The sequence below is a fragment of the Pituophis catenifer genome, unplaced genomic scaffold (genome assembly GCF_029215685.1).
Source record: "Pituophis catenifer annectens isolate HBS135680 unplaced genomic scaffold, rPitCat1.0.hap2 SCAF_2, whole genome shotgun sequence".
Taxonomy (NCBI): domain Eukaryota; kingdom Metazoa; phylum Chordata; class Lepidosauria; order Squamata; family Colubridae; genus Pituophis; species Pituophis catenifer.
The window spans coordinates 176,777,698-176,839,354 of record NW_027256882.1 but is presented as its reverse complement, the minus strand read 5'-3'; the positions used below and the strand labels follow the sequence as shown (position 1 = coordinate 176,839,354).

General features: G+C 42.2%; 2 protein-coding genes across 3 annotated transcripts; both read right to left on the bottom strand.

Annotated features, from left to right (window-relative positions):
• Nucleotides 1–3,152: 3,152 nt before the first annotated feature.
• On the bottom strand, nt 3,153–40,376 carry LOC139312942 (protein bicaudal D homolog 2-like). Its single transcript, XM_070938170.1, has 9 exons — nt 40,168–40,376; nt 24,397–24,616; nt 24,061–24,273; nt 18,924–19,076; nt 16,458–16,874; nt 9,166–9,939; nt 5,873–6,024; nt 4,727–4,928; nt 3,153–3,596 (listed from the first exon to the last, which is right to left on the bottom strand). The coding sequence occupies exons 2-9, from the start codon at nt 24,607–24,609 to the stop codon at nt 3,591–3,593; spliced, it is 2,130 nt and encodes a 709-aa protein (XP_070794271.1). The 5' UTR covers nt 24,610–24,616; nt 40,168–40,376; the 3' UTR covers nt 3,153–3,590.
• Nucleotides 40,377–42,578: 2,202 nt separating this feature from the next.
• TKTL1 (transketolase like 1) lies at nt 42,579–55,984 on the bottom strand. 2 transcript variants are annotated; one of them, XM_070935197.1, is made up of 15 exons: nt 55,875–55,984; nt 55,193–55,310; nt 54,873–54,986; nt 54,216–54,313; nt 53,816–54,007; nt 53,607–53,734; nt 53,331–53,524; nt 51,019–51,183; nt 50,774–50,930; nt 49,733–49,863; nt 47,339–47,422; nt 45,774–45,870; nt 45,543–45,661; nt 44,793; nt 42,579–43,992 (listed from the first exon to the last, which is right to left on the bottom strand). In XM_070935197.1, the coding sequence occupies exons 1-15, from the start codon at nt 55,982–55,984 to the stop codon at nt 43,820–43,822; spliced, it is 1,881 nt and encodes a 626-aa protein (XP_070791298.1). In that variant the 3' UTR covers nt 42,579–43,819. The 2 variants fall into 2 exon arrangements, with proteins under 2 accessions (XP_070791298.1, XP_070791297.1); XM_070935196.1 differs by lacking the exons at nt 42,579–43,992; nt 44,793 and having other exon boundaries at nt 45,534–45,661.
• Nucleotides 55,985–61,657: the final 5,673 nt, after the last annotated feature.

Here is a 61,657-nt window from a genome sequence, read left to right as displayed (position 1 = left end):
AAGATGAGTGACTCAGCCAGACCTAAACTGGACATCAATAATTTTTACCTTATCCTTTCCTTGAATTGTACTTACTCCATCTGAACATTACTGTATGCAGATTTTGTAAAGTTACACCAACATTTTAATTCTTATGATCCTCTAAACCATCTTTCTCAGAATCAATGTTGGATGGGAGTATTGGTTTGATCTCTGAGGCAAAAACCTAGTTTTTAGGTGACATGAAAGGGCAGTACTTTTTATGCCCAATCCTTTCACTCCTCTTAAGTGATGATAGTGGAATTTCCCATTTTCAGTTATCATAGTTAATGCATATATTCTGCACTTTTGACTTTGGAAGGGGCACCACCTCAGCCAGACAAGTATCTTCACTCAGTTCTATCTATTCTACATGCTCTTCCCTTCACGTGATATAAACATTAAAGGTAGGCAAGTGCTTTTGTATCTTTCTGCATTCCATCGCACCTTTTTTGGAAGCATCACAGTTCCATATACAGTCCTTCATTTGTGTCACATTGTTCCACATGTACCTTCTCTGGATTGCTTTTGCCAGTGCAAAGGATATGGCATTGCCACTGTTAATGACAGAGACTAACTTCTTGCCATCAGCACATCTTCAGCAACAGCCAGCATTGGCAAGAACATATATACTTATTCATTAAGCTACAGTATTATCAGTTTCCCTTTATGGAGGGAGTAGAACCACGCAGTTGTTTACATACCTCCTTTATTTGTGTGTGGATAGCTCAGTAAAACTACTATAGTTTAGGAATAAATAATTTTAGAAGATATACATGATAGTTCATAAATTTTTAACCCAAATGGCCCCAGCTTCATATCAATGCTATTTTTAAGAGGAAAATGATCAAGTCCAAGGCAGAGCTCAGGGTCATAAATTTGTCACATAGTCCCATTAAGTGAAGTAAAGGATCATCTCTTACCTCCCCTAACTTTGTGTATAGACCTTACTAAAACTAGCTATGACTTTATGGATAGTGTTCAAGTTCTCCACAGCTGGTAGTCAATGACTACTTTACTAAGCCAGTTGTTTTTAAACTTTGTGATATCCATGACTTCCCAGAATAAATATACAGTATATATAGTCCCCTATAAATGAGGAGAAAAAAGAAAAGCGTATCAACAACTAATGCAGCTAAAGATTGGGGGGTTATGCACCAGCCAATTCTTTATACAAACTATTAGTTCTTCACATGCAAAACTGGAGTTCTGTCAGAATGTGGTCTGGTTTTACTTGGACAAGCCAATTGTGTTTGTCCTGTCCAGTGCCACATTTTCTTTCCCTCCCCTATCAGCAGAGCAGCAGCTGAGTACCCTGGACTATCTGTGATTCACAGTACTCCCCTTTTGGGCATCAATGTAGAATAAAGTTCAAAATAGCCTTGCTCAGCTCTTTTCTATATCTACTGTCATGATCACCATCTAAATGTAATTTAATATCTTTAGCTTTTTAATGTCTTTTTAGTTTTGTGCGAAGCCCAGCGTCTACTGGAGTTGGGCAGTCAATAAATTTAAATAAATTTTTAAAATGTGGGGTCCTTAGTACTAGGCAGGGTAGGCTCAAGATCTTAGATGTCCAGGGCCTGCCCCCACTGTGGCAACAAAACAATCAGCCAGATAATGAATGGATAAACTAGCTTACCTAGGCAGAGAAGGAGTATAGTCTGATAGGCTCCAGCTTTTCCTGTGCATGGTGAAAAAACTTTGCAACCCCTCCCAGATTTGCTCACAAATCCCCAGGATATCATGAACCAGTTTGAAAATTCCTGCATTAAACAGTATGTGACAAAAGTAGCCATGGCTTTCTGTCTCTCTGAATCAAGCATAACTTTCCCCCGTCTGCTGACAATGTGTTTTGAATGATATAGGGAACAATGAAAAGCTCTTCTTTACAGTAGCTAAAATAGATAATGCAAATTAATTTTTAAATCTTAAATTTTAAAAATACATACTTTTATTATTGCATATTGAGGGATGAAGGCATACTATTCTACAGGGACTTTATTGAGAAACACAAAATAAGCTTTATATATTAACATTCTATTTTTTTTAATCCAAAGGCATGGTCATTTTTTTTTCTTATTTCTTAGCCCCCTTCCTTTTATCAAATTCCCAGATATCATTCAGTTAAGAGGGGAAGGAAAATTTCAGACAATATTACTTAACAATAAAACCAATGTTTGTTATCAAGTATATAGTCAAGAAGGGATCAAAACCCATCTTTAAATAAGTATATTATACTACCCAACTGATCAATTTTTACCAGAAGGGGGCATCACCCAACCATACACAATGCTGTTCTCTCTGGCAATATTATAATTAAACAAAGCCTCAAATATCTTTCTCTGCCTTTCTTCCAGTGCCTGGCACAATATCCTTGAAATAGCTTTCAAAAACAATTGCATCCAAGCCAAAGGGGGAAGGGGTAATTATATGCATCTTCTTAGCACAGAGAAAATTGCCCAGGAAACTAGTGATTGACCATTCTATGGTATATTACTTTCCCAATTGAACTATATTACCGAGACATTTCTGACATTCAGATATTGCAAAAAATAAATACTATCTATTTCTGGTTCATTGTGATCAGAAAAAACTAAGAAAATATTTCAGGAAATATAGACCCCCATTCATTTCAGTAACACTCTTCCCCTTTAAATACCATACACATTATGTCAGTAAAAAATGGGAGGGAGAAAAAATATATTATGAAACTATCAGAGATGGGTAGGTGTTTTTAGAACAATGGAAATATATCAAGAATAGAATTAACAAATGATGAAAAGGCACAAAAATGTCAAAGATCAGGTGATAAGACTCTGCAAAAGGCTTCAGACTATCTTGGGACAGAATTACAGGGCAACTGTAAAGAAGGATAATTTTTTTTGGTATGTTAAATACATATGTCTATTTAGAACTATAAAGTGTTTTGATATTCCTTATGTTATGCAATGTTTATTTCCTGGATTTTAGTTAAAAAGAGATTAGAAACCAGGGGACATAATTTATTTAAGGGAAACCAGGGGCTTGCCTAGCTCCAAGCTGCAGAATTTCTTCCAGGTATATCTTCATCTGACAACACATCTCATTGTTACCTGTCCATTAATTGCACACCTGTTTCAAATTACCTGTAAAACCTGTGGCAAACAAATAAGCAGAATAAATGGTGGGTCAATGGGTGGGGGGGAAAGGAAATACGGGGTAGTGAAAAAAGCAATCCCTGCACAATTTCTTTCAACCAGTTAACACTAAGTGTGTAGCCTTATTCAAGCTTGACAGTACTGTTATTGGAGCAAAGCTTTAAAAAGGTATTACAGGTGCTTTACAAAACGGTTCTAGAGAAATATTTAGAGAAAAAGTATATCTTTGGGATTTCTTAAGGCAGTAAGGAAAAGGAGGAAGAGGGTGGAATTAAGACATATGTTCGGGCTAGAGTCTCCTTATCCAGTTTCCTTCCTGAGTGGCTGCAGGTTGCTGGTACTGAGTGTTTTTGGTTACCCAAGAGAATTGCAGTCCTGTCATCACAGAGCATCCCGAATAATCAAGAAATCCTGTACCGAATCCCATTACTCTCATCTCTGAAAGGAGGAGGAGAAGAATTGGGGAGAAGAAAAAAAGATCAGGAGGATCCATATAATCTCATCAATTTTCTAGTTTTATGCTGATCATGGCATGGATTTAATTGCCATATTGCGTGACATTTATTTAACATTTAAATAGGCCAAGATTAGTATCCTATATTAAGGAGGTTAGATGTGGAGGCTTGCTTAAGACCATGTGACCAATTCTTGAACATGCAGTTGCAGTTTTATCTGTGCATGCAGTTTTGGTTTTAAGAAACATTTTTATCTGTAACATCCCAGTCCTCCAACCTGTGATAGCAATACAAATTTGGCTCTTGTATATATTGTCATGAATTCTGTGACATAAGAACTGCTCAGCTAATCAATATCCTAGTGATAACAGAAAAATGTGCTGATAATGAAATTATTATAAAAAATATAATTTTACTCCCTTTTTAAAAAAATAAACACATCTTAAAAAATCTTTACGACCTCTCTCAGATTTGACCTTTTTTCAGATTTGTCCTTTATTTTTTCCAAGAAAATATGGTCACTGTACTTATGGTACACTTATGCTTATGACTACTTGACTTGATTCTTATAAATCCTGTGTGCCTTTTATTTCTTAAAAACATCATCTTTTGCTTGTGGGAAATATTTTGTTAAAAAATAAGTAGCATTTCAGAAATGCTCAAGCACGCAGACAAAATAATTTTTGTGCTTTGCTGAGTGGCTTCATCTACAATAACAATTTGCATCTGCTCCTCCCAGGGTCATAATTTTTATAATTTGCCCATAGCTCCTATTTCTGCAAAATAATGAGATTGCTACAGTCCACTAAAATTTAGGCATTTAAGTCAGTTGATATTTGTACATTTAACTAATGAACAGAAAGTGTGCATAGAAGCAGATTTGCAAATTAGATTTGGTATGAACACAGCTCAGCTCAACTCTACACAAACATTGCCTGGCGCCACAGACCTACATACTACATTCAAGAACAAAAAAGAGAGATGAGTATGTAGGGCTGTGGAACGCTGTCCATCACAGCCTGTCCAGGTGAATCGTGTTACATCTATTGCAAACTTAAGAATTGGGTGATTTTTGTTCCTCCATCATCTCTCAGTTGTCCCTTTTATTCTTACCGCACTACTCTTTGCTGCTCTGAGTATCCTCCTATTGCTCCGCAACTCTTCCACTGGGTGTTCAAGAGCCTCCAGTCGATGTGTGAGTGCCAGCTTCTGCTGGATCGCCATGCGCAACAAGGAATTTAGAGTCTTCTTTTCATCCTCTGCAGCTTCCAGTTGCCGTTGCATCTCGTCTAGTTGGCTCACATACTGATCACACCTGGGGACAGAAAATGAAGGCAATAGGTTCAGGTATATGTTGAGAAATGATTCCTTGCAAGGCTAATATCCAGTGGCCCTTCAAGTGCCAGAAACAGCATGAAATCTCATTTGAAATATGGTACATCTCAGATTGTTTTATATCAAGGAAGAAAAGATGTACAATAGTTTAAAGGCATATTTAGAAATTTCATGCTCGATAAAGTTTCAGAAGCCAGAGAGCTAGAACATGGTTTTCAAGATAAGGCTGCTAAAAAGTTGGCCGCTCCTCATAACAGATTATGTAATCTTTTATGTTTTCATGTCTCAGTATCTTGTGCATTTTTAAAGTATATACTTTAGTTCCTTCTGCTGTACCATTTCAAAGGCTTAAATGGCCCTTGTTGCTTTTGGTAGTCTTGTGTACTCTATCAAGGAGTGCACAGGCATAGCCAGAAAAAAACCTGGGTAAAACACACTAGAGCAGAAAAGAAATGCACATTGATGTTAAATAAATAAGTGGCAAAAATAAATATTTAAATATTTAAAATGCTAATCTCACTGTAGTATTAAACAAAGTATTTGGAAAAGATAAAAAGATGCAACCTAAGAAAAATGAATCATTTCCAAAATATTTCTGAAATTAACTTTATATAAAATTCATTACTAGTTTTTGACACATGCTACCATTATTTTTGTTTCTCAATTTTCCTCTTAACCCTGTATTCAGAAACTAAAGATTCTTTCACAGCAGTTTACCATGAAAATTCAGTGCTGAGTTTTCGTAGTCAATAAAGAACGAAATCCAGCAAAGCTACTGGCTGTTCCGTGTAGTTCGCAGTCACCCTATCCTTGCACTACATTATAGAACAATGGTAGCTATGGAAGAACTGATCCAATCCTATTTGACTCTTTACTCCAAAACAGGCTAATTTCTTGCCTCACTGAGCAGACCCTGCTTCTAACCTGCTAGCAAACATGGCACGTAGGGAAGAGAAAGTAGCAGCATCCTCCTTCAAGGCCTTGAGCTCATGACGCAACTTGATCATGGTCTCTGACACCAGCACCTTTTCACCTTCGAACTGTCCTTTGAGATTTGAGAGGGCTGCCTCTGCTGTCTGCAAAGAAAGGTTGCACACATTCACATGATACACAAATATCCTCCTTCATTTGCATCATTTATAGAAAACCTAGAAGCTGAATGCTTCCCCAAATCTTCTAGATCACCCTGCAAATGCCACTCCAACCATGGGTGTATGAAGTTTTCCTGGGAAGCTCAGTCTGTTAATAACTCCTTGAGGGGCAACTGCGCTGCTAGATTAGCAGATTGGACAACATCTGCATAATTATTTTCCCAGAAAATAATTGACTGCCCATTTCTACAGTTATACGCTTGGAAGCATTCATTCTGGCTTTTGCTGGCTTTAAAAATAGGCAGGAAAAGACATGTCTGTACTCCAGATACAACCTAGTATATTTGAAAATGGGAAGACCTCATGAATTTCAACAGTAAAATGCAACAGAAGGGCTCAGCAAGCACAAGAGGATGGGAGGAGATATTGGGAGATGCAGCAGACAGCTTCCAAATAAAAAAGGAGATACACAATTATCATGATTACCATCCAAATTGTATTGACACAACTGATGGAAGCTAAGGAATGCATTTTCTTAAGGTCTGGACAGACTGACATGCTTTTTATGGCATCAATATTTGAAGGCCCAAAACTGTAACTAGCATCCTACGTCCTATAGCCATGGACATAGCTTTATTGTGACTTTCCTGAATAAACCCATTTAACTTCTTTCCTTTTGGTTTTCTGATGACTTCCATTTGATCCTTATTTAGCCCTTTAGAGGAGTTATATTGTTCTTTTGTTTAAATTTATTTCATAAAATATCAGGGAAGGTCTGTATCAAAACCTTTTAAAAGTCATAATATAATGAGAGATAAGGATCTAGTTTTTCTGTTTTTATTTATTAAATTTCTATATCATCACAATACAAAAACAAATATAAAACATCCAGTAAGAAAAAACATCTGCAATACAAAAATAATTAAAATCCGAAGACAGCTAATGTACAATATTAAACTTGGAGCAACACAACACACAAGAATTCACAAGATGACAACACATCCCTGGCTTGACACATTAGATGATCACACCTTGAACCTCATGTTTGTTTCTGACTAAATGTCATGGAATCTGGAGTTGTGATTCCCATTACCCTATTGCCATGGTCTGATCATACCCTGATCTAAACCTCCATGTAACGGGGGGGTTATTGTATCAGTTGCCCAATGGATCCAATTGCTTCCAGAGGATTTTTGCAGCTCCCTGGAAAACAGTTTGGTGTATTTCTGGGAACAAGAGGCAAGATGAGTATTTGAAGTCATTTGAGCTGTCTTTCCCTGGAGTTTGATCTTGTTTGGTGCCATGGTTGATGGAGGCTCTTAGGGAAAGGAAAAGCTAGAAATGATGCCTGGAGCACCAGTAGAAAAAGATGAAAAGCGAATCTAAATGAGCATGGGTATGTGCTCATGTTTGGGCCCACACTAGAGGCTAAGCTTTTTCACTGCTCTCATATTCCATTTGTAGCCTACCATCTGCCTGCCTTGCTTAAGGTTACACATCCCCCTTTGGAGAAATCAATATCGTGTTCTGCTTGGCCACTGTGACCAATAATGTTTTGTTGAAAAAAATAATAACTTATATTCACCAAACCTTTGATTCCTCACGAGCAATCTTTGTTGGTGACCAATACTCTGACTTGCTGAATCATCTGGGATCATTTTTGGCCTGTAAAATCTGAGAAATGGATAGAGCGCTATCTAGACAGTACTTTGCCACTTGTAGCTTGGATCCTCACTGATTCTGGAGTGTGACTGTCAGTTCCTTTTTATAGGAAAGGGAGTTGTCAACAGTCTTGAGAGAGGCTGTGGTGCATCCTTGTTTGAAAAGGCCAGTCTTGGATTCAATGGTCTTAGATAATTTTTGAGCAAAATTCCCTTCAAAAAGGGAAGGTTGCTTAGATGGTGGTAGTGGACCAATTATGTAGCACCCAAGAAACATTAGATTATCTGTAACCTTTTTAGTTTCTGTTTAAGACCAGGTATAGGATGGAAACAGTATTGTTTGCTCTCCTGGATTCCTTATATCAGGACTGGATGAGGATAGTGTTTTTCTCTCAGCCTTTCTGGATCTTTCAGCAGTTTTCAATACCATAGACCAGGGGTGTCAAACTTGCATCGTCACGTACGGTATATGGACTTTTTCCCCCTTCGCTAAACCGGGCATGGGCATGGCCAGTGTGACACATCTGGCCCATGGGCCAGGAGTTTGACAGCCCTGCCATAGACCATGGAACTTATTAAACTGGTTGCAGAGGTTTTGGGAGCTATTTTTTATAATGGTTTAACTCTTTCCAAAACAGGTGAATTATAGGTAGTCCTCGACTTATGACCACAATTGGGACCAGAACTTTCTCTGCTAAACGATGCAGTTAAGTAAATCATGGCCAATTTTATGACCTTTTTTGCTGCAATTGTTAAGCAGATCACATAGCCATTAAACAAACTTGGCTTCCCCCACTGACTGCTTGTTGGAAGCTCTTGGGAAGATTGCAAATGGTGATCACATGATTCTGGAACCTGGAACTCTTCCCAAGCACCCAAATTTTGACCATGTGACTGTGGTGATGGTGCAATGGTCATGTGAGAATCAATTGTAAGTCACTTTTTTCAGTGCCATCATAACTTTGAGTGGTCATACGATAAATGGTCATAAACTGAGGATTACCTGTATGTTTAGTGATGGGGATGAAGGGATGACCTAGAGCAAGGGTCAAGAAACTACAGCTCATGAGCCAAATCCAACCTGCTGCCTGTTTTCATATGGCCTACTAGCTAAGGGTCTCAGCCAATGTGGTTTGGCAGCCTCCTTCGTAGATCAACCTTGTCCGATGGCTAGCACAGACTTTAGTCTGCAGAACTGCTAACTGTACCTACAGAGGTGGAAAAGGATTGGGATCTTGCCCTTTACAGAAAATGTTTGCCAATCCCTGGCCTATAATCTAAATTTGCCATGTAAAGCTGGGTATGTTCAGTGCCATACCTGTCTGTCAGATGATTTCTCCCAGTGGCTTTATACAGATGTTAAAGAGCATGGGACTGGATGCTCCCAAACCTGACTCTCAGGACCACTTTCCATTCTGCTAGCCCACGGCAGATCTGTACTGCAACTAGGACTTCCTGCACTTACCTGCTTGTTCGCCTTAAGCACTGTGCGCAGTGTAGCAACCTGTTCACGCTTTGTGCTCAACATGGACTTCAGTTTCAGCACCTCTTCTACCAGAACTTCTTTATCACGTTCCAGTTCAGCTCTGTGCCCCATTGGGCTCTGTTGATGTGCAATGGACAGTGCCACCTCCAGATGTCCCAACTGCTCTTTCAAGATCTCTGTCAGATTAGTGACATAAAGAGGTTCCAAACCACACGGGGAGCCAGGGCTACTGGCTGGTGATCTGTCTCCACTGCTAGTTGTCTCTATTTCTGTGAACATATGTTTTCTGGAGGAATGCCTCCTGCACACACTTTGAACACCACGGCCCTCCCTGTAATAGTCCAATACTACACGGTGAGGGGTTATGTTGTGGCAGGCACAGATGTGATGGTAGAGAGCTGCCATCTCCTCAGAAAAAATAAGGAGCTCCTCCTGAGTCTCAGCCAGCCGTGACTGACACTCTCTGGTAATCCGTCTAGCAACTCTCAACTCAGCTTCTAAGTGGGCAGCTGCCTCTCTCTCCTGCCGGATTGCCAGTTGGGCCCTGTCCAGCTCCTCACGGTAGCATTCCCTATTATTGGGTGACAGGCTATCTCCACCGTTATTAGCACTAGGCTTAGCCTCTGGGGCTGGAAGCTGATCTACTTGACGGCTGTTGCACAACTGCTGTTGGGCCAAGATCTCCTTAGTCCTCGTCAGCTGTTTTTTGAGATCCTGCAGATCTGAAGCTAGTGAAGCTTTTTCTTTTTCTACCTATGGGAACAAAGAAAAGATAAGGACATAATTTCCTATGGTAAGATGTTAAATTGGATTTACATATTATACTATGCGTTAAAGATATTATGTGTTAAAAATAATTTATTCAATAAGAAACACTGGCTAGATTCATCACAGCAGACCATGAACACTGGTTTAACAAACTACAATAACTGGTTTCATGCAACACATTTTTTTTTTTAATTTAATTTATATGCCGCCCTTCTCCGGAGACTCAGGGCGGCTTACAATGCGTTAAGCAATAGCCTTCATACTTTTGTATATTTTTATACTAAGTCATCTTATTGCCCGCACAATCTGGGTCCTCATTTTACCTACCTTAGAAAGGATGGAAGGCTGAGTCAACCTTGAGCCTGGTGAGATTTGAACTTGCAGTAATTACAGGCAGCTGATGTTAATAACTGTTAATAACAGTGCTTTAGTCTGCCGCGCCACGAGGCACGGCAGACTAAAGCAAGATAGCATAAAACAAACCACATTGTGCCTTAATGCAATATATGACTGCAGAGGGGAGAGGCAATCTCTCCATATTCTGAATCCCAGATTAGCTCAAATTTGCTCAAAAAGTTTTTTTTGTTTGGAATGTCACTGGTTTCTTTCAAATGCTAAGTCCCAAAAGTACCAAGGAGCCTTGCTAGTACAGTGGTCTAAAGCACCCTGTTATTAAGACCAGCTGCCTGCAATTACTGCGGGTTCGAATCTCACCAGGCTCAAGGTTGACTCAGCCTTCCATCCTTTCTAAGGTAGGTAAATTGAGGACCCAGTTGTGGGGGCAATAAGCTGACTTTGTATAAATATACAAAAGGATGAAGGCTATTGCTTAGCGCATTGTAAGCCGCCCTGAGTCTCCGGAGAAGGGCGGCATATAAATCAAATTTAAAAAAAAAAAATTAAAATAAGATTGATGTTAAGCTCCACAGCAGGTGGTAACAGGGACAGGGAAAGGCTCTGAACTTCAGGCTTACTTTGTTGGGAGGATATTTAAATGTGGTAAATTAAAATACATAACTACCAAATGCTCTCTTGATTTCATTGAGACCAAGGCTGTTTTCTTCTGTCTTTAAGCTCTGACCCATCTTGAGATGGGAAGGAGAGGATCTCCCATCTCCTTAACTGTCCTGCCAAATTTCCATCTGGGTTTCCCAGAACCAGTGTTTGACTCAGACAGAAAAGCGCTGAGCTTCAGACCTTGATATGCCACCACAGATTAATTTTCACTCAAAGACAAAGATAGGGATGCCATAGTGAGCTGGAAATAAACTCCCTGACAGTATTCTTTGTTAAACTAGGTATACTATTAAATGGGGAGAAAGTGGGGAGAAACATACTCAGCAGAGGAGGAAGTGTAAACCATCTTTCAAGAACCTGTTTCACAAGGTGAATATTTGGCACAAGGTAGTCAAGCAGCCCAATCAGGCAAACGTGAACTAAACAAAGTAGGTAGCTCTACAGTTGATAGTGATGCGCCTAAATCTAAAAAATTGCATTATATAGTCCAAGAAAAGGTAATTACTAACATCTGAAAAGCTCACAATCAGAATCACTTCTTGCACAGAGTGCCAATTCGTGGTACCAAAGTGTCATTTTCATCTGTAACTCCCTGATTAAAACGTTTTAAGTATCTCTAGCCTTTAATTGGCTCTTCTGGCCTTCAGTCTCCAGACAGGAGTTCTGTGATATGTTAAGCTTTGATGAGTTAGATTTAACATTACAGGACTTAATTGTTTTAGTCTCATTGCAACCCGCTAATTGCACATTAACTTCTGTATTCTTTGCCTGTACAGGTAGTCCTCAACTTACAACACAATTGGGAGCACGACTGCTGTTGTAAGTCAGTGCAGTCATAAAACGAGATGTCACATGACTGCACTGACTTACAATGACAATCCAGGCACTTCTGATTGTGGGTCATTAAGTGAGTACCAGTGGTGGGTTGCTCCCGGTTTACACCGGATCGCAAGAACCGGTAGTAACAAATTTTAATAGTTTGGAGAATCGGTAATAAGATTGGCTGGCCACGCCTCCGAACCGGTTCCCGGCCCAGTCGCTGTCCGCTTACCCTGCCCCCTCTCGATCTATTGCTGCTTCCCGAGTCCCAGCTGATGGCTAGAGGGAAAAAAACTGTTTAAACTCTTGCCGCGGGGCTTCAAAAGGCCACCCTACAGCTGATCAATGTTAAAAGAAAGCAAATGAGTAGACCGGTGCCTGCAAAAATAGAAAAAACAGCCCCTAACAGCTTCAGCATCGGTTAATTAGCACAAGTTGATTAAATCAGCCTCCCGACTCTCAGCTGATTTGCTCTCAGCTGTTTTGGGCAGGGCTCTGTTGCTAGCTGCAGAGTGCTGGAGCAGATTTTTTCCCCTAGCTATGCTGAAAAAACGAAACTGAAAGTAAAGCAGGGTCTTTGCTGCAATGTGACAAAATGAGGCAGAGAGAGATTTTTTTTTCTCACCAAAAAAGATAGGTGCAAAACTGCAAACAATGGGAAATTTAGGGCAAAAGAGGAGGGTTCAAGATTTTAAAACACAAAAGAAAAAAGCTCTATTTAACTAGGGAATTGTAATAATTGAGATACTATTAATTGTATATTGTGTTGAAAGCAGAAATGGTTAAGTTGTGGTTTGGAGGAATATATGGGGAAAATTATTTGGTTTATTATTATTGGTAAATATAATTAATTGATTTGTAAGAAATTGGATTGCATGGAAATAATTGGAATATTCATGTTCATATTGATTAATATACAAAAAAGATAGTTATATAACTAATTGATTTATATTAAAATGTTGAATTTGTATTAAACAACTGTAATATTACATAATTAACCAATGTGAGGATGGATATAAAAATAGATGACAATGGGAAGAGGTATAATATAGAATAGAAGGGAAAAATTGAATTTGATTAAGATTAGAGATGAGGATGAAGGGTAATATTGTTTTTTTAAAAAAAAATAGATGAGGAATAAATATGGCAAAAAGGAAATATAGAAATTGTAAATTTAATTGAAATGACTAAACACTGTTTAAATTTGTGAACCAGCCAAATATTCTGTTCAAAGGAAATACATTGTATATTTGTATGTGTGTTTCTAATTATTGCTATTTATTCATGTTTGTTCTCTTTTATTCTTTAAAGTTTAACAATTCATTCTTTATCTTAATATCTTTATATTTGTTTGGGGTTGGCTTTCTTCCCTTTCATCTTTTTTATTGTACAGCAATCTTTCTCCTCAAACCTACCACCTCTCTCTTTTCTTTCCTTCTTACTTTCCCTTCTTCTCCCCTCTTCCTCTCCTCCCTACTTCTTCTTCCTTTCTCTTTCTCTTCCTCTCTTCCTCCCTCTTACCCTCACTCCTACTCTAATTTCCCTTCCCTTCCTTCATCCCTCTCTATTGCTGTATCCTTTTATGCATATGGACTACTCAGAGGGCTGAAAAAGTTATTTTTGACTGGTCCTCGCATTTTTGACCAGTCCTCGAACTTACGACTGTCCTCACATTTTACGTTTTTGCCCTATCTTGTCACCATGGTGAAGAGAAGCAGTTGTGAAATGAGTGACATGGTTGTTAAGAATGCTACAATGGGCATAAATGATGACCAGTCATAAGTGCGAAGACCGGTCAAAATTTTATTTTATTTTATTTTATTTTATTTTATTTTATTTTATTTTATTTTATTTATTTTATTTTATTTTATTTTATTTTATTTTATTTTATTTTATTTTATTTTATTTTATTTTATTTCATTTTATTTTATTTTATTTCATTTTATTTTATTATTTTATTATTTTATTTTATTTTATTTTATTTTATTTTATTTTATTTTATTTTATTTTATATTTTATTTATATACCGCCCTTCTCCAACAGGACTCAGGGCGGTGAACAGCCAAGATAAAACACAACATACAAAATTTAAAAGCAGTTTAAAAGACATTAAATAATTTTGGCCCTCAATGTAAAACAACCCAGTTAAAACCAATTACAAATTAAAACCGAAAGGATGGGATCAAGCCAGCCCGGCTAGATGAAATAGATGTGTTTCCAGGGCCTGACGAAAAGTCCGGAGGTCTGGTATCGTGCGTATCTCTGGTGCGCATCTCTGGTCAAAAGTGCGAGGACCTGTCAGAAATCACTTTTTTCAGCCCTCTGGGTAGTCCTTTTGTGCATATGGACTACTCAGAGGGCTGAAAAAGTTATTTTTGACTGGTCCTCGCACTTTTGACCAGTCCTCGAATTTACGACTGTCCTCACATTTTACGTTTTTTGCCCTATCTTATCATCACGGTGAAGAGAAGCAGTTGTGAAATGAGTGACATGGTTGTTAAGAATGCTGCACGGGCATAAATGTGAGGATGGTCATAAGTGTGAGGACCAGTCAAAAGTGTGAGGACCTGTCAGAAATGACTTTTTTCAGCTCTCTGAGTAGTCCCTATACAAATAGCCATGGCCACTCGGTCACATGACCAGCTAGCCACGCCCACCCAGTCACATGACCTTCAAGCCATGCCCACAAAAATAAACCACACCCACAGAATCAGTAGTAAAAAAATTTAGAACCCACCCCTGGTGAGTACCCACCCCAATCTAAGCCATTCCAGACTGTTTCCTCTTCATCCCAAGCCCTGAGCCTCAGAAAGGTAAGGGACTGCCGCTCACCTGCCCATCTCCCCACCATCTCTGCCCTTTGGCTGCCATGCATCCTGCCTTGTGGGGTTGCTTGCTGCGCTCCATGAAGCCCCAACTGCCTCAGCCTGTCCCAGCTGACTCCAGCCAGCATTCATTCATTTCCTGAGATAGTATAGCCTTTGGAATGCCGCTCTGTCCTTCCCAAGACAGCAGTGTTTTGAAGGCTCAGGGAGCCACGTGCAGGAAAGGTTCACTGGAGAACCTGGGTCTCAAAAAAGAGAACCAAGGCAGCAAGGTGGTTCTGCTTCGGTAGCTTGGTACAAAAGCAAAAGGTCAGTTCAGGGAACTGGGAGAGAAGGCAGCTGGACAAATAAATGCTTCCTGGCGCTTCATGGGTGTTGGCGCTTTACGGACACTGTGGCCTGGTGATGCCAGCTGGGGAGCTACATATGGGAAGCATTCAACAGAGAAGCAGGAGGGCCCAGGGTAGCATGGCAACTGCAGATTCAAACTGGAGATAGCAAAGGCAGCAAGGCGCTTCTGCTTCAGTGGCTGGTCACAAAAGGTGAAAGATTGTTGTGAGGAACTGGGAGAGAAGGCAGGTAGGTGCTTGCTTGTATGAACTGCAGCCCATATAAGCAGCTTGCTTCTATGGGCTGCAGCAACCGAGGCTTCACAAGGCATGGCAAGCAGCCCCAGAGCTGTGTGGTTTTGCAGTTGCTTGCCATCCTTCAAGGAAGGGTGCAAGGTAGTCAGAAGGCCATAATGGGAGGAGATGTAATTGTAAGTGCAGATGGGCTGTCAAGCACCTATATTTTGATCACGTGACTGTAGGGGGTGCTGCCAATGGCCATAATTTCAGGCACAAGTAATAAATCCATTTATTCAGCACTATCATAACTTTGAACAAATGGTTATAAGTTGAGGACTACCTATACTTCTAAATGATATTATCAGATACTGGAGTTAATCTTCAGGGCTGCAACCAGGGAGATCAAAAACCAAAAAGTTCATTTGCAGCGACAACAGTCCTGTAGGAAAGATGTGTTTTCCCAACATCTCAACCCTTCATTAAAGGACACATGATCAGATAACAGTTTTGTATGTTCCCAGAAACTCCATGCCTACACTAGAGTTTTATTGGGATGGATTTTGAGATATCAGGGTGTTTTGAGAATCACATCAAAATGAAAAAGCCTTAATATTCAAATCTGCCAGATCTCAGAACAGCTTGGCTAGAATTTTCTCTGTATTATCCTAATTTATTCTACAATAACCTGACCACTCACCTTTGTTTTTAATTCATTTGAAGTGGTATATCTGAATGAACACTGTTGGTCATCAGCAGGGTGGATTTGATTTAAATCGAGTTGATTTAAATCATGATTTAAATCACTAGTAAAAAGGTTTGATTTAAATCAACTCGATTTAAATCATAATTTTTAAAGAGCAACTGTCATCTCTGCTACTCCTTTGACCCACTGTTGACTCACCGATAGTCCCGGTGTTGCAGAATATACAGCCTCATGCTACATAACTAAGCTCCATTTCATGCTGAATAAACTAAATTATTTATGTATCTTAAATAGAAAACTATCTTACGATAGATTTTTACCCCAAAAGTTTTTTATTAAAATAAATTCGATAAAAATCAAAAAAATCCAACTTAAATCAAAAAAATCTGATTTTTTTGATTTTTTTAAAAAAAAAATCATTGATTTTTATCCACCCTGGTCATCAGTAATTTCTTGGCAATTGAAACAAATCTGCTCACTTCTGTTCAATAAGAATACAATCAGTGCTGCAAATCATTACTCTATCAAGTCCCCGTTCCCCACCCCTAACCAAAGCTTTGATTATCATACCTGTTGGAGTTGCTGCTGTAGCTTGTGAATCTCTGCCAAGCTAAGTTCACTGAAGAGGTCTGCAACAAGACCAGGTGCAGGCTGAAAGCTGTGAGGTGTGGATGTCAGGCCCCCTATGTTGCTACCACTGGCAAAACCACTGTCTTGCTCTTCACACTCTGTGGTGTGGCTGTGGCTGAGCTCCTCCAGGTTGGTCTGCAAGCTGTTCAGAGAATCATGACGGCCCCCAGCATAGACGGCTAGCTCCCGCCGCAGTTCCTGCTTCTGCTCACGCTCAGCCTGGACAGTCTCAAGGGCCTCCTGAAGTTGCTGTTCGGCCAAATCCCGAAGACGACCCAGTTCTTGTAGCTGGGAACCAGCCAACATGAGCTCTTCCTCATGGCACCTTAGGGCACGCTTGACACTCTCAAATTCCACCTTAGGATGAAACAGGGACTTAGTACTGGCACCGCAACTGCATTCCACTTCACACTGTAAAGTCTATATCTCTTTTCATTCATACACAATTAGATTAGGTCACTCTTGATAGTAAGATGGATAGCATATGCCTTTTTTTCTGGGCCAATAACACTGTTCTTAAAATCTGCTACTAAGGTCTTACTCCATTTAAAAAATGTCAAACATTTGTTTGCAGCACCTCTTGTATAATTCTTTCTCAAGGAATTCACTGCCTGACCCATTAGTAGCAGAACAAAGTATCTGAACTCAGTGACCTTACACTAGTCAAAGTTTAACTTAGAATGTGGATGAGGAAGATAAGGTTACATTTTTAAAACTTTAATAAAAGTGCATTAATGGATAGGTTTGGGTCTTGAAAAAATTTATTCTATGACCTACACAAGGAAAAAACTTTCTATTTTCTAAAAACAATCATAATTGTTTTAAATTGTCTACAATTGTCTACAATGTTGATAAACATTGTAGGAATTTCTGTATTATTGGAAAACTATAAAGATTACTTTAAGTAACTGTATCATAAATCTAGATACAAATGAATAAGAAATGGAAGCAGGTAAACATTAACTGAAGAAAAGTTCAGAAAACAAGTTGGGAAAGAATGAACTAGTCTGCTAAAACTGTATCTATTTGCAGTTTTTAATGAGGGAGGAGTTAGATTTTTCAGAATGCTTTCTGAAAATGTTAATTTCTTAATGCTCTGAATAATGTTAACACCTTGTCTTCATATACATAGAAACTTTCAGGAGCTTTGACCCTTTGCAGTTAAGAAGCATTCTCCAGAATTTTTTTGTTAAAAATTCTTTTGTTAAGAATTTTTGTCATATCCAACTACACCAACAGCTCTTAAGGCAAATTTCTGTCATGACGCCTTCCTGATACGTGGAGCAGCTTCCAAAATTCCCCAGCCAGCATGAACATTACTGAGAATTGTAGAAGCTGAAGTGTACATACCTGGAATTTGCCAGTTAGAACATAATTGCATTAGATATAAAGGGATTTTATTTATCACATTTTTATAGCTATCCATCTCACATGAAAGTGACTCTGCACAGCATACACCACTTAATTAAAAAAAAAAAAAGCACATAAAAATAATCAGTTAAAAATAACTATAGGAAAGCAATCAAAAGAGGAGAAGATGATATTAACTGCAGTAAGAGAGCCATTGCAAAATCTTTCTGATCCCCTCAGGCTTGATAACATAGTATTTTGGGGATTTGCAGAATGTGGAGAGAGATGGATCTAATCTCACTTTTCCTAGAGGGAGAAGGTTCTACCAGGCGGGTGCTGCAGTAGAGAATAAATCTTCCAAAACCACCAATACTCTTAAAGAAAAGGGAAATTTATCTCCCACCCCACCCACCAATATACAATTATTCACTAAACTATAGGGATTACAACTCCTAAAATTTCTAACCACTGTGGCATTTAGGAATTGTAGTTTCCACACACTTGGATTGCAGAGGCTGGAGAAGGTTGATTTACACCTTCTCCATGTCTTGTACACTATTCAAGTAAAGAACTAACTGAGGCATTTCTTACTCATGGAGGCCCAGGGAACAACAGGTAAACTATGCAATGAGGATGAAAGCTAGAAGAGCAGGATATGAAGTGACCAGTTAAAAATTCAAGAGGCCCTTGCTTCTGCAAAAGGATCCACTATTTATTTCCACTCAACCTTCTCCCTATATTAATTTCTTCCAAATCTCATCTTGTATGAAAACAGATACTCTCCATGCACAGAAAAATGTCTGAGTCAGCTCTCTCTCTCTCTCCAATTATATGCTAGCGCAGGACAAGGATAATATTGCTAATGAAATTGCATACTTAGCACACAGTTGTAGACATCTGAATAGCATCCTTAGAATATAGGAATTAAGCATCGAATAACCTGTTTTATATCAAATCAACAGTAGATCTATCATAACAGATAGATTCAATGAAAGGTACATGCATACATACAGATGAGGTTAATGCCAAGTATCCACATTGTGGACATCGCTATACCTGATTTCCCCGGAGGATGGAGACCTGTTTCTGCAGGGAAATATTTTCTTCCTCAAGCTCTCCACAATCCTGCAACTGACAAAGTTCCCGTGACTTAGCTTGTTTCATCTCCTCACGCAATTGATTTTTTTCAGACTCCAGAGTCTGGCACTCCTGGAAAGGAATTATGAGAAGGGTATGGTAAAGTTATTCCTTTCCTAAAACAAAAACAGAACTAACACCAAAAGCAATTTAAGGCTGCCCATTATGTTTACAAGAGCAGTGGTGGTACAGTGGTTAGAATGCAGTACTGCAGGGCTAACTCAATGCTCACTCCAGGAGTTCGATCCTGAGTGGCTCAAGGTTGACTCAGCCTTCCAGCCTTCTAAGGTTGGTAAAATGAGGATCCAGATTGTTGGGGGCAATATGCTTATTGACTCCATAAACCGCTTAGAGAGGGCTGAAGGGCACTATGAAGCAGTATATAAGTCTAAGTGCTATTGCTATTCATTTGAATATTAGTAGCTCGGGTTGGTAGTTATGTTGTTGGTTTGAGCTCCGAGCTTGGTGATTTGGTTGCAAACATTTCGTTCCCACAATTGACACAAATTCAATCTAACTGGGACCACAGTTGTAACCCAGGTGAAAAAGAGAGAAAGGGAATTTCTAGAAGCCTGGTTTTCCACCAATAAATCAATGCACATTGACATCAGCCCAATCTACCCATCACTTAGAACAAAAGAACATCAACCACGATCCTGAAAGCTGTTGTGGTCCGCCAGCAGCCTGTGGAGCTGGCAGCGGAGTCAGACAGTGATGAGGCTGAGGAAGAACATGGGCCAGTCCTGGAGGCTGGGGAAGGCCCAATGAGGGCTCTGCGTCAGAGGCAGAGATGGGGCCGAGGCCATCGGGGAGTGATGCGTGGACTTCGGAGCCTCTAGAGGCTGACAGTAGAGGGCAGAGAAACAGGAGGAGCCTATTCCTAGTGCATGTATGAGAAGAGCTGCCAGAAGGCAGGAATAGCTAAAGCAGAGAGGACAACTCAGGAGTAGGGCCAAGAGATGATTGGTCCCTCCCATAAGGCTTAAAAGACCAGCAACGGTTCTTGGCCTCTTTGCCGGAAAACAACCGTTGAGAGATTTGCTTCGTGTTTGGATGTATTTCTTTCTTGTCAGCATCTTCTGTTCCTGAACTGTTGCCAAGAAAAGCCTTTGGCAGTTTGCCTAATTATCCCAAGATCAGAGATAAGGACCTTCAGGGAGCGCGGGAGGACCCCTTGCAAGGGCAGGCTGAGGATTTTGCACAGTATCTGCACGATAAAATCGCTCAGATTCGGGAAGGCCTGGACTCTGACTGGGTAGATTCCGGCGGGCTGGCTGAGGCGGGTCTTGAGAATGTTATCTGGGACAAGTTCGATCCTGTGACTCCTGAGGACGTGGACAGGATTCTGGGGAGGTTAAACGCAACATGTTTACTGGACCCATGTCCCTCCTGGCTGGTACTGGCTACCTGGGAGGTTACGTGAAGCTGGCTCCAGAGGATTATAAATGCTTCTCTGTGGGAGGGTTTCCTGCCGCCTGTCTTGAAAGAGGCGGTGGTGAGGCCCCTCCTTAAGAAGCCTTCTCTGGACCCGGCTGTTATGGTTAACTACCGTCCTGTCTCCAACCTTCGCTTTATTGCGAAGGTTGTTGAGAGTGTGGTTGCGCAACAGCTCCCGCAGTACCTGGATGAAACTGTCTATCTAGACCCGTGCCAGTCCGGCTTCAGGCCTCGGTACAGCACGGAAACGGCATTGGTCGCGTTGGTTGATGATCTCTGGAGGGCTCGGGACAGGGGTTGCTCCTCTGTTCTGGTCCTATTAGATCTCTCAGCGGCTTTTGATACCATCGACCATGGTATCATGCTGCACTGGCTGGAGGGATTGGGGGTGGGACGCACCGTGTTGCGGTGGTTCTCCTCCTATCTCTCCGACCGGTCGCAGTCTGTGTTGGCAGAGGTCGACCTCAAGGCGCCTTGTTTGTGGGGTGCCACAAGGGTCGGTCCTCTCGCCACTCCTGTTCAACATTTATGTGAAGCCGCTGGGTGAGATCATCCGTGGATTTGGGGTGCGGTGCCATCTGTACGCTGATGACACTCAGCTGTACATCTCCACCCCAAACCACGCCAACGATGCCCTTGAAGTGATGTCCCAGTGTCGGGAGGCCATGCGGGTCTGGATGGGGAGGAACAGGCTTTGACTCAACCCTTCCAAGACCGAGTGGCTGTGGATGCCGGCATCCCGATATAGCCAGCTGGTGCCATCGCTGGCTATTGGGGTCGAGTCATTGACCCCCACAGAGGGGGCTCGCAACTTGGGCGTCCTCCTGAACACATGGCTGTCTTTAGAAGAGCACATGACGGCCGTGGCCAGGGGGGCTTTTTATCAGGTTTGCCTGATACGCCAATTGTGCCCCTTTCCGAGTCGGGATTCCTTATGCACAGTCACTCATGCTCTCGTCACTTCTCGCCTGGACTACTGCAACGCTCTCTACATGGGGCTCCCCTTGAGGAGCACCCGGAGGCTCCAACTGGTCCAGAATGCGGCCGTGCGGGTGATTACGGGAGCGACATGGCGCTCCCATACAACACCTCTCCTGCGCGAGCTGCACTGGCTCCCGGTGGTCTTCCGGGTGCGCTTCAAGGTGTTGGTTCTCACCTTTAAAGCGCTCCATGGCTTAGGGCCAGGGTATTTACGAGACCGCCTTCTGCTACCGATAACCTCCCACTGGCCAATACGCTCTCACAGAGAGGGTCTCCTCAGGGTGCCGTTGGTCAAGCAATGTCGGCTGGCGGTCCCCAGGGGGAGAGCCTTCTCTGTGGGAGCACCCGCCCTCTGGAACGAGCTACCTCCCGGAATACGGCTGATCCCAGATCTCCGCACTTTCCGTAAGGTCCTGAAGACGTTTTTATTTCAGCAAGCAGGCCTGGACTGAATAGGTTTTATGGGTTAGTTTTTTAATTGTATAGCTTGGGGTTTTAAATTGGGAGGCCGATTAAGTTAATTTATTTTTAGTTATCTTAACTTTTATATTGTATGTTATTTTAATTTTTGGCTGTTCACTGCCCTGAGTCCCTTCGGGGAGAAGGGCGGGATATAAATTCAATAAATAATAATAATAATAATAAACTGAAGGTGTTTTGAGAACTTTGCTTTCGTTTAATTTCGAATAAGATGAGAATGAGTTAATTCTGAGCCGTTTTAATAAAATCGGTTTGTTTTTTTGGAACTGTTTTGCATTTAATATTAACTATGTAGGCTGGATCACAACAAAAGCAGCATTTAAAGACCAACAAACAACCATACTGCAAACAAAGTTATAACTTGAAAAATCACAAGAAATCGGACCACATCACATGCAGCCGATCAATTCAACCCGAAACCAGACCATGACATCATCAGAAGACATCCGAACAACAACACCAGTACTAATTTACATCACACAAACGGTACCTAAAACCAAGGACTATGACTCAGCAACTACAGACAGCCAATCACACAACCTGAAATCAGACCAGGACTCAGAAAGGTACTTAAAGGCCAGTGCTCTCCCAGACAAGCACAATCCTAAGTGCACTGAAGATGTCTCCTCAAATGGGGATGAAACGTTTGCAACCAAATCACCAAGCCTGGAGCGCAAACCAACAACATTGCTATTCATTTACGTAGAATAAAAAGCTTCCCTTAAAAATAAATTCAGCATTCTAAACTGGACCTAATTATACAGAACCTAGCACTGGGAAGTCTTGTTCTTTATAAGAGAAGCATGCAAAAGAAAGGAATACAAACAGCAAATACACTAGCATATTTGATTGGTCTCTGAAAAGGGGCAAAAAGCATTATTCCCTAAGGGATGGAAGAGAAGGAGCATAGGCTAACATGATTGGAAAAGTAACCCCCTCCCCCAGTTCACAGAATAGAGTTATTGCTGAATTAACTCTCAAGAAAGAATTACTGTATTTTTCAGAGTATAAGACGCACTCCCCCCACCCCATTCTGATCCCCGCTGCCCGGAACAAGCAGAGAATGGGGCGCGCGGAGGCTGAAAACAGAGGTGACAATAAGCTATGGCAATCCCTGCAGCCTGAAACAGCTGATCCTCGGGAGGCCAATCCAACAGACAATCAGCTGCTTGTGCTAATCAGACTGTGCTGAAACTGAAACGGGCTGTTTGCTGTTTTGCTGCACGGAGGCAAATTGCTGGGAAGCAGAGGCAGATTTTTTTTTCTTGTTTTCCTCCCCCAAAAAGGTAGGGGCATCTTATAGTCTGGAGTGTCTTATACTCCAAAAAATACGGTAAGTAGACACATGAATATTAATTTCCCAACAGAAAGCCAAATGCTTATCTCCAACTTGTGGCTACACAGACCTTTTGAGTATCTCAGAAATGCCGCACTGGACCCAGAACTAACTCCAGCTCCAAGACTGAAAAAGAGCCAGAAATAGTCTGCTGCATCGCACTTTTGAGACACCAGAAGTATCTCCAGAATTACCACCCACCGCTACTTTGAATCATGCAGATGGAAACCACAGTACAATTGTATGGATAAAATATATTTCAGATTCTTGTGATATGAGACTAAATTAACATGGCCTCCTTCCAGAGGTGTTTTCTGTAGGAAAATTGTTATTACATTTTTTTCTGTTCTTAAGAGAATCTCTCAAGTGAAAATTTAAATGCTTGAATTATTTCTCCCACACTGTTCCCCAGTTTTAAGTCTGAAAAGGAGCGGAGAGAGATGGTTTCATCACTTTTTCCTAAATAAACAGGACATTACACTAGTATATTTATAAATCCTGGAAACCCAAATGGAGCAATTAAGGTCCAGTTTAAAAATGAAAAGTAGACTATCCAAGTCTTATGGCAGCAGAAATTCTAAAGCACTTGGACAGTAACTGGTCAAACTTCAAGACAAATAAAAACAGAACCAGCTGTGCAGTAATGAGATCCTCAGCTATAATACTTTCAAACTTGTGTCCATATTTCAATTTTTTCCTTCTTGGCTAAGAGTATCAGAACATAGTCATTTGCTTAATATGAATGCACTTAACTTTATATGATTTACTTTATTCTGAGACTTCTAAGCATATCCCTCCTTAATCAGGCCTTGCCCAAATTACCTTCCTTAAGTCTCGCAGAGCTACATTAAGCCGCTCATTTTCCACCCCTGTATTGTCAAGCTGGGATTTCAGGAATTTCACTTCACTTTGGAACTCCTCAATGGTTTGAGTCAGATGGGCTTCTTTGGAAGCCGATTCCCTGAGTAGAGACTCTTCCCGGTTCTCCCCATCAACTGCTGCTCGTTTATGGCTGCTATGAGATTCTGCCAAAGCCTAAGGCAAAAAAGAAGATGGAAGACATTGTAAGAAACAGCATCCTCACTGCCCAGCCTAGGTCATATTAAAAATTCAAGGCAGAGCAGGGAAATTGTTCACTAAGTGTATAGGTATATGTACCTCCTTCATGCAGGCCAATTCTACACGTAGGACCTCTAGTTGACCTTCCAGATCTCCACAGCGCTGCTTGAGCTCCTCATTCTCCTCCAGCACAGCTAGCCCATACTGGGCTGCCTGGACATTCTCTTGGATTGCCTCCTGCAGCTCAGCTGCTAGACGCTCCACCTCTGCTTGCAGCTTTGTAGAATCCTGGTCCATGAGAGTTTCTGACATGCTATACCTAATGATAAATGAAAATGTGGTAGGAGATTGGAAATAATAAATACAAGTTAGATAGAATGAAGGAGATATCCAGTAGTCAGCATAAACAATTCCCTTTAATTTCAAGCATATGATCCCTATACAGCCCAAACCAGATTTATAGTGTTTATAGTTCTAACCTAGTCAACCTTAGAGTTAAGTTTTCCATGTAAGACTAATGCACTTATTATATAGCCCAAGGAGGGCAACTTGCAGTCCAGTGGTGAGAACCATTATTGCCATGATTTGTGAACACCAAGAGAGCAGTAGTTGGGGGAAAAGCCATAACATGTCCAAAAATAGTCCTATTTAGTCCTTCATCCATTCTTATCCACTTTATGATGCAAGCCTCCCATTTTGAAGTACTTTGCCATTTCAATAAATGTTGGAGGGTAGAGCCGAGGATTTTGTTCAATATCTGTATGACAAAATCACTCAGATTCGGGAAGATCTGGACTCCGACTGGGTAGTCTCAGGAGGAGGGACAGGGGCAGGTCTTGAGAATGTTATCTGGGATGAGTTTGATCCTGTGACCCCTGAGGATGTGGACAGGATTCTGGGTAGACTGAACGCGACCACTTGTTTATTGGACCCGTGTCCCTCCTGGTTAGTGCTGGCTTCTCGGGAGGTGACACGAGGCTGGTTCCAGGGGATTATAAATGCTTCGTTGGGTGAGGGTGTCTTTCCTGCCGCCTTGAAAGAGGCGGTGGTGAGGCCTCTTCTCAAGAGGCCTGGACCCGGACCCTGGACCCGGCAATGTTGGTAAATTATCGTCCGGTCTCCAACCTTCGTTTTGTGGCGAAGGTTGTTGAGAGTGTGGTCGCAAAACAGCTCCCCCAGCACCTGGATGAAACAACGTATCTGGATCCGTTCCAGTCGGGCTTCAGGCCCGGGTACAGCACGGAAACGGCATTGGTCGCGTTGGTTGATGATCTCTGGAGGGCTCGGGACAGGGGGTGCTCCTCTGTCCTGGTCCTGTTAGATCTCTCAGCGGCTTTTGATACCATCGACCATGGTATCATGCTGCACCGGTTGGAAGAGTTAGGGGTGGGAGGCACTGTGTTGCGGTGGTTCTCCTCCTTTCTCTCTGACCGGTCGCAGTCTGTGTTGACAGGGGGACAGAGGTCGACCCCGAGGCCCCTCATATGTGGGGTGCCGCAAGGGTCGGTCCTCTCCTCTCCTGTTCAACATTTATGTGAAGCCGCTGGGCGAGATCATCCGTGGTTTCGGGGTGGAGTACCATCAGTACGCTGACGACACCCAGCTGTACATCTCCACCCCGGATCACCCCAACGATGCCCTTGAAGTGATGTCCCGGTGCCTGGAGGCCGTACGGATCTGGATGGGGAGGAACAGGCTCAGGCTCAACCCATCCAAGACCGAGTGGCTGTGGTTTCCGACGTCCCGATATAGTCAGTTGACGCCATCTCTGACTATTGGGGGCGAATCACTGGCCCCCACGGAGAGGGCTCGCAACTTGGGCGTCCTCCTGGATTCACGGCTGTCTTTAGAAGAGCACTTGATGGCCGTGACCGGGAGGATTTTCTATCAGGTTCGCCTGATTCGCCAGTTGCGTCCCTTTCTGGATTGGGACTCGTTACGCACAGTCACTCATGCCCTCGTCACCTCCCGCCTGGACTATTGTAATGCTCTCTACATGGGGCTCCCCTTGAGGAACACCCGGAGGCTCCAACTGGCGCAGAGTGCGGCCGCGCGGGTGGTAATGGGAGCGTCATGGCGCTCCCATGTGACACCTCTCCTGCGTGAGCTGCACTTGCTCCCGGTGGTCTTCCGGGTGTGCTTCAAGGTTTTGGTTACCACCTTTAAAGCGCTCCATGGCTTAGGACCTGGTTATCTACGGGACCGCCTACTACCACCAATAGCCTCCCACCGGCCAGTACGCTCTCATAGAGAGGGACTCCTCCGGGTGCCATCAGCCAAACAATGTTGGCTGGCGACCCCTAGGGGGAGAGCCTTCTCTGTGGGGGCACCTACTGTCTGGAATGAGCTCCCCCCAGAGATACGGAGGATCCTGGATCTGCACACCTTCCGCCGCGCTGTGAAGACTCTTTTATTCCATCAAGCAGGCTTGGCCTAATCTCCTCCCTCTTTTAATATATAAATTTTAAATCTGTTCTTAAATTATTGGGGTGTTTTAATTTGTCTGGGCCAAAATGATTTAATTTGATTTTAACTGGTTTTTTAAATTTTTGTATTTATGTATTTTATTGCTTGGCTGTTCACCACCCTGAGTCCTTCGGGAGTAGGGCGGTATACAAATCAAATAAAACATAAAACATAGGTGAAGTCCTTGGCTCCGTATTCCTTCCTTTTTATAATAAAGTTTTAATTGTAGTGTGTTTTTATAATTACTGTCTTTAATGGCTTTATTGTATGCAGCTGAGTCATTTTTCTATGAGATGGGTGGCATATATGATAAACAAATGAAATATTTTTAAAAATAACAATAATACAGCGATAGCTGCTACGCCAAGTTGTGCTCATGGCTACACCTACATCTGAGATAAATACAGCATGAACTTTAACTTCTACTAGCACTATCTGTTCCTCCAGGACTTTCAAATGTTAAGAATTAATGGCAAAAAGAAGCCAGATTAAACGATAGACAAGATTGCCCTTAAAAGATATGCAAGTTAACATGTATCCTACACTGCTTCTATCTTTGAAGGACTTCTGGAAAAATAAGCTATTGCATATTCATTGAGAATGTTTCCCTGAGCACTCCTATTCTGTGGAGCATCCTAAGACACTGCAACTAGACAACAATACTGAATGCTTGTCATTTGAACTTTCAGGGATGTTAAGAGTCGATTATTCAGTCGGGTTTCAGGTCTGGGCACAGCACAGAAATGGCATTGGTCGCGTTGGTTGATGATCTCTGGAGGGCTCGGGACAGGGGTTGCTCCTCTGTTCTGGTCCTATTAGATCTCTCAGTGGCTTTTGATACCATCGACCATGGTATCATGCTGCACCAACTGGAAGAGTTGGGGGTGGGAGGCACCGTGTTGCGGTGGTTCTCCTCCTTTCTCTCCGACCGGTCGCAGTTTGTGTTGGCAGGGGGGCAGAGGTCGACCTCGAGGCCTCTCATCTGTGGAGTGCCGCAGGGATCGGTCCTCTCGCCCCTTCTGTTCAACATTTATGTGAAGCCGCTGGTGACACCCAGCTGTACATTTCCACCCCAGGCCACCCCAATGATGCCCTTGAAGTGATGTCCCAGTGCCTGGAGGCTGTGCGGATTTGGATGGGGAGGAACAGGCTCAAGCTCAACCCTTCCAAGACTGAGTGGCTGTGGCTCCCGGCATCCCGATATAGTCAGTTGACTCCATCACTGACTATTGGGGGCGAGTCTTTGGCCCCCACAGAAAGGGCTCGCAATCTGGGAGTCCTCCTGGATATGCAGCTGTCCTTGGAGGAACATCTGACAGCTGTAACCAGGGGGACCTTTTGTCAGGTTCGCCTGATTCGCCAGTTGCGGCCCTTTCTTGATCGGGATTCCCTGTGCCCAGTCACTCATGCCCTCGTCACCTCTCGCCTGGACTACTGCAACGCTCTCTACATGGGGCTCCCCTTGAAGAGCACCCGGAGGCTCCAACAGGTCCAGAATGCAGCAGCGCGGGTAGTGACAGGAGCAGCATGGCGCTCCCATGTAACACCGCTCCTGCGCGAGCTACACTGGCTCCCAGTGGTCTTCCGGGTGCGCTTCAAGGTGTTGGTTATCACCTTTAAAGCACTCCATGGCATCGGGCCTAGCTATCTTCGAGACCGCCTGCTGCTACCGACGACCTCCCATCGTCCCGTGCGCTCCCACAGAGAGGGCCTCCTGAGGGTGCCATCAGCCAATCAATGTAGGCTGGTGACCCCCAGGGGGAGGGCCTTCTCTGTGTGGGCACCTACCCTCTGGAATCAGTTGCCCCCAGAGATAAGGAGAATCCAAGACCTTAGTGCCTTCCGCTGTGCCCTTAAAACCCACTTTTTCCAGCAAGCCAGGCTGGCTTAAGAAGAAATTTTAAATGTTTTAATTGGTTTGTATTTTTAATTTTGGGCCAAATTTATATATATTTTAATTGTTTTTTAATATTTGTATTTCATGTTTTTTAATTCTGGCTGTACACCGCCCTGAGTCCTCAGGGAGAAGGGCGGTATATATATTTAAAATAAATAAATAAATAAAATAAAATTATTTTGAAGTTTTATAAAACTATATCTTAGAAACCTGATTTGTGGAACACACTGTAATCTAATTAGTGCAGCTTCGAATTCAATATGAAATAAAGAAGCAACTAAAGACATGGGACCAGCATCCATAGTCTGTCTGTATACATGGAAAACGAACATTGTCTTACCTGAATGTTCCTTTTCGGAGTACTGCGACTGCAGTCCATAGCTGGGTTTCTTCATCATCAGATCCTTTTGACTGGGTGATATTTTTTAGATACATCTCTCCTCGCCCTGTGGCCACGCCCCCTGCTCCCATAATGCACCAGTCTTTGAACGAAGGCGCGACCACTTAAAATAGTCCAAGCAAAAAAACCAACCGGTCGACAACCCTAACGAGTCCGACCTGGCACATACACCCGTCGTCCAATAATAGAGAAATGAAAATCCAAGGGAGGGGATGGACTGCAGTCGCAGTACTCCGAAAAGGAACATTCAGGTAAGACAATGTTCGTTTTCCAGAGTACTGCTCCTGCAGTCCATAGCTGGGATATACCCAAGCTCAGAAAAAAACAAGGGTGGGAAACTAAGGGCCCCCGGAGTCCTGCCTCGCTAGCACACTCTGCAGGACACGACGGCCAAAGGAAGCCTCAGCCGAGGCAAATGAATCCACCCTATAATGTCTGATAAAAGGAGTCACCGAGGACCAGGTTGCAGCCCGGCAAATGTCAGAAACGGATGCCTGAGTGGCCCAAGCAGCTGACGTTGCCGCACTACGAGTAGAGTGAGGCAAAATCCCGGCAGGGACCTGCCTGGCCTGACGCTCATAAGCAGTGGAGATACAGGCCTTAATCCATCTGCCCACAGTCGACGGAGATATCTTCTGGCCTAAGGATCTTGGATGGAAGGATACCAAAAGGGCCTCCGTTTTCCTGAATGACTCAGTCCTGCGAATATAACGCCGGAGGGCCCTGCGCACGTCAAGGGTGTGCCAATCCTTCTCACGTTGGTGCTTGGGCGACGGGCAGAAGTCCGGAAGGATTAATTCCTGAGCGCGATGAAAATATGAGTTCACTTTCGGCAAAAAGGCCGGATCCAGGCGAAGAATGACAGTATTAGCGTGGAAAATACACAAGTCGTTCCGGATCGACAAAGCTGAGAGTTCGGATATCCGTCTCGCGGATGTGATCGCCAAAAGGAAGGCGACTTTATAGGACAAGTACTTAAGAGACACAGAGCCCAGCGGTTCGAAAGGGGGACTCATCAGCGCTTGAAGAACAAGGGAAAGGTCCCAGGTCGGATATCGACGAACTGGAGGCGGACGTAAGTTCATAGCCCCATGCAAGAATTCTCTGAGTTGGGGGTGCTGAGACAGAGACGAATAAGGTGGACAGCGAACGACAGTGGACAAGGCAGCGGTCTGTCGACGAAGGGTAGACGGTGATAAGCCCTTGTCCAGGCCAGCCTGTAGGAAGCAGAGGATGTCAACGACCTGAGCCGACGTAGGGTCTACCAAGTTGTCAGCACACCAGGCGCAGAATGCCCGCCACGAGGCCTCATATATGCGCGATGTCGAAGGTCTGCGAGACGCCTGTATAGTAGCTATGACAGAGTCGGGGAGACGGTCCTTGCGCAGGATGACCCGCTCAAACGCCAAACGGCCAATTGGAGCCACCCGGGATCTGGGTGGAAGACCGCCCCTTGGCGTAGAGAGAGACGGTTCGGTGGAATCTCCCACGGTGGAAGTATGGACAGAGCTACCAGGTCGGCATACCACGGCCGACGAGGCCAACTGGGAGCCACCAGCAGAATTTCCGCACGTTCCTCCAATAGCTTCCGAATGACTTGAGGAATCAACGGAAGCGGCGGAAAGGCATACAAGAGACCGGGAGGCCAGCGGCACCGTAGCGCGTTGTGGTCTTCCGCCATCTGAGTTGGATAACGTGTCACGAACCTGGGAAGCTGGGCGTTCGCCGGACTGGCAAAGAGGTCCACGACAGGCAGGCCGAAGATGTTGACGGCTTCCTGAAATATCTCGGGATCCAGTTGCCACTCTGACTGGTCTATCAATTGCCTGCTGAGCCAATCCGCTCTGACATTGTCCACGCCCGAGATGTGATCGGCCCTCAGAGACAGAACATGACCCTCGGCCCAAGAAAACAACTTCTCTGCTTCCAGCATCAGGTCCCTTGACCTCGTGCCCCCTTCCTTGTTTATATGGGCCTTGGCGGAGATATTGTCCGTAAGGACAAGGACGTGCTGGCTCCGCAGCAGGGACTGAAAATGACAGAGAGCTAGGCGAATCGCTCTCAACTCCAAGATGTTGATGCTCAACGTCTGTTCCACAGGCGACCAGCGACCCTGCACCATCTGATCGTTGAGATGGGCCCCCCAGCCCAGGAGACTGGCATCTGAAGTCAATGTCAGCCGATTCGGGAGCAGAAATTGAGTGCCGAGAAGAAGGTTGGGACCCGTCCACCAGTCGAGGGACATGGAAACCTGAGGGGGAAGAGAAACTTTGTGGAGAGAATCGCTGCGACCCGTGCGCTGAAAAGGCAGCAGGAACCACTGCAATGGCCTCGTGTGTCTGCGCGCCCATGGGACTATCGAGAAGCACGAGACCATTTTCCCCAACAACTGGGACAGATGTAGAAGAGGAACAGACCGTTTGGACCGGATGAGCCGAATCAGGTTGCGAATGCTCTCCGCCCTGTCCGGGGATAGGGAGACCTGGCCCCGAACTGAGTCGATCACCGCCCCCAAGTGTTGTAGAACCGTGGTCGGGTGCAGATGACTCTTTGGGAAGTTGATCGAAAACCCGTGGTCCTGAAAGGAGTCGATGACACGGGCCAGGTCCCGAGGTGCTTGGCTTCTGGAGGACGACAGGACCAGAACGTCGTCCAAATAGCATAGGACCCTCACAGGTAACACCCGGAGGGCAGCCGCCACCACCGCCACCAGTTTTGTGAAAGTCCTCGGGGCAGATGACAAGCCGAAGGGCATTGCACAGTATTGATAATGGTCCTCCCCAAGTTGGAAGCGCAGATACTGGCGATGGGCCGGGAGGACCGGAACGTGCAGATACGCCTCCTTGAGATCGACAGACTGGAGGAGATCGCCCCGTCGTACTGCAGCAAGGATGGATCCCAAGGAGTGCATCTTGAACCTGCGGTAGCGGACCGACAGATTCAGCTGCTTCAGATTTAGAATGGCCCTCCAACCCCCCGAGTGTTTGGGGACCAGAAAGAGAGTCGAATAGAATCCCTTGCCCCGCTGATCCAATGGAACAGGTTCTATTGCATGGATAAGGAGCAGGTGGAGGACCTCCTTCCGCAAAAGAGCCGCCTTGTCGGGGGACAGGTGAGTCGGACAGCGGACGTAGCGAACCGGAGGGCGTCCCATGAACTCGATGGCCAGGCCCTGAGATACTGTCCGAAGAATCCAGTCCTCCTTGGTGGAGCGTTCCCATTGGTGGCTGAAAAATTGAAGTCTCCCGCCAATGGGATTCTGCAAACTGTAGTCATTTGCCTCGACGGGGCTGGCGGAAACCGGCTCCACGGAAAGGGCGTCTGGAGTTACTGGTTCTGGACCTGTCCCGAAACCGTTGTCTGTCCGAATAGCGGTCTGTCCCCAGAAAGTAACTGCGTTGTGAGTAGGGGCCCCCTGACCCCGACGAGCCCCGAAAGGGCTGTCGTTGAGAATAGGGTGCATAGCGCCGTTCCGGTCTGCGGTACGAAGACGCGGGCATCACCTTTCTTTTATCCTTGTCCTCGACCAGGACAGGATCCAGGGCAGGACCAAAGAGGTTCGGGGCCTTAAAAGGAGCCGCCGCCAATTTCCACTTTGCTTTGGCGTCAGCTCTCCAATTTCTGAGCCAAAACAGTCTACGGGATGTCACAGACGAGGCCAAGGCTCTCGAGGCAAACTTCACCGAATTTAACGAGGCATCCGCCGAATATTCGGTGGCAGCAACAATTTTATTTATATCCTGATGAAGACGTGTGTCTTCTGGCGGTAGTTTCTCTTGAAGTTGCCTCAGCCAAAGCAATGTGGCTCTATTAAAGAACGACGTAGCAGTCGCCGTCTTAATTGTCCAAGCAAGAGATTGATGCTCCTTACGAAAGGAGAGTTCAGACTTCCTGTCCTCTGATTTAAGAACGTCCAAAGCATCTGAGGACAAAAGCGAAGAAGAGGCGAGGCTGGCAATCGGATGGTCAACCACAGGTAAAGATAGTAAGGTGTCCAATTCCGGAGCCCCACAATACAGTTTTTTGTCCAGGCTGGTGGGACCCATCTGAGAGCCCGGTTGAGACCAGGGGGACTGTAGAACATCAGCAAAGAGTTGGGGACAAGGAATAAAGTCCTTGCCCGGCTTGGATGACGAAAACAAGGCCTCATGAGGGGCCGAGGAAGTAGAAGGTTCAGCAGACGGGACTTCCATATTGGTGACCTGCCTAGCTTTATGCAGCAGAGATTTAAACAATGAAGGCCGGAACAAGCCGGAAAAGGCAGGAGTGTCCGGCGCAAGGCCTTCATCTTCCGAGAATTCTAATTCCTCAGGAAGCTCTCCCTCCTGCTCAGAGTCATCAGAAGAGATGTGAGCCAACCGGGATGGGGACCTGGAACGACCGAAAGCAGATGAGTGAAACGTACAAGGCTGAGCTGGAAGGGGTTGTTGAAGAACAGATTGGTGAAGTCCTGCAGCCAAAATGGAGGACAGAGCAGTAGACAACGCCGCTTGCAAATCCACCTGGGGAGCCAACAGCTGACCCTCCGGGCCCCGAAGTCCAGCAGCAGTCGGGGTAAACGTTGCTTCTGCCCGACGGGAAGACGGAGCATGGGGCTCTGCAAGGCCCACGGTTGAAACGTCAGGTAAGGAGACAGAGGCCCCTTTAGCATGGGCCAGACCAGTCGCTACCTGTGAGGTGGAGGTGTCACGATCCTCACCGAGATCCGGGACGGCCTCAGATGTCAATGAAGAGACATGTTGTAGAGATAGGTGTTGGTTGGTAGCAAAGACAGAGGCCGAAGAGGCCAGTCTGGCCCTATCGTACTGCCTCTCGAGCGCTCTGTGACGGCGCTGGGCGTCTTTCTCCGCCGCTGCTGAAGGCCTGTGCTGTCGAGAACCAGTAGGAGCGACAGTAGACCTGCCCCTCGATTTTGATTTATGTTTAGACGGTGCCCTTGGCGGACTGGGCTCCCGTTCTGAGTCGGAGGACAGGTAAGAGTCAGCCATCTCAAGAGTGTGAGGCAAGGTATCAATATATACAGATGCCTCCCTTCCTTCCCTCTCCTTTCTTTTTTTTTTTTTTTTTTTTTTATACTATAAAACAATAACTGTAAAATTCCAGGAACTATATACAATAACACCAGTGGCCTTGTATGATGGGGCAGCAAGGCGAAGTAGAAATGTCCAGAAAGGCCCCAAGAAGAAGGCCAATAAGGAGGCCTAGGGCAGCAAGGCAAGCCTCAGGTCCCAGCCCACAGGGACAGCGATGAGGCAGAGATGGCCAAACTAAGGCCCCGCAGTCAACGTGGGTGAGAGGGAAGGCAAAGATCTGCCGCCAAGGGAGGGGAGCGACCTGCCGAGAGCTTTACACAAAATGGCCGCCGGAACGACAACCGCCCCCAAAATGGCGGCCGCGGTGCACGGGACCGCGTGGGCTGATAGCGGTTAGCTCAGGGCGTGCTTTGAAGGCAATCAGAGTGCCTCGCACACAGACCGGCAACTCCAAACTTCAAAAGACGCCGCCCGAAGGTCGGACGCCTCGCTCTCTCACCGCCCGCCGAAGGGCTCGCCCGGCGCTCCAGAGACTGACGATTGAAGAATCTCGTCGGCGCAGCACGCTCAGCAGGAGAGTAGATCTGACTGCGTTAACCGTCGCTCTAGCCAGCCAGCGCCAAAGGGAAAAACGTCAGAGCTTGCAGGGCAAACCATACAATATAATCTAAAACCTACAAGGATAACGAGGAGAGAAAAACACACCAGTCTTCAGTGACTGAGTGAAAAGACTGGTGCATTATGGGAGCAGGGGGCGTGGCCACAGGGCGAGGAGAGATGTATCTAAAAAATATCACCCAGTCAAAAGGATCTGATGATGAAGAAACCCAGCTATGGACTGCAGGAGCAGTACTCTGGAAAATATGCAAACTTTGAATTTATGTATTTGAGCAGAATGAATTAACAGATATCACTGTCAGCAAATCAACTCATCTAAATGTAGATCTTTTTGGTAGGTAATTTTAAGCCAGTATGTTTTCTCAGCTCACAAATTCTTAATTGCCTAAAGTCAAATATTCCATGGATGTTATTTTGGATTGCAGATTTTTTTTTCTTATGTTAGCAAAGAAAACTTTTTCTTCTAGTCCTGCAGCACTCAGTACAAACTTAGCAGCACACAAAGCTTCTCCTCTTCTTCCTCAGCAAAGTTAAAACTGCAGGCAGAAAAGCAGAAGTAGGCACAAATGCAGTTATTTATTTCTTAATGTTCTTGATTAAAAAATATAAAAGTCATTCTTTAATGGATGTATTTCACATTAAGACTAGGTAGCCAAATTCAAATATTTCTAGGAAACTTTGTTTTGATTACACACACTCAAGCTAACTTCTCTCACAAGGCTGCTGCAAGGGTTAAAGGAAGAGAAAATATACTTCCTGAAAGAGAAATATCATGTTCCCTGACTTACTTTTTCTAATCTACACAAGTTTCTTTACTTGTCTTATAATATTATTGCTTTTTTGTGTCTTTTCTGTTTTCAGTTAGGTTTTTTTTTACAATGCATCATATACAGATAGAAATATATATTCATTTTCCTCTTAAGTAAAATAATACTTTGTGTTTGTTTTATTATTTTTAGTCTTATTGTAATCCTTTTATTTAAAACAAAGATGTTCATTATCTATTAACAGATAATTACTAAGGTTGTGCAATTACAGGTAGTCCTCCATTTAAAATCATTCATTTAGTGACTGTTCGAAGTTACAACAGCAATGAACAAAGTGATTTACGACCAGTTTTCACACTTATGACCATTGCAGCATCCCCATGGTCACATGATTAAAATCCACACACTTTGCAACTTATGATAGTTGAATTGTCCTGGGGTCATGTGATCACCATATATAACCTTTCCAGCTGGCTTCTGACAAAGTCAATGAAAAAAGCCAGATTCCCTTAATGGCAGTGATTCACTTAACAATTGAGACAAAAAAGGTTGTAAAATGGGGCAAGACCTAAGTGTAAAACCTCACCTTTCTCACCATTGGATTTCGTTTTGTTACATAGTATTCAAGTCTGTTAAGATTCATCTGGATCTCAAGCCTATCTTTTGAAATATTGGCTATTCCTGCCAGCTTGATGTTGTCTGCAGATTTGATGAGTTCCCCTTCTATCCCCTTGTCTAAATCATTGTTGAAGATATTGAAGAGTACTGGGCCTAAGACAGAACTTTGGGTACCCCACTGCATACTTCCCTCCATGTAGATGCAGTTCCATTGAAGACTACAAATTGAGTGCAAATGGTCAGCCAATAACAAATCCATCTGGTAGTGATGCTGTCTATCCCACATTTTTCTATCTTATCAAATAGTAGGTTGTCGTCTACTTTATCAAATGAAGTCCAAGTAAATTATATCCACAGCATTTCTCCAATCTGATTTCTCTGTGTAGTGTTTATTCTACTGCTTAATTCAGGCTTTTTGATTTCTAAACTTCTAACAATTATTGACTTAATGAGAATTAAAAATGATGTTACACATATAGTAAGTGCATTTGATTTTGACAGGACCTGCACAAAAATATGCTCAAGCCTAAGAAATTAACCCACAGCATACATAAATTAGACATAAATTTATGACTTAAATTTAAGATTTAACTTGAACCTTAACAAATAATGGAAAGTTGCTTATCTTAACACACAAAAGATAATTTTTCTCCAGAGGTAATAATCATTATGGGGGCCCAACCTTGATGAAAGTCAAGCTAAGGCTTTCCCGTCAAAAACTGCATTATGGGAATTAACAATTACACACACACACACACACACACATACACACTGACTTAGGGGGAAAAGATAATAGCAGCAACTAAACTGTATTAGTCCAAAGAATTGCATAAAAAAGACATAATAAAGAATTAGACTAAGTTAAATAAATGAATTGCAAACACATTACCAGGTGGAAAAAGTATTAGTCCATTAGTTTGTTTTTCCATCTAGGAATGCAACTCTTAAAAGTACATACGGTATCTAGGGCAAGAGGATAAATATACATAGGACATCGACCAAGTTGAAAAAGCAAGCAGATTAGGAAAAACTTTGCTGCACCTCTACCCCCCACCTCCAGCCTGAACTAATTATTATTATTTTTAAAAAAAAATGATTTATATGCCGCCCTTCTCCGGAGATTCAGGGCAGCTTACAATGCGTTAAGCAATAGCCTTCATACTTTTGTATATTTATACAAAGTCAGTTTATTGCCCCCACAAACTGGGTCCTCAATTTACCTACCTTAGAAAGGATGGAAGGCTGAGTCAATCTTGAGACTGGTGAGATTCGAACTTACAGTAATTGCAGACAGCTGGTGTTAATCACAATGCTATCAGTCTGCTGAGCCACCAGGCCCGTTTTTAGCTCCAAGAATATGAAAGAAACTAAATTATCCAGGGATAGGAACTGAAGCAAGTGGTAAGTGTGCCAAGAGCCAGAGATGAAGGCTCTGGAACAGAGAACCTGTGACCTTTCTCTGCTTGCATCTAACATGATATGCTCAACATCTTTTCTGCTGCCATGCTTTTTTCTCCCACAGAAAGATCCAAGCAGTGTGGCTGGTACTATTGCACTCGGCAGCTGTCCACAGCCCACTAACCAGCTATCAAAGTATCTCCCTCACAAACTCAATTCCTGTCCTGATTGGAGGACAGGATTGGAGAATGTTTACTACAATGTACAGTGATGTACAGTACATGTGAGGACAATAAAAGCTGAGGTATAACCAATAACTTTGTTTAACGTGCTCTGCACATGCAAAATCTGGACATCAGTAATCAGCAAGTCAAATCAGACACAATAGAGGCACAACAGTACTGTGTAAAAATTAATTATGACAATGTCAAAAATAAACAGTCTGAATCCAGATAATTCCCCTACCACAACAAGCAGCAGGTATAAACTGCTTCTCCAGTCCCCCAAACGAAAATGTTCAGGTTGGTTGCACTGCAGAAAAAAAACTGCAAGAATCTGAACCTTGATTTCACTATACTGGTTGTCCTTGATCTACAATTAATCATTTAGTGACTGTTCAAAATTACAATGGCACTGAAAACAGTGAATTACAACCAAGTCCTCACACTTATGACAGTTGTAGCACCCTCATAGTCATAGTATCCCCATGATCACATACTCAAAATTCAAGCACTTGGCGACAGGCATGTATTTATGAACTCAGGTTATGTGACTATCATTTGCAATCTTCTCAGCTGGCTTCCAACAAGCAAAGTCAATAGGGGAAGCTGGATTTGTTTAATAACTACCTAATTATCTTGACTGCAGATTCACTTAATAACTGTAGCAAAAACTCATGAAATTGGGCATGACCCAGTTAAGAGCCACCTTGCATAGTAAAGGAAATTCTGGTCCCAATTGTGGTCATAAATTGAGATTATCTGTAAACCCAGTTTGCCTGTGATAGATAACAATTGCTGCAATTCCTTGGGAACAACTTCATTAGCTTTTCCTAACAACAACCCACTTACCTAATCCTGCTTCTAGTTTTAGCATCTCCTGAAGAAGCCTAAGAAATTGTCACTGGGAACAAGTAGCTTGTTACGGTAAAAGTTTTCTACCATTTCAGAAATGGGTGAGGAGCTCCTTATTAAAGAAGGGGAAGGCCAAAATCTTCTACAATTCATGGCCTCCTGAAAAGCAACTGTGTTGCTAAACTGTTAGCTAAGAACTAGCCATAGGGAAATAAGTTACAGTATTGCTTCATTTTTAGAATGTCTAAAAAAGATTTCTGCTTTCAGAGGCAAATGGGTATCACTTCCTTTTCCAGTCAGTCCACCGGAAAAAGAACAAAAATGTATTGTATCTGAAGATTAAGTGCAACACAGTGTTAAGTAGGCAAAGGCCTATCGTTTACAGATGGCAGAACTAGACTGTAGCAATTCAAAATGTCAGGAAATGGTCTCAGATGTGAAAATACTCCCAATACACAGCATTTCTTCCCAATGGATCATTCCTAGCTAGCATGATGTCAACCTAAACTTTTCCCAAAAGCTAATGATGGACAGTGGGGTGTGTGCATGCGCTTGGGGATGAAAATAATATGAGCTAACATAGCCATGACCTACGTTTGCTATGTAGGGAAACCTACTGTAGTCAAGAACTGAATATCTGAAGCAAACAGACCATAACAGTAGTAGAACAACTGGAACAAGGCAGTACCTGGCAAACTCGATATAATAGCTTTTCAGGATAACAAATACAAAAAAATAGCTGAAGCCAGAACAGCCTGCCCGTATCTTCTGCCTGAATCTTCCATATACCCATTTCACCAAAAACATGTGATAAGCCATAGTTGTTAAAATAACGAAGTCTTAGTAAGTTTGAACAATCAACAATGGTTGCACCATTATATGATACTGAAGAATGCTGCCTCACATTCCCTACAACATAACTAAGAGAAGCATTCACGCTGGAGTGCAGATTTCTGCAATAAGGGAGGAGGGGGTGGAGTTGGACTAGATGACTCCAGAATAACAGAGTTGGAAGGGGTCTTGTAGGTCATCTAGTCCAACCCCCGCCCAAGCAGGAGACCCTACACTATTTCTGACAGATGGCAGTCCAGTCTCTTCTTGAAAGCTTCCAGTGGTGAAGCTCCCAAGACCCCTTTTCCCGCTGTTAATATATAGTGGGCTTTCACATAGCAGAATTTGCTCGCTGGTTTTAAAAAGTGCCCAGAGTCCTCTCATTTCACCGGAACGCAAAACACAAGATTTGCTTGAAAGAGGTTTTCGAACAAAACTCTAAAACGTTGTAAATCCCAAACTATAACCCAATGCACCGTCAACTCCGTCACAGAATTCTCCATTCAAGCCAAAGTCCTTTCAAGTTGTACGGGATTTGGGTGGTGTTTTTTGGGTTTTTTTTTTTTTGCTTTTGCAAGGCTACGCGTGCCTGATTCAGCTTCCCCTCCACTCCGCCCCCGCAGCCTAACACCCTCCGGATACACGCTGACAATTATGAGTAACGTGATTGTTGCTGCGGAAGGCGACTCCCGTCAACCCGAATGGACGGTCTTTCCCGCTCCCGCCGGCCAGCCCCACCCAGCAGCCGCCACGCCAAAACTTCTCTCACCTTTCTTTTCAGAAAAGGGGCGGGGTTCGCCTTCGCCAATAGTAACAGCCCATTGAGCGGGAAGGGAATTTCCGAAAAACTATCTGGGCTCAATTCTGTTTTCGGCACAGAGCAACCGTCCACTCGGGCGTGTTTAAGGCACAGAGCTTCCTTCTCCTCCAAAGTCTACGGATCAAACGCGTTCGCGCTTTTGGCGTCCGGCGACTAGCCCCACCAGCCGCCGCCAATAAAATATGCGGCTCACTTTCATCCGACCCCGCCCCCTTCTCTTTATAAACCCCGCTCCTTCCCCCTCCCCGCACGTTTGAAATTCCTCGCGCGCCTAAACGAAACACTCTGCTGTCCGTTATATGACATATAGAGTGAGAAGCGAGACTTTGATTGGTCTACGACACTCGGGGCAGCTCTAATTGGACAGGATTTTTTTTTTTAACAGACTGACCGTTTTCTCATCTAATAGGTTAAGAAATCGTTACAGATTCTGAAATCCCGCCCCTCCTGCTTCCTGTTTGGCTGAACCCCTAAAGGGTTCCACCAATAGGTCCCACCTTTCAGTTATCGGTTGGAAAAACTGTTATCCCACCTCTCTCCTGCCTCGCGGTTTTTTTCTAACGGTTCGCAAATGACTGACAGTTTCGTTATCCAATGAGACTCTACCTTTAACAGATTAATTTCTGCAAGAGATTTTAGTGAAAGCTTACTTGTGCTCTGTCCTGCAAAATTTGAGCGAGGTGAGGGAGTGGTGATGACTCTCCCCCTAGAGAGAAAAGCAGCCTAGTTGAAGTAGATGGGTTGTAGTGTGTTGTGGGGAAGGCATTTTAAAGTTTTCCAGATGGTGAAGATGTTTACTTTCTGTAAACTTGTCTGGGATCAAAGCGCATATTTAGAGTTTTAATTGAAATTTCCAGTTTTTGATCTTGTATGCCTTTTTTTGTAATTAACTAATATTCTTTTTCATAGAAATCCCTCTAAATCGGGGTTACCAACCTTTCGGACCTCAGGGACCACAAAATTCATAATTTTAAATCCCGTGGACCACTAACGTGTATTTTTTAAAAAGATAAATAGCATTTAGTGCAACATAAAAAATGCAAATAATTTTACTGCGGACCACCAAAATTTTCTTGTGGACCACCAGTGGTCCACAGACCACTGGTTGGTGACCTCTGCTCTAAGTAGAGAACTATAAAACCACTCAAAAGCATATACAGTACAAAGGATTATAAACTATTATACGTTCCTATTTTGAAAAAGTGCTATCCTGTGAAACAAGAGCTTTCCCTTGCTCTCCTAATTAAACATCCCTTTACTTAAATTAGTTTTCACAAATTGGATAGTTAGGGAGAAAAGAAATATTAATTGCCCACTCGCAAATATAAAGAATATAAATACATAACAGTAAGTGTATGTTTTGAGAGTGTACTTACAACAGAATTGTTTATTAGCCTAATTGCTTGACTTTGCAGAGTGTAAGCTAGTGGATGAATTAGCACAACATTCAAAACTACAAATTACCCAGCATTTTATCCTAGCAGATTTGCATCAGACCAGAATATTAAATATGTAGTACTCTGCATCACGTAGTAGGTCTCCAGTAGTTTAACATTTTAAGAGCATCATATCCTTTAACAGTGACAGCATCAATACAACACATATAGTATACAAAATAAAAAAGGGCCTATAGAAAGACAGGTTTATGATATAAGCATTTATTATCCATAATATAATAACCAGACATGGCTCCACTTGTATAATTTGTAAATTGATGTGTTTTATCATGCAAAATTGGTTAATTGTTTCTGCCCTGTGAGGTACACAGATTGTATCACAAATAGTCTATACAACCACAATTTATCTTTGTATTCCCAAACTACATGGTTAGTTTATAGTTCAGTTTGTGATGGCCCAGAATTTTCTAACCCAGAAAATTGAGTCATGTAAATACCATGAGCTACTGTGCTTTGTATATTCCTCAATGTTTTCATTCAATGCAATGTATTCAACTGAAGAGTTTTAGCTGCTAGTCCACTAATAGCAGTAATCAGAAGTTCAGAAAATGATGAGTTTGCATCATTTGTTTGCTGTTCCCATTTGAGGAAGTCAAATGGAAACAATGTATACATTTGTTTTAGAACAAATTCTAAAGGTTTTAGAAAGCTGGACTGAAATATGAGGCTCCTATTAGGGAGAAAGGAAACATTTAAAAATGTAATAATTTTGCATGTAAAATATTACTCAGTCTTAAAGACTATTGCACACTATTTCACACATTTATTTATTTATTTTATTTTATTAGATTTTTATACTGCCCTTCTCCCACTGGACTCAGGGCGGTGAACAGCCAAGACTAAAAACATTGTATACAAAATTTAAATTTTTTAATAAAAAGAATTAAACAAATTTTGGCCCAATAAATTTAAAACACCCCAACTAAAATCAATTAACAATTAAAAATATCTAAGGGGGGAGGTGTTAAGCCAGCCCGGCTTGATGAAATAAAAAAGTTTTAAGGGCACGGCGAAAAGCACGGAGATCTGGGATCCTACATATCTCCGGGGGCAGGTCGTTCCCGAAGGCAGGTGCTGCCACAGAGAAGGCCCTCCCCCCGGAGGTCGCCAGCTGACATTGTCTGGCCGACGGCACCCTGAGGAGTCCCTCTCTGTGGGAGCGTACTGGCCGGTGGGAGGCTATCCCACCACCGGTGGCAGTATGTGTATGTATTTACACATACTTATGCAAGTATGTGTAAATACACACAAATATTTCACACAAGTATTTCCAATATGAATGCAAATCATCCGCAAGAAATGATAGTTTATTGATTTCCTTAATGACAGTAAAAGCACATGTAATACAGAAACATTATTTTGGTCACATTTAAATCTGCTTATTTGTTAAGCTTATATCCTCCTTTCCTTCAGGAACTCATAGCAGCATATAAGCAGCTTCCTGTTTCCATTTTCCCCACAACTTGTGAGGTAGGTTGGGTTGAGAGAGTATGAATGGACCCAAATCACTGTGAGCTGCTGTAGAGGAAGCTGGACTTAAGCCTGCATCTCCTTGGAACCACTCCATACTTAATAATTACATCAGATATCTTAAGACAATACCATTATTAATATATATTTGAAGAATTTAGATGATCACATTCCCATAAGAGGTACTTGCATTTTTGTTAAATTAAAAACTAATTACGCATGAACTCTTTCAGGCAGGAAATAGCCCATGGAAAATCTACCCAACTCAATTTTGGAATGTCAGGCTGAAGAGGAGAAAGTCAAGTAGGATAGGAATCAAGCACACGAAAAGGTAACCATAAACTCCAATAAGATGAGCGTTACTGGTCCATGTAGAACAGTCAGATCCAATTAATGTGTAATTACAGATAAAAATTAGAAGGAATGACATACTGATGGGATGAGAACTGTGTTACAAAATAATTTAAGCTTATTTGCACTCAAAATCTGGTCCAAAACCCAGGAAATTAATATTAATTGCAATTGTTAAAAGTTTAAAAGTTAAACAATGCATGTTTTGGATTCATAAGGGGTTACTTTTGGATGACTATCTAGAAAACCAAACAGTTGTCACTCTGTTCTTCAGAATCTGTTTTCATAATTTCATAACTCTTCTTTCCTTCATCCCTGTCAAATCAATTGGCAAAGGTGCTCTTCACAGCTGTTACTATGTGTTTTGCACTGATCCCAAAGAGATCTAAGAGCTCAGCAGGTTTTCCACTCCGAGGCACACCTGACACAGCTAGACTCTGGACTAAAATACCAGGTTCTCCAGAGACAGCTGCAGCTACAGCTTCACCAATACCACCTAGAGAGAGAAGGAAAAAGATGGTCATAAATGGAGGTTTTCACTCAGAGCCTGTTTGGTGCAATCTGCTCCCTTTAACAACTTCATATGAAAGTTTGAGTTACAAAGTACATGTACTTCGTATGTAACTCAAAGTTACAAAGTTACATATGCACTTCCCTTTATCAATTAAGCTCATCAAGAAATAGGTTTGCGTATTTTAGCAGCAGTCAGACATCTACCTTTTGTCTTTCTCATTCAGAGAAATTCAGAGAAACAGAATTGCAAGAAATATTAAAACAGGGAGTTTATAAAGATGTGCTTATTTTCTTGTTTGGTGCCGAGAGTTCAAAGAAAAGCATCAATTTTTCTTTCCACTGTATAGAAGCTCTTTTACCCATGCATTGTCTTGCATTCTATGAACAAATAAAAGCACACAAATACAGTAGCTTCTTTTATAGAGCAGTTGAGATTGTGCTTCTTTCTATAGGAGAAAGCTACAAGCTTAAACAGCATGAATGCCAATTAATTAAGCTCAACTTGACTTCATAGGGTTCAGATAATTCATATGTTAAAGAGATCTACAGTTTCATATTAAATCACAAGAAGGAAAAATTACTGCCTTTCTAAAATCCAAAAGGCTCCAGTATAGTCTACAAGTATTATTTACCGGTATCCAATATATACTAGGACAACTCACTGTGGCCAATATGCCCCAGCCATCTTGCTCCAGCTGATTTGCCACAAGACAATTCAAAGTGGGAGAACTCAAGAGAGGCACAAGTGAATTTCAGCAGGCTTTGTCTTACTTTAGGTTTGACCCTTCTCAAGTCAGTAGTCCTCAAGGCTGGGATGAGCTACAATTCTACTTGTCCCTCTTCTGAGTTCTCCCATGTTGAATTGTCCCATGGCAAGTTGTCCCATTCTAATTACTGTCTCACTTTTGACAGTTTCCTAATCAACCATTTGGTGGGCAGAAAGAATGTGTGGTGAGCTCTTGTATTTAATGACACTTTAGGCATATGACAAATGGCTGATAAGCAGGCTGTTGAATTGATGTCTTGATTGTAGCCCTCTATTGTTTATGATATGAGAGAAATATATACTGCTAAAGCTGAAGAGTGTGATATCACATTTATAAGAGCCTGTTGACTAGCTATTTGGTGAGATGCAGGGAAGCATATTGCACTGGGGATCTCAACATGAGAAAAAGGATATATGGCCCCCGACCCACCAACTAGCATCACAGGTAGCCCACATATATTAACAGGCTACCACACTTGTTTTAACAGAAATTGAATGACCATAAGGCAATCATTCATAGGCCATAGTAGGTTGTACTCCCAATGTATAATTTTTCTCTACAAAGCACAGCAATAGGTGTTTCTAAACTATTGAGCAGCACATGAAAAAGTGGTATCAACAACATATAATCAATCTTGGCAATAACAGAAGCAAAACTAGTTTGTAAAAAAAGTTACTAATATAGGGGATCTGGGCAAGTGCATCTTTAGCCATATCCAATTTCTCTCAACAATGTCTGAAAAAATGTTCTTAGGTAACTACTTAACTTCTTTGTAATGATCCTCAACTGTAATGATATGTCCCCCAGTGGCTCTGGCATTGGAAATGATGGTATCAGCATCCAAAGGTTTGATTGTAAATGGATCAATTACCCGGATATAGATCCCTAGAAAAAAGCAAAATACTAATGAGAAGAATGAAAGATAATTCTATTAAAATTGCTGATCAAGTCGACATATAATTGGATTTATAATCTCCAATGCTTCAGTGTCCAGTACCTTGTTTGGCTAGTTCATCAGCAGCTGAAAGGGCTTCATGAAGTGTGACACCTGCTCCAATAACAACTACTCTGTCAGCATCACTTATACGAACTACCTATAAAAAGTAATCAATAGACATAAGCATTTTTAGAAGATGCCTAGCCTACTAACATACTAAACTAAAATCATACAGAATAAGGGAAGCGGGAGTATTTTAGATCTGAGAATTAATGTATTCTAAGCAAGTATGAAGAAACTACAAGTATAGACAGAACTCCACTGTTAACATGTACCTTCCCTAATATACTTGCTTGCAAATGCCATTACCAAGAATTCTCCATGCGTATCATCAAAGGTTACCTAAAGAGGCCTGATTGTTCACAACTGATCCACTAAGTAGGTTTATTTCTACTGCAGAGATATAGCAACATTGAAATCCCTAAAAAGGACTATTATCCAATCCAAAAAGAAATTGTTTTCTCAAGATCAAATTCTAAATAATTATGAGAAAGTGCACTGCATATGGAGGACAACTTGCCCTTAATGCTTAGACTTCATCTCTGATCCAAAATGCACAAAATGAAACTTTGAAGTCAACAAGATGATAAAAAAATTGTGATAACAATGGAAAATATTGAAAAATCAACTTTCTTTTTCCACCCAAGACAACTAAACTGCCTTCCTTTAAACAGTTGCTAACTGGATGCAGTCTCTTTAATATTGCTTTGTTTGAACTAAATCTTAATCCAAATTCCAGGGATTTATCTCTACAGCTAGGAAAAACAGGAACTCAACTCACTTCTCATTTGTTGAAAGTCTCTATAGATGCTAGGATAAGTAAAAATTCTTATTGTCAGAATAGTATCAGTCTTCTGCCATCTAATGGTAGACTACAGTACTTGATGCAATAACTTCTACATTCTCTTGATTGGCCAGGCAGGCAAGGATGGTTTATGTCAGTGATGGCGAACCTATGGCACGCGTGCCGAAAGTGGCACACAGAGCCATCTCTCCAGGCACACAAGCCGTCACCTGTTTCTGTTCCGGGTTCCAGCGTGCTGGCCAGCTGGTCTTCAAGTACATGGGAGTGCCAGAAACTGGAAGAGCAGCTGCCCGGTGTGCATGCGCACGCTAGGAAGATGATCTTGCTGTTTCTGGCGCACACATGCATGCTGGCCACCTGGTCTTCCAGTTTCCAGCACGCATGCACGCATGCACACACTCCCGTTTCAGCATTCGGTGCTGAAAAAGTTCACCAACACTGGTCTACGTTAAAGGTTTAGCTTTAGAAATAGGATCGCTCTTCTGTATATAATCTCCTTTCATTATTTCATAACATTTCTAAATAATTTAAGACTGTGTTCTGTATTTTATCTGAAGCCAAGCTACCTACGTGGGAAAAAAAATATTTGGATGCCATAATTCTTACTCAGCACATTTCAGTTCATGGTATAGGGCACCATTCAAAGGAATACTAAATGTTCGACTACCATTATAGGCCAAATTGCCTAATACCAGAGTTCTTTCTTTGGATCTTTGAAAGCTGAAATAGAACCAGAAATCATGTGTTTCAAATCCTTTACCTTGGCATGGCCAACCTCAAACTTTTCTTCCTGAGAATAAAGGATAGGAGTTTCTGGACGACTGGTACGAATGAAGCATATTCCCTAAGGAGCAATATGCAAGAAGAATATGAATACTCAGAAGAAGAAACAGAGATCTTACCAAAATTAAACATTATAGAACATAGAATGGTTTTAAATAATTGTATTGAAATGTTATTTAAAGAACACAGCAATAAAAAACATGTTAAATTTATGCAAAGCATCTTAACCACTTTTTAGTGCAATGCTATCACAGAATTTCTGTTATTTCTGCTGTTTCTGCTATTTTTTTTGGTACTTAAAAGGTCTTTAAAAGGACTGAGAGATTGTGTGTGAAGCCAGGAGATCCTCGCAGATGTCTGGCTACCAGTCCATCTGTTACTCATTTAGCACCACCCAGGAGGCACGTGTGGCTTAAGGATTGCCACGGATGCGAGTAACTTTGCCTCCGTGCTGGCCCCATCTCTATTTAACTTATATATTTCCAATATACCATCCACGCTATCAACAAAGTTCTCTTATGCTGATGACCTGGCATTAGCATATAGCCACAAGGACATCGAAGCTACAAAAGGCGTACTTACAGCCGACCTTACAACTTTGAGTACATACTTCCACTAATGGAGGTTAATCCCAAGCGTAAGTAAAACAGTTACATCATGTTTTCACCTTAACAACAAATTGGCAAAAAGAGAACTCAATGTATACCTAAACAACAAACTACTCCCATATGAGGCAACACCAAAATATCTGGGGGTCACCTTAGACAGGACTCTGTCTTTTAAAAAACATATTCAGAATATGGCTGCCAAGGTTAACAGCAGAAATAACATTCTACAAAAACTATGCGGAACAACTTGGGGAGCTTCAGCCCCAACTCTTCGATGTGTAACCCTCGGGCTTTGCTACTGTGCAGCGGAATACTGCACACCTGTATAGATAAACAGCTCACATACAGGACTTATTGATGTTCAACTCAACCATACGATGAGGCTAATTACTGGGTGCATAAAATCTACACCTAGTTACTGGCTACCAGTTCTTAGTCACATACTTCCCCCCACACTTACGATGACAAGAAGCTCTCATTTGGGAGTATAGTAAGATCCTGTTAAATTCCTCTCTACCCATTCATGGCTACATTCCTGATCTCTTAAGATGCCGATTAAAGTCAAGAAACCCACCACTCTTGACAGCGCTTAAGCTGCTGGCCGATCATCTGAACACCACACAAAAGTGGATGGAAGAGTGGAATAGCTATTCCCCCCAAGATATTTCTGAGCATATTAATCCTAATTGTATACCTCCAGGATTTAATCTACCCTGACACATATGGGTGACATACAATAGAATTAGAACGACTCATGGGGTGTGTGCCGACTCCTTGTATAAATGGGGAAAGACACCTTCAGCACAATGCGATTGCAAGGCCTCCGACAGACTATCCAACATAAAGTGAGGGAATGCTCTAACAGAAGGTATCCAGGAGATTTTAGGGACTTCCTCTGCGTAACAACGACAGCTACTGACTGGATCTCCAAACTCGACATTAAACTCTGAAATGTTATTTCTGTTTTCTTCTTAGGTTTTCTTACTGCTTTTTAAATTGTTTTAATTGTTTTAACCTGTAAAAAGGAAGTGTTTTAATATTGTGTATGACCAGCCATATGTTAAATAAATAAATAAATATCACAGAATTATATATAATTCAAGTAAAGAATGAACGATACCACACTGGAAATATACAGAATACCCCGAGGAACTATTCATGAAAGATATGTGTTAATTATAATCTCAAATAAAAAATAAAATTGACAAAAACATTAGGATGCCAACCAGTAAGAATCTACATTGATTTGGAAAAGTTGCTATAGCCTTAATCAGCTTGTGAAATTCTGGCCATTTAAGAGATTCTGTGAAGTATGTATCTAGAATGTATGCAGTTAATGCTTAATAAGGTTTTACAATTGTTACAACTTTTGTTTTCTGATATATGGATGTATTTGTTGAATGTTTTAATATGTCTCTGCTGTTACTTGGATGTATTATTATGAATTTTTGCTTAGCGCATTGTAAACCGCCCTGAGTCTCCGGAGAAGGGCGGCATATAAATCAAATTAAAAAAAAAATTAACTTTTTAAAAATGCTTAGATTTGTTTTCAAATGGTATAAAACAGCTTGAAATAAATAAATGAAATAGCCTGCAAGAAAATGAGGGTCAGGGTAAAAGAAAATACTATAAGCAAGAAGCTTTATTGCAAATTGTGATTTCTTACTCTAGCACACCACAATTTACTTCCCTAATTTAATGATAATACCTCAATCTTGACAGGCCAAGACCAATACCTGAGATAATATCCTTTATCCACATACCTTGGTGTTTGCTGCCAAAGAAACAGCATACTCAGTGGAGACTGCATCACTTGGGTAAAACACAGTACAACCTGGAATAGTTCTGAACATGGCTAGATCTTCCAAAGCCATCTGAGAGGGCCCATCCTCTCCTGGGATGAAGAAGCAGTTGAATAAATCACTTGCCATGTCACAGAAAAGAATGCATTCAAACACTATAGCATGCATTTGAGAGTATGAATACCCCAACTTTATCCCAATATTAGGCCACTGAGATTTAGCATACAATTGCTTAATTTAGTTTTTTATGAAAACGACAAAAGGCTAATCACATTATTTACAAATCAAAATTTCTTTTTCAGGTAGAGCTAGCTGAGTTCAGGCATTTGGTATTTTGAGTAGATGAACAGCAAAGAGAATAAAGCAGAAATCCCAAAACACTCTGCGAGCACTCCATCTAAACAATTTCTACTTTCCCTATACATTAGACTATTAACATTAAACTTAACTATTATCATTAAATTGAATTATTAATAATAACCAATCTTCACTTCTGGTGTACAGCTAGCATAAACATAAAAGTAGATTTTTCCTAGGATGACTATGTTGTATTTGGACTACTAAAGCCAACATTCTTTCACAACTTAGCATTCTGCCCAAGCAGCTGATTCCCAAATATGTATGTCCAAGATCACTGGAAGAAAGAAAAACCAAATGAACTGGGAAAAAAATCAGGATTCCTTGCTATATCATACTCTTGATCTTCAGTTAATAACAATGTTCTGTTTTTAAATATCTTGATCAACTGCAGGCTATGTAAATAAACAGGAAAGTATCAGCATGGTCATCATAGTCAAGAAGACTATAAAGATTTATGTTCAAATTCCCATTTAGTCAAGAAGCTTACTGAATGACTTTGGGTCAAATTATAGTATAGGATTGCTGTAATGATAAACAGGAAGAACAATTTGTAATGGTTCTCACCCTGCTGGAGAAACAAGAATCTTTAAGTCTAATTATAGTAATTAAAGTAAAAGGGTTTAGATATCAGGCAGAACATACCTATAGAAACCCCACTGTGTGACCCACAAAGCTTAATGTTTGATTGGGAGATAGCAGCCATCCGGATATGGTCAAATGCTCGAGTGAAAAAGGCAGCAAAGGTGCTGGCAAATGCAATGGTGCGGTTCCTAGCAGCACAGCCCAGAGCGACACTTACCTAGAGCACATACACACACACACAAAAATGTCATTGGAACGGGTCATGCCACAAGATTCACCAATCCATTTCATGTTTTCAGACTCACCATGTTCTGTTCAGCAATGAAACACTCTATATAGCGTTCTGGATAGGCTTGTTTGAAAAACTCAGCAAAAGTGGAGTTTTTAGTGTCACCATCCAAAACAACCACATGTTTGTTAGTCTTTCCCAGTTTTACCAGGGCTAAACCATAGGCTTTGCGGGTAGCCACCTGACAAAAAAAAGAAAATCTCATTGCAGGTCATTTAATTTACCACCAAGTCAAAAGGACATTCTAATCACATTTGATAAATATTACATTTCTATAAACATCTTCATTCTTCTTATCATATGTCTAGACACAAGTTGGGAAAAACTCCATTTATTTTAGCTAGGAAAAACTTCCAAGAAGTCACTGCATGAAAAGCAGTGGAGGATTGACATTAGAATACAGCCATTATATATTAAATTCCTGTACTAGGAGAGATTAAAATTTTGCATTAAAATTTATACAGTATTTCTAAATTGTCTAAATTGAGGCTCAGAGTTGCATGCAGTCCTCAAACACTTTGGATATGCCTCTAGAATCTCCTGCACTGACCCTTTTAATCGTTACATAAAAGCAGGAAATTATTGCAAACATGGAAAATAATAAAGTACTTTTACTTAATTAAAGCTCATTTTTGTCCAGATCCCATCTATTCCAAATAATTTTGTGTACGTGCCCTGGTTAAGTGTAGTTCCTATTCCAAAAATGAATGCAAATCCTGATCTAAATTATGCTTTCATTTTCCAAATTAATATACTAATTTGCCTTTTATTCTCATGCACAGGCTTATTGTCTTGCATAAAGCTTACTTAATTCACATACAATTGTGGGTCCTTTGCAGGGTTTCTCTGTGGGATAAGGGCAGGGGTGAAATGCTCCCAGTTCGGACCGGATCGCCTGATCCTATAGCGATGGAGGCGGGTGATTCGGAGAACCGGTAGCAAAAATCCCTGCCCACCCCATGCCCAGCTGAGCCGCACAATTATCAGAGGCTTTTTTTTTTACTTTTAAAAGCATTTTTTCTACAACCTCTTCGGCCAAAAAATGCTTTTAAAAGTAAAAAATAATGCCTCTGATGATCGCACGGCTCAGCTGGGATCATCAAAGGCTTTTAAAAGAAAAAAACCCTTTTTTTTCTTTTAAATGCCTCTGACAATCCAAGCTGAGTTGCCTGATGGCAGAGGCTTTTTAACTTAGTTTGGAACTCAGCTTGGATCGTCAGAGGCATTTAAAAGAAAAAAGGGTTTTTTTTCTTTTAAATGCCTCTGACAATCCAAGCTGAGTTGCCTGATTGGCAGAGGTTTTTTAAAAAGCCTCTACCGATCAGGCAACTCAGCTTGGATCGTTAGAGCCTTTTGAAAGCATTTTTTTTACAACCTCTTCACCGAAGAGGTTGTAGAAAAAATGGTTTTAAAAGTAAAAAAAAAAAATGGCCACGCCCACCGTCACATTACCCCACCACCAAGTCACGCCCACAAAACCGGTAGTAACAAATTTTAGATTTCACCACTGGATAAGGGGTACTATCAAACTGGATTTGAGGACGAAAGGAAAGGTATCTCAAAGGAGGTAGGGTTAGGAAAATGGAATGTGACAGAAAGAGAAAAGTCCATTTCAGCTCAGTGTCCAAATTAACACTGAAGATGCATGTTATCAAAATGTCAACAATAAATAAGACAGAACATTCTTATGGACTTCTTTAGTCCTTTCTTATGGATTCAGAGAGGAAAAAAAATTATATGGAATTTGTGAGTGTTCTGCATCAAATCCATGTCACACAGACCTTTTGAAAAAAATGCATGGTACAAAAAGGACAGAAGAAAAATACAGCATTTTTGGAGTATAAAATGCACCTACCTTTTTTGGTGAGGAAAACAAGAAAAAGAAATCTACCTCTGCCTCCCAGCAATTTTGCCTCGTTACAGCAAACAGCAAATAGCCTGCTTTACTTTCATTTTCATTTTCAGCATAGCTTGATCAGCACAAGAAAAAAAAAATCTGCTCCCAGCAATTTACTTCCTTGCAGCAAGCAGCAGAGGCCTGCGCAAAACAGCTGAGAGTCAGGAGGCCTATCCAATCAACTTGTGCTAATTAGGCTGTGCTGAAGCTGAAATGAGCTGTTGCTGCTTGCTGCAAGGAAGTAAACTGCTGGGAGTCAGAGGCCAAAGGGTGGGGGCCAGTGGGTGGGCGGGGCTACATTCGGTGTATAAGATGCACCTAAATTTTCCACCCCCTTTTAGGGGGGAAAAGGTGCGTCTTATACTCCGAAAAATATGGTAGTTAGAGAATTGGCAATACTGAAAGAAAAATCTGCTTAGCCCAAGCAGTACCTTTTCTCCTTTACTATAGGTAGGAAAAGAAGGCATTTTGATATCCGTGATATTGATTGGAGGCACATCTTGAGCAGGTGGCTGGATAGTATGAACATCATTAGTCTGGATTTGACTCTGAATGGTAGAGATAACAGATTCCACTTTATCTTTTGGAATGGGCTTTCCATGCCAATTGTCAGCATTCTCCACATCTAAAACAGAGAACATTAGTAAGTGACATTCAAGGACTCTTATTACCTTTTCCCATTCCCAAGATTCAGAGACTACTTTCACCTGGGATTCCCCGTCCTTTGAAAGTCTTGGCCACAATCATGGTGGGCTTCCCCTTCTGTTGACTTGCTTGCCATAAAGCCTGGCATAATTCATCCACATCATGACCATCCACAACACAGGTATTCCATCTAGCAGAAGAGGAAAAGGTTGGGGCAAAAGGCAGCAGGCTTCCTACCAGAATTAGAACAAAAACAGCCAGCAATGCTTACCCAAAGGCTTCACAGCGCTTATGATAAACATCTGTATCATGGCCCAGTGGTGCGGCTTCACTTTGTCCCAGCCGGTTCACATCAATAATGGCCACTAGATTATCCAATTGATAATGAGACCCAAATTGTAGGGCTTCCCATACTGATCCCTCAGAGGATTCACCATCACCCAGTAGGCAGTAAACTCGGTAACTAGAAGATAGCAAGACACAAGAGTCCCAATAAGTGTGTGTGTGTATGCATGCATGTAGGATAAGTTTCTTTTACCATACATTCTTTGCCATTCTCTGATCAAGTGGACTTTGCAATAAAGCAAACAAAAAACAAAAAAGGAGCAAGAAACTTTTCTTGTGAAAGAAGCAACAGGCTTCATTATGTGGACTTTTGCCAGATTTCTCACCTTGTTTTATCAAAATATTTCCCTGTATAGGCCATTCCACAGGCAGCTCCCAGGCCCTGCCCCAAGGAACCAGTGGCCACATCCACAAAAGGAAGTCTCTGTTAAGCAAAAAGAAAGAGTTTTACAAACGGAATAAATACCAATACAATCTGTTAGGTATTTCATTGAAAACAGTCTTTATGAAATTAGTCCTTTGTCCTCTATCTTTTCTGGACAGAAACACAATCTGGATCTTTTCCAATATAAATATATAAATACACACCTTATTTTAGTGCCTTTGTATTCCAACAAAATATATTCCAGTTTGTAATTCTATCATAAAATGCCAGTTTTGTTATACATATGTTTAATACTAGTTTGCACAGTAGAACAAAGCCAATTTTATGGGCTAAGCTTCTGTGATCCAGATGTCTTCATGAAAGAAGCAACAGTACTATTGTTACATCCTAAAAAGCTGATCTTGTACAATTAATTTAAACAAAATTTTATACCATCTAAGTTTTATCTATCTATCTATCTATCTATCTATCTATCTATCTATCTATCTATCTATCTATCCGTATATATGTATGTATGTATTTTGACTGGATAGGTCAAGTTATTATTTTTTTCAAAGCTCCCCAAAATTCCCAGCACTATTCTTAGAAAAGTACTTACAGGCGTTGGGTGACCTTCCAGGTCAGAGTCTATTTTCCTCAAATTTAACAGCTCAGACTCCTTGATAAAACCAGCTTCTGTCCATGCAGCATAGAGTATAGGCGCAGCATGGCCCTGCGAGGGGCAAACAAAGTAGCCATCACAACCATGAAATTGTAATCTCTCTAGTTTTTAAGACGATTACTCTGGATGTGGTGCTGCAGAAAGAACTGAGTTGAACTCTCAGCTAGGAAGAAATAAACTGTGGCCTTACTTGAGCATTATAATCCAGTCCCATTCTCCAAAGACCACCTCCCCCATACTCCTCGCACTCCTGTCACCTTAGAGAGCACAAAGCGGTCATTGCTGGGGTGGCCTGGTTCATTTGGCCTGTAGCGCATGGTATGAAAGAACAACACAGACATGATCTCTGCGGCACTGCAACATGATGTTGGGTGTCTGCAAGGTCAAAAGGCAGAGAGACAAAAATTGAATAGGAGCTACCCACAGAGAGATACAAAATTACTATTAGAATTGAATTTACAATTCAGAGCATAATGTTCAGTTAAAAGGCACCCCTGTGTCTTCTGTGTTCACCAGAAGCAATAAAAAATTTACAGATAGGCCTCACAACATCACCCATAGGCTGAGGAAGACTAGTTTAATGAGAGTACAGTAGTCCATAAATTTCAAGTAAAGCTATTAACCGACCTAGAAAAAAGCTATTCAAATTAATGGATTTCTGCAAACTAATTAAGAACATTTCTTGGCTTCATCATCTCATTTGATGGAAGCCGCTAGTTAGCCCTTCTGAGACTGTAACCCAATAAAACCTTCATTGCCCCCTCCCTGCAAGCGAACCTAAGAGAGGATGGCAATATATTGTACCAGGAAACGTTCCCATTATCACATTTAGATGTAAGAAACAAAAAAGAAAATACAATCCCCGGCGCAGGACAATGGTGGGAATATCACAAGCTCCCTCAGAAAAGAGAGTGCAACGCATCCCTTCTCTTCGATTACCCGGAGTTCGAAGCGCAAGTTGCCCGAATAGAGTGAATCCGAAGGCGACTAGCAATATCTCGTAGGTTTTGCAGCGTTTTCTCCTTCGGTTTAACGTAGCTGCTGGCCATGATGAACCTCCTAATATCCCGATGCGTTAAGCACGTTTTGCTCTTTTTTTTTTTAATCCGGCTGGCCGGCGCTCCGCCTGCAAGAGGAAGTGAGCTCAGAGGCTGGGGAAATTGGCGAGGAGTGGGGTTTGCGTCGGTCACCCCATGCGTAAAAGCAATTGCCTGGCCTGAGGGCGTGCTAGAACATCAGTTTCAGTTGGGCACTTTCTCTTCACGTGATACTCGCCAGATTCTGCCCTCTGCTTTCTGGAGCCATCCTCGCGGAGGGTGGGAGCCGAATGGACGAGGAGTGAATTAGGTGTGGTACAGCCCGAGGATCTTGTTCTGACGTCGCTACATTAGACTGGACTGAAGAAAGCAGCTTTTTCAGGGTGCTTGAATGAGATCCATACTTTTTACTACTTGTGCTCGAAAATGAAAGAAATGTTTTCCGTCTGTGTGAAACCTCACACAGGACATCGGAGGAGTGCCGCTTACCTTTCATAGGCTGGTTTCTGATGAGCACCTTTTTTAAAAGAGGTGTGGATGCAGGAGAAAATTATTTCCCCATTTGTGACATTGCAGGAAAGAATTCCCTTTCCCCTCCCCAGGTACTGACTATAAAATCCTACCTACAGCTTGGGGAATAATTCTTGCTGAGCTCAATACCGAAACGCAATATTCACCCAATCAAATTGGAAGGGCTGCAGAGCTGACCTTAAGAGCCTAACTTCAAGAAGGAATTGACATATGGACTGTCCAGAAACATCAGGCAGCCTGGAATGTGGTGAACTTCCTCTCTGGAAGTTCTCTATGTGTAGCCTTGCAGGTTTGGCATTGCAGGAGAGGAAGAATGCCACTGGCAGCTTGCCCAGAGTGTCTGTTTGCCAAGAGACTTGACAGCATGCTTAGACAAAGTGCTTGGCCTCAAGTTTGTTTGTATGCCATCCTCGTTTTTAGATATGAGAAGAGAGAGAAGAAAGAATATGTCACTCTATCTTGTGCCATAAATATAGCATTCCTTTTTAAGTTAGAATATAGGAGAAGTATAATTACTTTGCTAAACACATGCACCTTTATTTGTACCATTGACTATTAAAGTGGACCCTAAAGTGGAGTAAATTATCGTACCTTGGAGGAAATGTTGGGCTGCAATGGCTGTGATTGTGCCCTACACAAAATTGCAAACTAGTCAGCCACATCCTACCTTGCTACAGATCCACCGCATATGGTTGCCATCTGTGACGGCAAGCCATCATTATTAGTAATATTTTGTACCATTACAGACATTTAAGAACATAGAAGGGTCTGAAAGTCCTGGGCAAGCCACAGTTGAAAGAGCAAAAACCATGGAAGAGCCTCCCCCTCCCCACAAACCATACCACTATGCTCTTTTACAGCTTGTATTAATTTTAGTGGATACTGTCTTTCTGCATAAGGCATCAAAATGTCCTGAACTATCTTTGCTTGTGCCAGTAGAAGCTAGATTTGTGTAATGATCCTCTCAGTCTTCTGAAATGTTTCTGCCTTCATGTCGAGAGACCAAGCACATCATGGATCCCTGTTTATTTTCATAGCTACCAAAAGGCAATAAAGATTAGAAGGTGAAGCAATCAGAGATAATCTCATATGACAACAGTGATTATATGTCCTTTATTATTATCTGTCCTTTATTTCAAATAATTGCTCTTTAGATTTAATTTAATTATTTGTGTGGTTTTGCTGTTGAATTTTCCTTTGTAAAACAAAGTTATAAACATCTTTTATCCTTATAGACTTCTGCCAGATTTGCTCCCTTTTCAGATTTATCCTTTTTTTCCATGAAAATATGATTGTAAATGTAACCTCCTACTCAGTTCAAGATTTGGAATGCAAGATGCAGGTACAGCACTTGCAAGACATATTAATTCAGCCCCTGATTAATTTAATATAAAATTAACAATAACAATAGGTGGATAAAAATGCCAAATCAAGTCTAAACATCTGGCTGACTGATGAACCATAATATTAGTCTGATAATGTGGCAGGACCTGACAATAGTAGAATAGAAGAGACACCTGGAGAAAATCACAAAATGCAAAGACTTGTAAATAGAAATAGAATGACTGTGGCAAAAGAAAGCAAAGATACAGTCAGGTCCATAAATATTGGGACATCAACACAATTCTAACATCTTTGGCTCTATACACCACCACAATGGAGTTGGAATGAAACAAACACAATGTGCGTTAACTGCAGACTGTCAGCTTTAATTTGAGGGTTTGTACATCCAACTCAGGTGAACGGTGTAGGACTTACAGCAGTTTGTATATGTGCCTCCCACTTGTTAAGGGACCAAAAGTAATGGGACAATTGGCTTCTCAGCTGTTCCATGGCCAGGTGTGTGATATTCCCTCATTACCCCAATTACAATGTGCAGATAAAAGGCCGAGAGTTCATTTCAAGTATTCTATTTGCATTTGGAATCTGTTGCTGTCAACTCTCAAGATGAGATCCAAAGAGCTGTCACTATCAGTGAAGCAAGCCATCATTAGGCTGAAGAAACAAAACAAACCTATCAGAGAGATAGCAAGAACATTAGGCGTGGCCAAAACAACTGTTTGAAACATTCTCAAAAAGAAGGAATGCACCGGTGAGCTCAGCAACACCAAAAGACCTGGGAGACCATGGAAAACAAGTGTGGTGGATGACCGAAGAATTCTTTCCCTGGTGAAGAAAACACCCTTCACAATAGTTGGCCAGATCAAGAACACTCTCCAGGAGGTAGGTGTACGTGTGTCAAAGTCAACAGTCAAGAGAAGACTTTACCAGAGTGAATACAGAGGGTTCACCACAAGATGTAAACCATTGGTGAGCCTCAAAAACAGGAAGGCCAGATTAGAGTTTGCCAAACAACATCTAACAAAGCCTTCACAGTTCTGGAACAAGATCCTATGGACAGATGAGACCAAGATCAACTTTTACCAGAGTGATGGGAAGAGAAGAGTATGGAGAAGGAAAGGAACTGCTCATGATTCTAAGCATACCATCTCATCAGTGAAGCATGGTGGTGGTAGTGTCACGGCGTGGGCATGTATGGCTGCCAATGGAACTGGTTCTCTTGTATTTATTGATGATCTCTCTGACCGGTCGCAGTCTGTGTTGACAGGGGGGCAGAGGTCGACCCCGAGGCCCCTTGTATGTGGGGTGCCACAAGGGTCGGTCCTCTCGCCCCTCCTGTTCAACATTTATGTGAAGCCGCTGGGTGAGATCATCCGTGGTTTCGGAGTGAAGTACCACCAGTACGCTGATGATACTCAGCTGTACATCTCCACCCCGGACCACCCCAATGATGCCCTTGAAGTGATGTCCCGGTGCCTGGAGGCCGTGCGGATCTGGATGGGGAGAAACAGACTCAGGCTCAACCCATCCAAGACCGAGTGGCTGTGGTTTCCGACATCCCGATATAGTCAGTTGGCGCCATCACTGACTATTGGGGGTGAGTCATTGGCCCCCACGGAGAGGGTTCGCAACTTGGGTGTCCTCCTGGACTCACGGCTGTCTTTAGAAGAGCACATGACGGCCGTGGCCAGGGGGACTTTTTATCAGGTCCGCCTGATTCGCCAGTTGCGTCCCTTTCTGGATCGGGACTCGTTAAATACGGTCACTCATGCTCTTGTTACTTCCCGCTTGGACTACTGCAATGCTCTCTACATGGGGCTCCCCTTGAGGAGCACCCGGAGGCTCCAGCTGGTCCAGAATGCGGCCGCGCGGGTGGTTATGGGAGCGAAGTGGCGCTCCCATGTGACCCCCCTCCTGCGCGAGCTGCACTGGCTCCCGGTGGTCTTCCAGGTGCGCTTCAAGGTTTTGGTTACCACCTTTAGAGCGCTCCATGGCATCGGACAGGGGTATCTACGAGACCGCCTTCTGCTACCGATAGCCTCTCACCGACCAGTACGCTCCCATAGAGAGGGGCTCCTCACGGTGCCGTCGGCCAAACAGTGTCGACTGGCGGCCCCCAGGGGGAGAGCCTTCTCTGTGGGGGCACCTACCATCTGGAACGAGCTCCCCCCAGAGATACGGAAGATCCCGGACCTGCGCACGTTTCGCCGTGCTCTCAAAACTTTTCTATTTCAGCAAGCTGGCCTGGCCTAACTCCCCTCTTTTAAATTCTTAAATTTTAAATTTTTTAATTCGTGATTTTATAAATTGGGTGTTTTAATCTGTGTTTCGGCTGAAATATTTAATAATTTTAAGGGATTTTTAATATTTGTATTGTCTGTATTTTATCTTGGCTGTTCACCGCCCTGAGTCCTTCGGGAGTAGGGCGGTATAGAAATTTGATTAATAAATAAATAAATAAATAAATAAATAAATAAATAAATGTGACTGCTGACAAAAGCAGCAGGATGAATTCTGAAGTGTTTCGGGCAATATTATCTGCTCACATTCAGCCAAATGCTGCAGAACTCATTGGACGGTGCTTCACAGTGCAGATGGACAATGACCCAAAGCATACTGCAAAAGCAACCAAAGAGTTTTTGAAGGGACAGAAGTGGAATGTTATGCAATGGCCAAGTCAATCACCTGACCTGAATCCCATTGAGCATGCATTTCACTTGCTGAAGACAAAACTGAAGGAAAATGCCCCAAGAACAAGCAGGAACTGAAGACAGTTGCAGTAGAGGCCTGGCAGAGCATCACCAGGGATGAAACCCAGCGTCTGGTGATGTCTATGTGTTCCAGACTTCAGGCTGTGATTGACTGCAAAGGATTTTCAACCAAGTATTAAGAAGGGAAAGTTTGATTTATGATTATTATTCTGTCCCATTACTTTTGGTCCCTTAACAAGTGGGAGGCACATATGCAAACTGCTGTAAGTCGTACACCGTTCACCTGAGTTGGATGTACATACCCTCAAATTAAAGCTGACAGTCTGCAGTTAACGCACATTGTGTTTGTTTCATTCCAACTCCATTGTGGTGGTGAATAGAGCCAAAGATGTTAGAATTGTGTCGATGTCCCAATATTTATGGACCTGACTGTAGTACTAATAGCAATAAGCTCCTTGGGTGCAATCCGAAAACAACTGGAGTGTCACTTGAACACCATTGGCCATAAAGCCTCCATCAGTCAATTGCAAAAGGCAGCTTTACTGTACTTGGAACAACTTACATCCAGTCTAAACATCTGGCTGATAAACAGTAATAATAATAACAGATAGAAAGGTGGGTTGAGGAGAAAGACTACTCGTGTCTATTGACCTATGCTTAGGAGTAATGGATTATATTGTATACTCATTTTGTACAATGTATTAAAAAAAATCACAACAAAATTACTTTCACAGAAAACATTGTGTTAGATAGCATGTTTAACAGTAAAACTCACTGTCTGATTATTCTAGATGTGGACTGCAAGATTCTGCCTATTAGGTGTAAACAAACAAAGAATTGGATGCGATTGGATTTCACTATGGGCTTAATCTTGACACTGCCTGAGGAGAAAACATTATTTTCAGTGCCATCTTTGATTTCTGACTAGGCAACAGTTTTATCAGATAACATTTTAAATACAATCTCATCCATAAAGTCATATTTACTTCGATCTTCCTAGATTAAGTGACATCATCTGCCTGCCATCTGTGGTTGAATTTTGGTCATATAATGTGGTTGATCACTTTTGCAAATACAGTTCAAGTACTGGTTCTTCACTCCC

Excerpts from the sequence above, each read along its gene's own strand:
- LOC139312942 (XM_070938170.1), bottom strand. The coding sequence starts at position 24,609 with ATGTCAGAAACTCTCATGGACCAGGATTCTACAAAGCTGCAAGCAGAG. Across the intron at positions 16,875-18,923 it reads CCATCCTCCGGGGAAATCAG|GTGGAATTTGAGAGTGTCAA; the intron begins GTATAGCGATGT and ends TTTCATCCTAAG. Across the intron at positions 4,929-5,872 it reads CGTGCCATGTTTGCTAGCAG|GTGTGATCAGTATGTGAGCC; the intron begins GTTAGAAGCAGG and ends TTCTGTCCCCAG.
- TKTL1 (XM_070935197.1), bottom strand. The coding sequence starts at position 55,984 with ATGGCCAGCAGCTACGTTAAACCGAAGGAGAAAACGCTGCAAAACCTA. Across the intron at positions 51,184-53,330 it reads CCTATAGTAAAGGAGAAAAG|GTGGCTACCCGCAAAGCCTA; the intron begins GTACTGCTTGGG and ends TTTTTTTGTCAG. Across the intron at positions 47,423-49,732 it reads CTTTGGCAGCAAACACCAAG|GGAATATGCTTCATTCGTAC; the intron begins GTATGTGGATAA and ends ATTGCTCCTTAG.